Here is a 50,473-nt window from a genome sequence, read left to right as displayed (position 1 = left end):
GGAAAAGTTATTGTAACATGTATATATAAGTTGTAATTAAGTTTATTTACTAATTTGGTCTCAAATTGGAGAGGACGAATTAGATCATTTTAAAAAGATGGAGTACTAAATTGAACCAAAAATTTAAATAGAGGACTAAATTGAAAATAACTATTACCACCGCCACGTGTCATCATTGTAAGCTGCCACATGGCACGATGGTAAACTGACATGTGGCAGTTCTTTAAATTTTTTTGAAAAAAAAAATAAAAAAAAAATCTCATGGTTTGACACGTGTCATGTACGAACACGGTGTTAACTCCAACTTAAGGGAGGATACCAAATTGAATCTTTTTAGATAATTTGGGTACTAAATTGAACAAACCAAAAATATGGGGACCAAATTGAACTTAACTAAAAAATTAGGTACCAGATCAATAATTATACCAAAAAATAAAGAAGCTTCTCGGAAATAAAAATGTAAAAAATAAAGAAAAATTATTTTCTGACAAATTAAAATTAAATTATTAATGTATGAAAATTATAAGAAAGAGATCGTATAAATTAATTATTTTTTGAATTAATTTTAACTCTTAAAAAATTAATTTAACTTTTTTATAAGCCACTGTGTAAAATTTTATGTAAAGTAATGTCATTAACAAAAACCAATGAAACTCTCGTTTCCATTCCAACAATCAAACGAAACCAAATTAAAATTAGAGAGATCGGTCACATAAAACTTGAGTTTGTTAAAAGACTCACCAATTGATATCAAGATTGCAAACCACGTGAGAGACTTTGAAGTTATCTTTCGCGTAAGCGATGCGAAGGCGACGTGAGAGAAGGAAGAGAAATCAAAATTATGACGTTTTCTTCTTCAAAAACCTCAACCTATCCCAAATAACGTAGAATTTATAATAGTGCATAATGATAAAGATAACTTTTTATCATGTTTTATCGATAATTAAGTGAGCAAATTGTAAATCTGTTTAAATAAAAGATATAGGGGATTATAATAAAAAAATATAAAATAAATAAATAAATCCATGTATAAGTTATAAAATTACTAAATTATGAGAGAATAAATGAAGAGGTAATAATAAAACCATATAAGATAAAGAAAAGATGATAAATTTTACGATATCATTATCCGTGGTATCTTTTACTTTTATTTTATTTTTTGTAGTCGAAGAACTTATTTTGTCAATATTTTACTTAATAAATTATGTTATTATATTCTACTCAATAAAAATAACATTTTATTTTCTTTAACAATTATATTTCATCAAATGTTAACTTTAGGGAAAATATTTTATTTTATATTTAAAAAGATGTATACATTTTATCCTAAAAAGTCGATATATTATTTTGAACTAGAATTTAAAGTGAATTTGAATATTGAGATGGAAAGAGAATTGTGTTATTATTTAGATTAAGAAATAAATTGTGTGATTTGAGTTATTTGAGATGAAATATTTTTTATGATATGATGGGTATGATAAATTAAAAAAAATTAATAGATAAAATTAGATAATTATCATTTTATTCTTAAAAATAAGTGTGATATAAATTTGAATATAAATAGTTTAAATAATATTAAAATTAAATTGAAATTGTTATTTATAATTAAAAATAAATAAAATTGGGAAATAAAATAAAAATTAAAAGAGAGTTGTAAGAAATTCAGCGTTAATATGACACATAACAGTTATAGCATATGCATGCAGGAATACATTGTACCGGAAACAACATTATTTCAAACTAGCGAAAACACAGGCGCTGTCGCGCCTGTGTATTCGCTTTTTTTATGTATCTATATGTATAATATTATGAATAATCGATGACAATTTATGATGGATATATGTAGATTGGTTGAAAAATAAAGCAGTAAATTACTAATTTGTAAGATTGTGTATCAATTAATATTTAATACATTTGATCAAGATTTGGGGTTAATGAGCTATATGTGATAAAGTCAATGGTAGTTGTCCATAAATATACCAGAAACTGACATTTAGAAAGGGAATTTGTAACTTATTTCTATTATATTATTTTCTATTATACATAGATTGCTTGTTGTTAAGAATAATCGATGACAATTTAACTATTGATGAATAAAGTTTGACTAACAATGTTCAATGTTAGTAATGTGCGTATTACTTGGTCATACTTTATTGTCATTACGTCTTGGAAACCTTTGTGGGACAAAACCATGACCTAATATTTAAAAATAAGATAAATTACATTTGAATCAAATATATACTTTACAGGAAATGACTAAAAAGAATGTAAGCATTCTCGGAAGAATTTTCTCGGCTAATGACATAGAGTAGTGATGAGGTGGGTTTAAACCTAAACAAAGAAGTTGTATTCTACTTTTTTGTATAGAGTTATATATAAGTTTTTTGTTTAAGCGCAAGTAAATGTAATTATTTATGAAGTATTTTTTAAGATTGTTAGAATACATTATTGTTTATGTACGTTTTTTTATTGTTGTACATAATACAAAGGATATAGTGTACTGACCACAATCTATGTTACTGATAGGTGAAGTACTTGACAATGCTTTATATACATTATATTCTTCAAACCTTTGTGGTGCATGAGTAGAACCTGTTATGTGAAAGCATGGAGCATAATAAATAAAAATATGTAAATATTTCATAAAATGGTAAGTAAATAACATGATTAAATATTGATGAATAAAATTGACTGACCATATTGAGTGTCAGTAATGTGTGTATTACTTGGTCCTGTTTTATTATCATTACGTTGTGCAAATCTTTGTGGGACCAAACCATAATCTAATATTTAAAAAATAAGTTAAATTTTATTTAAATCAAATATATAATTTATAGGAAATAACAAAAAAGAATGTGAGGATACTCGAAAGGACATTCTCGGCCAATAACATACAGTAATGATGCGAAAAAATGTGGTGTTACCTGCATAGTTACTGATCGAGCCATTTGTCGAATAGATGTCATTCTCAATCCGGGAGTTCTGTTTGGCATTTGGACAATGTTGGCTGTGTTTTCAGGATTATTTTTCCTTCTTTTAGATTGTTCAATAAGTCTTTGTTGAGGGATCATTCTACGTCTTCTATTTGCAGCATTTATTCTCCATCTTTGTCTCTGTTGTTCTGATATTGATTTGTTAGAAGGAATATTTTCCGTTTAGATATGTTGTCTATTTAAACCAAAAACAATAAATAATAAATCCAAAATTAATATAAATTTAAAAATGTATTACTTTGAAGAAAGTAATGAATGAAAAGAAGTACAACGAAAGTAGTACATAATATGTACAACAAATAAAACTAAAAGAAGATAATGATATAGGAAGAAGTACCTAAATGTGTGAGTAGAAAGAGTACAAAATTTGATTTGATGTAACAATGAAAAGTAACAAATGCAGATGATGACAGACTGGTTAGCAAGTTACTGAAAAAAAAAAAAGATTTGTAATTAAAAAAAATAATATAGCATGTTAAAAAATTGCTAAGTTCTAAAGAAACACTAAATAAAAAAATTGCTAAGTTCTAAAAACAACATTTAATTGTAATGATAAAATAAAGTGATGTAGTGTATAAATGTTATAAATTTGTAAAATGATTAAAAATTAAAAACATTGTTGTATAATTAAAAATTAAAAAATACTAATATTGTAAACTTATAAAGTGTTTAAAAGTTAAAAATAGTTATAATGAAAAATATTTATGAAAAGAATTTATGTAAACTGGTAAATTAAGAAAAAAAATTTAAAGTATTATGAATGAAAAATATTCATGTTATAAACTTTGAAACTTATAATAAAAAATATCTTTACTGTAAAGTTATTAAATAATTTGAAGTTGTAAACAGTTACAGTGAAAAATATTTGAACTTTGTGGCCAGTTGCTTCCTAGGAGCCCTTCGGTAGATTTGCTTGCAATTTGCTTTGTTCGTGCCATTGGTCAAATAAATATGTTGTAAACCAATATGCGAAAAAGATATTTAGAAACCATTACGCGAAAGATTACAAATTTGAACTTTGCGTATATATAGATATTGAAGATTAAAATAATCAAATCGCAGATACAGAAGAACACACTCTTTCTCTCTGAATTCTATTGCTTTTCGCGTGACTTTCCTTGCTACCGTCTGCTGTGTCCAAACTGTGTGAACACTGTGCAAATTGCACATTAATCTTCAATATCCTAACAATAAGCAAACCCTGACAATAAAAAAACTCTCATCTCACAACAAAATTCTCCACCTCCTTAAACGAAATATATCATAAAACAATCGTGTAAAGAAGATGTGCACACAAAATTAATGGTGAGATTATAAAAGATTTAAATTTCATTTTTCATCGTTGACACAGGAAAAAAAATTTGAAACATAAGAAACAATAAAAATACATGAAAAGCGAGTAATCATAAATTGGATAATTGGGCATTACTATTGAAATAGTAAGCATACACACCGAATAATCATAAATGAAAAGGAACAATAAAAAATACATTTTTGTTTAATCCAATGAAGATAAATAGCATCAGCAAGTAAAGCAAGACAACTTCACGAAAGGAATAATAATGAAATAATGTTGTTGCAGAGAAAAAACAAACGGTAAAATAACGGTTATATGTTAAATTATTTTTAAAATAATAAATAAATTATTATATTAAAAATGGTAGAATAGGAATTAAAAAATGTGGACACAAATGAGGAAATCCCCTTTATTATTGTTACAGATTAAAAGAGGTTATTTTTGTCTTTAAAATAAAGTTGAATAGTAATTTGAATAGTGTAGGGATGGCAACGGGGCGGGGCGGGGACGGGTTTCACTATCCCATACCCATCCCCGCATAAAAAATTCATTCCCATTCCCATACCCAAACCCAACGGGTAACGGGTATAATCTCGTACCCATACCCATACCCGTGTTCTAACTATTTCAATATTAATTTTTATAAAAGAACAAAAATTACGATAAAGAAAACATAATATTATCAAATATTCAATATTAGGAGGATGATTATTTCTTCCATATCAAATACTTTGAAATAAATTATAATTGTCTACATTTTAGAGTAGAATACTAAATAAAATTTTATGAGAACCAAAACATTTATTAAATTTGCAAACTACAACATTGATGAAACTTAGTTGATAAAATTAAAAAATATTTCAAAAATATATAAAAGGAAAAAAAATTCAAATTAAAATATATTTTAAATGTTTGTTTATTTCAATCTTTTAAATTCTAATGAATCTTTTTTTTATAGACTAATAAAAGTTATAATACATCACTTGATCAGAATGAAACAAAGAACAAATAATAAACATAATAATAAAATTTTGACATAGATTTTGTATCTTTTGAACTTCAATATATGTTGGATAGTGACAAATAAATATTCATAGCAATTACATTAAATTTTTATATTGTAGTAAATAAAATTTATTTATACAATTAAATTGAAAAAATTACTGTATGATTAATAATGAGTTATAAAATAACAAATAATTAGATAGAATATATCGAAATATTATTTTATATGATGAAAATAAACAATAAATAAAAATATTAAAAAACTAACAAATGTGTGTTTTAGAAATAATTTGAGAGACTATTGAAAGAAATTGCACAAAGGAAATAAAATGTATAATTAAGGTATGATAAGATGAAAAAATACCTCAGAGAACTAATTATTAAATTATGTTTGAAGTGGTTAAAATTAAATATAAATATCATTAGTGACAAAAAAATTTGTCTTTAAATTACAAATAAATTAGTAATTAAATTGGTCACTAAATCAAGTACCGATTCGATCATTGAATCGGTCACTAATTTAATCACTAATTCAGATAATAAATCAATTACTACCACCAATGACGAAAACTAGTGATTGATATGGGTTAATGACTAAATCAGTCACTATTTCATGTTTTTCTTGTAGTGAATTATCATATACTATTCCTAAATATCATTATATATATATATATATATATATATATATATATATATATATATATATATATATATATATAACTTTAACCACTTCAAACATAATTTAAAGTGAAAAAATTACAGTATGATTAATAATGAATTATAAAATAAAAAATAATTAGATAGAATATATCAAAATATTTTTTTACATGATGAAAATAAACAATAAATAAAAATATTAAAAAACTAACAAATGTGTGTTTTAGAAATAATTTGAGAGACTATCAAAAGAAATCGCACAAAGAAAATCAAATGTATAATTAAAGTATGATAAGATGAAAAATATCTTAGAGAACTAAGAAAACTTTTCAAATATCAACATATATATTCAATAGTTGAAAAATAACGAAAATTATTTTAATGAAACAAAAGAGTTCTTCAGATTAAACCAAAATTAATAATAATAATAATAAGTAAATAATTTTTGTTATATTACCTTAAATTGAGAGTATAAACATTCTCATGTGAAAGAAAAATATATAATAAATAAAAATATTAAAAAATAATAGAAATATTCAAATGTGAGGCATAATTTTTTTTTAATTAACATACATTATTTTAATATAATTACATAAAGGTTATGATAAGATAAAAAATATATTGGAGATGCAAATGAGTTTCATGACAAACCAAATAATTAAAAGAAATAAAAAATAGAATATATATATATATATATATATATATATATATATATATATATATATAGGGTTACTTCATTAATTGTGAATATTTTAATAATTTAAACGAGAATGGAGATATGGCGGGGAGGGGTATTATGGCGGGGATATGTACATCCCCATACCCATCCCCATACCCAACTGAAAAAGTCGGGGATTCCCCATACCCATACCCATACCCAGTCAATGCGGGGATTCCCCGTCAAAACGGGGACGGGTTCGGCCAATACCCACGGGGACGAGTTTATTTGCCATCTCTAAGTGTACATAGTAAAACAAAATCACAACGAATTTATTCTATTATTTTTTTATCTTTTCTGTTATAATTATTTATGTATTGTATTAAAATAAATATAGTTTTCTTTTAACAAAAAAAGTCCATTTAGTTTTTTTTTTGTCATAATTTCACAATATATATTAGTAAAAATACAAACACATTATATAGTCAATATATACATCGAAGAAAAATAATTGAAACAATTATTATAACTTCCTAATATGAAAGAATAATGTTTTACATGGAGAAAAATAATTGAAACAATTATTATATCTTCAATTATATAGATCATGAAAAACATTGTATACACAATGATGAAAAATAATTCAAACAATTATTATATCTTCAATTCTAGATCATTATCATAACGTTAGAAAATTATAATATAATCTAATATCAATTGTCTATTATTTATTATTTACTATATTTTATATTATAATATATGTATTATGTATTATCTATTATATTATAATATAATAAAATCATGTTAGAAAATTTATTTTATTACCTATGTTTATTTTGTTTGACAAACGTCCAAAATGTTAGTTTTGTAGTTATTTACTATTTTTCTTTTTTATTTATATTTTTTTGTTTGCCACGTATACATATAAATTATTTTATTTCATTTCTTTTAATTTTAAATTGGTTTGTCTTAAAATGAAAATATATTTCTATACTATTGTTTTCATTTTTAATTTTATCATTTTATAATTTATAATTAATTCATCCTTTAATAAAATATTAAAGAATAACTTATATTTATACTATTAATTTTTTTAAATACTATTTTTTTCATTTTTAATTTATCCTTTTATTATTTATAATAACTCCGTCGTTTGATGTTATTAAATTTAGAAAAAAAATATTTTAATTTCTTAAAAAGTATTTTTTAAATTATATATATTTATTAATAATACAATTTATTTATACTATTGTATAGAAAATAAATTAAAAGAATTATTTTACTTTTTAATCTATTTGATTTTACTATCATATATTTCAACTTCATCATTTAGTATCCAATATTTAGAATCAATCATATATACATTTAACTTCTAATAAGGTTTTAAAAAATTATATTTATAACAAAATAAATAAATAAAATTTTACTTAATATATCATTTAAAATGTTTAAAATATATTTATAATAAAACAACCACACTTTTTAATATTATAAATATTATTTTATGTTGGTTGAATTATTTTTACTATTTCAAACTTCAAATTATTATAGCATGTAACTTTAATAAAACCAAAATAAAATGAAATTTTTAACAAATTAATTGTTTTGAAATATATTACTAATATTTATATTGTAATTAAATAAGTCAATAATTATATATTACGTGTATATTGATTAAACAAATATAAAAAAAAAATACTACACGATTATAATAAAAAACATTCGATAAAAATAACTTATATTTAAAGTGTTAATTATTTTTTTATACTATTTTTTCAATTTTAGTTTTATGCGTTTGTAATTCCTAATTACTTTGATATTTAGTAAAATAAAATTTAGAAAAATATTCTTATTGTTACTTTTTAAAATAATAAAATTTAAAAAATAATATATATTTATTATTAATACAAATTGTTTTCACTGTAAAAAAATTGTCATGTAATAGTTTATAATTTGACTTAAAAAATATTCAACAAAAATCACATTTATTTTTTATATTAAATTGTAATGTAAATATTTTTATTTTTAATATTTTTTTAATATTTTTAGTATGTGAAATTAAACTAGTATTATTTAATAAAAAAAACTAGCATTAATCATGTACACAAAATTTGGTATAAGATTTTAAACAATTATAGTTGTAACATAATAAACCGAAAATATTGTACTTAATAGTTCTTAATATTATAAATTTTGTGTTATATCCTTTGAATTCACTTTTGATTATTTTTCAACTTGTAAATGTAAAGCTATAAGACTTTAGTAAGACGGAAACAAAAGATAAAAACTAACAAACTAGTTGTTCTAAAGTATACCACTCCTATATTTATATTGTTGTTAGTTGAATCTAGAAATATATATTAGACATGCATTAATTAGATAGATATAGCAATACATACTATAAAAATATAGTAAAAGCATTAGACCAAGCCTAACAATATACACATTAAATGAGTATGTACATACATTGATTATACGAGTATATAATAAACCACTAGATGAGTCTAACAATTTACAATAAACAAGTTTGTGCACACACTAATTAGATGACTTAACAAAATAACATTACACGAGTCATTTTATACATTGATTAAATGAGATTAAGAATACACTAATTAGATGAGTATAGGAAAAAGTATTAAATGAGTTTGTCAATGCACAACAAGTTTAACCATACATATTAGATGAGTTTGATCATACAATCACTAGACAAGTATAACAAAAAATAATATGCATCATTCCACACATTGATTAGACAAGTCTAATAATACCCATCTTTGATTAGATAAGTCTAACATCAAATACTAGACAAGTATGTTCATACACTAATAAGACACACCTTTTAAAAAGAATACAAAACCCCTTATATTATTTAAGTTTAGAAAATCAATCAAATTCTTTCTAAATCATGTTTACTTGTGACGATTTTAATAACCTCTGCAAAATAACCTCTACAAAATAACATTTTTTTTTGTAGTGTACACATTACATAAGTCTATCCATAGCAAATTATATGAGTCTATTAATTCACACCATATGATATGTCCATTCACTAGTTAAACGGGACTTACAATACACATTAAAAGAGTTTGCACATGCATTGGTTAGACGACTATGCCCATACACTAATTAAATGAGTATAGAGATAAACATTGTACGAGTATGTCTATACATTGATTACACAAGTATAACAATATACACTAGACAAGTTTATTTATACACAGTTTTGACGAGTCTATTAATATAGATTAGGCGAGTTTGTCCGCTCATTGACTAAAGATGAGTTTTGCAATACACATTCATATATTGATTATACAAGCCTAATGATACAAATTAGATGAGTATGTCGATATATTGATTAAAAGAGTTCAGCATTATAATATTTTAAGAATACACATTAGACAAGCATTAATCAGACAAGTCTTTAAACACACATTAGACGAGTTTGTTTATACACATATTAGACAAATATATTAATATACATTATACGACTTTATCCATTCTCTGACTATGAGTTTTGTAATATACATTAGACAAATTTGTCCATATATTAATTAGACGAGTATAACAAAACACATTAAACAAGTGTGTTCATATACTAATTAGATGAGTTTAGCAAGATATATTAGACGAGCTTGTCAATGTAATGATTAGATGAGTTTATCAATACACATTAGACTAATCTATTTTACATTGATTTTTATTTTTAGCGAGTCTACTTTACATATTTTTATACATCCTTTATATTTTTAGAGAATCTTCTCTATTTTTGCACGTGTTTTATTCTTTGTATTTTTACAAAGTACTATTTATATATAGTCATATTTGACTTTCTAAAACTATAAATAATTTTTTATATTGATTATGTTCAAAACTTAACTCCAAATCCTTATTTCTTTCACTAATAATATCTTAGTCATGTGTTACCATTCTTTCACTAATAATATCTTAGGCCATGTTTGCTTCAGCTGATTTAGTAATCGGATGGATTTTAGTGTGACAATTTGCGATGATGAAGTGTGTTCTTTTAGATGGATTTGCGAGAGGGTGAAGGCACAAACAAGTAGGATTTTCATCTCACCAAATTGAGAAGATTTGCAGGGATTGAATACGTTTTTATCGTATTATCCCCACTCGATTCATGTGTCAAAGATGTGAGTTTTTCTTTTTTGCTTTTGGTATGAGTGAGTGGTGGGATTATTGTGTGAGAGAGTGAGATAACATGTGTGTTTATGTGGAGGAGAGATAAAGATAACCAAATTACCTAATTGTTTATGTAATGATGCACCGATACTTCAACTGGGATCACATATCCGTATCCGATATTTTAGGATACTTTATCGATACTTATCAATGAAATATTTAATTTATAAAGTCGTAGTACACTACAAGAAAATATTTGAATAATGATTAATTTTAATGACAAGAAGCAATTAGTCGCTATATAGTAACCAATTTAGGTAGCAACTTATAAACTAAAAATTATTGGCAACTAAAATAGTTTCAAAAAATTATAATTGGTCTCTAAATTGGATCCAAGTGATATGGGATCGAATCCCTTCTCTCACGCCATGCCCTGGATTGGTTCCAATTTTGCTAGAATTGGATCCTTCACTCACGTCATGTCCAACTATAGCAGGATTGGATCCCTTCTTTAGTGAATGTTGTATACCTCAGTAGATCTACACCAACTCTATTATTTTCTATTTCCAGATCTCAGCCACACACACAGAAATATTATACAAAGAATAAACGTGTATTTGCTCAATTAATCATTTCAAATCACCTCCCATTACACAAGATGTTAAAAGTGATACATCTCGCTAATCAGTGCATTCACTTGGTCTTAATTAACCACAAACGAACGGAAAAATCACTTTGTAATCCATCTTACCAATTCCGTTTAATCTCAAACAAACACAACCTTAATCCAAACAACACCACAATCCCCTCTTCATCAACTCAAATTCATCCACTCACTCTTCCTCAAATCCTCTCCTCAATCCAAACCAAACACTACCTTAATCCATATGAATTTGCGGAGTGTGAACTAGATTTCTTGTATAATAAAGGAAGAATTTAGAGTAATTGAGAAATATTTCAGTAATTAGATTGATTGCCAAATTTCCAATCTCAAGAAATAGAACAATTAATATGCGATCAGATATTTTTCATTTAATTGAACTCATTTTCAACTCAATCTAACACATTGTTTTATTCGATTGAAAATTGTATTACTTTCGTTCAAAAGTCATTTTATCAAGTATCAAACACACCTTAAAACAATCAAACCATCATCCAATATTAAATATATTAAATTCGTCACTTTTATAAGAATAATAATGATGATTATTATACATTTTGGTTAAATAATATTAGAAATTTGGCAAGACTTGCCTGTCAAATCTTGAAAGTTATTCTGTTATCGTGTCATTTAATACATCGGATCGGTTCTAAACTTTCTGTTACACCTGATTGATTGATTGATTGATTGTTGTACATAAACAAAAGTCACGTCTCATTGTTTTTAATCCTTCAAACAATAAAATAAAAAAACTGAGAATAATACACAACATCACAAGGACAAAAATGCTGTTCAAATTAACTACTCTAACAAACAATTTTCATAATAATCATATTACTAGTTTTTTTTTTTTTTTTAATGGGACTAGTGGATCTGCCAATAAGAAATCCCCCTCCTTCATTCCTGAATCTATATGTTAATTGGTAAAACAAAAGAAAAGTAAAAATTACAAACAAAAAAATACAAGGTGAATTTCATACATCTGTTAATATTAACGAAGATACAATGACAACGTACGCCAGAAAAAAGAAAACTGCAATCTGTATGAAAAACTTGGGATTTTCCCTCATGTTTGGTGAAGTCACCGCCCTGAAAAGCAGAAATTGAATTCTATTACAACATCGTTCAAAAGTTGACGCGGGTAAAAAATAAAAGCATGAGAGCATGTCCAAGCAGAAGTAGAAGACAGGTACATGACAGTTTTTGAACTCGACCACAACGTTACCTAGCAATTCGTTGGGAGAGTCGATGAAATGGTAAACTTTGTATGAACACAATGCCTGGTCCTGTTAGAAGAGCTGTGACCGCATTGTCACCCTGCAATTTTCGATATCACGATCATATATAACACATTCTAGAAAAAGTTATGGGTGTTAGAAGAATCATGTTATAAGAAAGTAATGCATGAACATCCAACCAAGGTAGCATTATGGTCACCGTGATGAAAATGCTACTACATTATCATCTTTGTCATTACAGCATAATTGCCTGCTACCGAGGATCCTGTTGATCGATGTGTATTACAATTTTATAAATGGGTTGGATCCCTATCATTTGCTGGTTAAGGGAATGGCATTACAAAGGGTAGTACGGTTCTATAAAACTCCTAGTATGCTTCGGGTCATAGGAAAGGTTAGACCCATTGTGTTTCCTAAATAGAAAAAAATTATGGTTATGCAAAATTTATTCCCTTGATCTTGTGAGGGGTTTAAACTACACCTCACTTTAAAGAGACTTGATTGGTTTAGCAATGCAAACTCTCAATTATTGCCAGCATATATGCAAAGAGAATTGCGATGTTTATAAAATGCTTGAGCTTTTAAAAGCTACTTACCCCAAACATTGTCCTTCGTGCAGGACCATTGTATTTTATTTGGATATTGACCGTACTTGTAACAGCAACAATGGAAGAAACATCAACAGCTAGAACTTCACCGATCTCAAGATTTTTCTGTACAACTAACAAGAGGACAGAATCCAATAGAGCGTCCCAATGAGAAATAACAGAAGAGTATGGTGGAAAAGAATGAGAAAAAAATTCAAAGCAAAAACTTAATAAATTTGACATTAAAAAGTACAATGATGAATTCGGGAGGAGCTGAGAGTTGCAAATGGAACAAGAGAAAGACTTTATAATGTTTAGAAGAAAAGAATACCAGATCCACCCGCTAATATGAAAGCAAGCCCTTGGCCAGATAGCTTCTGCCTCAAGAATCCCTACAAAAAGAGCATGGTCTTAGAGAAATGATATGGAGGCATGCATGACAAGGAGGCCAGCCCAATTGTTTTGACAAAAATTCTTCGCCTATTTTCACAACGCCATTTTTTGTAATTATTATTAGCGAAAACTGAAACTGAAAACAAAAAATGTTTTCTCAAATTAAAAGAACTCCTAACTTCTTCGAAATTTCTTCTCCAACAGAACACCTCTAATATGAATGGAATATGGTTATAATAAGTTTCAGGGCTTATGTTAAAGAAGATAAATTTGGAGAGTTATTATTGGGAAAGATAACATTTACTACATTCTAAACACAAACGTCATGTATTTCCTTTTTTTTTTTCAATATAAACTTTATTTTTATTCCCATAACATCAACAATTTTCACGGAACGAAAAGTGGTGAATAAATTTTAGGCTGAAGTTAAGATAAAAGTGGGAAATTCTTATTGAGAAAGGAAACATTTATTACATTGGAAACACAAAAATTCATTTATGTCCTAAGGGCTGATACAAACAAAACTGTAAATTTTAGGAACTTTAAGGGAAATCATTAAAAAATTCTCAAACAATAACTGGTGGTACCACACAATAACGAAGCAGGGGGGTAAAATCATAAATTGACTAATTTATTGGTTTTCTTCTCCATACCATAGATATAGTAAACTCTTCAATGAATGCAAATGCAACCTAAAAATATCGATTGTGAACAAGAAATTGAGTATCGATCGCAAGAAGATCCGTCAACAGACAAGTAATGCATCCTACGGACATGTCTTGTCATTGTTGATTATATGTTTTGGTACAAAAATTCAATGTAGCATTACAGCGTACATATGCTGTACATCTTGGAGTTCAAAAAAATGTCCGATTTTGTAATGTATCAAAAGAAAATAATACTGAAAAAGGAAAACTACGTGGTCAGCCATGCAATTGATACCAAGTTAGTAACAAAGACTAATAATAGTGGGAAACATCCAAAATATCTCACCTCAGCACTAGCAACAATATTTCGTCCCCTCTGATCTACTATGTTGCTAACCTTCACATCATTGACAGAGCAAAGAAAAGCATCTGGCTACAGAGTGCAGAAAATTCAAAACAAGGTTATTTTGTAATCTGTTTCTCAGATTTAAAAGAAAATTCAACAACCAGTAAACCTATAGATCAAATTTGAAAATCTAAAATCAAATTTAACAACAACTGCAAACGAATTGGTTATACCTGACACAAAATCTCTCCATTGAACATTGCCAAATCAATCTGTATTTGAATAACAGACACATAAGCATATACATATAAAGAGAAGTCCAGTCATATGTATACCAATATTTATTTCAGATGATGAATATTGAGACTTAAAACAAGGGTAACAATAGTTTTAAAAGGCACATAAGTACAAACCGGAAGAATTCTTGCGAAATATGGTGCAGCAATTCCAACGAATCCTTCGCTTGGTCCAGAATTGTGAAGAACAATGCTAGTTATTGTTTTTCCAAATAACCACTGCCATACACCCACTTCATTTTCGGGAAGGTAGGCATTTTCCATTTCAATGGATCCAGACATAAAGCACATGGAACCTACAAGTAAATAGCATACAGGTTCCATTAAAACATTGACAGGTGTGATCCACAAATTCTAACTTTATCAAGTTATACAGATACAGATGTGGGTGAATTTATTGCCATATTGGTATCAATATGCATTAAAAAATATTAAAATGAGGAGTACTAGGAAAACAAAATAACAGAAAATTATCTGCACAGCTCCACTCCCACAAAAATTTACTTCTTGGTAACACCCTACGTGATGATATACTTCCCTTTGGAAGAATTAAGGAGAGATAAAACAGTCACAAACATGCTTATTGGCAACCAACAGGTCATAAAGAAATATTTAAGAGCAAGGGATTCAATTATTCATTTTTCAAAACGACTTTCAGTATGACATTTATCAGGTACTTACTCAAACTATTTTTGAGAAATGCTAACGCACATGATTTACTATTAGCCAAAATTTATTACAAATCATAGATTATGTGGGTAACTTCTTATTTAATGAACCTCACTCCTAATATTATAGTTTTTCAACAAATTTTAGTTAATAATAAAAAAATATGTAAAAGGGTGTACTGCTAGTACTAAATATTTTAACGAATCTAAAACAAAAAATTTAGACAAAAAATATGATTAAATATTTGCAAACAAAATATATAGGTTATTTCATCCACAGTTGTTTAAGAGTCCTGACCAGTTGAGGGTGGGGTTGTTAAATATACACGGCCTATCCCCTAATAAAAGGTTGTTTCCAGGATCTAAACCCATGACCTCCAAGTCATAAGGCAGCAACCTTAGTGTTGCACCAAGATTCACCTTCCACGGCAATGTTCATTATTATCCATAAATCATGTTTGTGTCAGTTTCATATTCAAGAGCATGCACTTAATAATTAGCAATTCAAATGCGATACTTTGAGAAGAAAGATCATCAAGTAAAAATTCAAAACCAATGAATAAAAGTTCCCAACAACTTACCAGGCTTTGCGATGATTCTTTCCTGTGGCTTCAACATTATCTACATTTGCAAAAACCAGATGAAGAATTATAATACAGTAAATAGACAATAAATAGTTTCCAAAACATCGGTATTTTAAACTTTAGATTGTCACACATACCTGAACCACTTGAGCTTCACCCCCTAAAATCTGAAAAGGTATAATTGCATCTTGCGGGCTCTAAACAGAAAAACATGAAAAGAAAACACCCTTGATAAATGCTTACAAACAAAATATATGAATAAATATACTGAGAAACCTTCCTTTTTCTTATATTTGTGTGTTAGAATATCTACTAAGCTTTTCCATTTTCTAGCATCAGTAATGCAGGTTTTTTGTGTGGTTAACTTCTTATACTCAGCCATCTTACTGAAAACAGTATGCATGATAATAAAAGCATTTTACATTCCTTAAAAGTACACCAAACATCAAAGCAAAGGTTTTTTTATATAATATCATTTTGCATGTTCCAGAGGAGCTATGTTAGTTCAAAGGCGCACAGACCAAAGGAGTAAACTATTATGATCCAGGACTCAACAAAATTTTGTCAATCATATAATGCATCCATCATATCAAATTAACTAAATAGCAACCTCAATTGCAAAAATATAGCAATATTTGAAGATACAAATTGATCTTCAAGAGTACTCCAATTTCACAAATTACAACTCTAGTTGAGAAGTCATCATCAATGCATCTAACAGATTAATTTATAATTCAATCTGTTCTAGAATCAAGACTAACAGAAATCAATTGATTGAAAACAAGGGAAGCTTAAATATATATATATATATATATATATATATATATATATATATATATATATATATTAAGGACAAGAATTGATGCAACTACCTGATAAACATAAGGCTGAAAAGGTGTTGAGAAAAACGGTGCAGCCATGGCTAGGGCACAGGGGTTACTTTGAAGTCACTGGAGACAAAGACAGCCAACTGGAAACATATTCAGGAAAAAATCAATTGATTTTATTTAATAACTTATTTGAATTCTATCATGCAATAATTCTCATGTCTGGGAGATACAAGTTTATGACATACAAGGTTCAACTCAACACTTGAAAATTCAATATTACAAGCTAGGCATTCATCTTAATGTTATTTGATAAATTTATAAATGAGTAGTCAGGTTTAATCATAATGACCAAGGTTGTCAAACTAAAGAACTTAAAGAGTTCGCTAAATTTAAATCAGAAACTTAACTTGCAAACTCACAAGAGTTTATTTGAGTCTACCTAACAAAAGAATAATATTGAAGAACCGCATGATGACATATATGCAGGAACATAAACCTCTTACAAAATAATAATTCAATGCTAGAAAAATATACTATAACAGAGAACAGAATAATATATTTCTAAGTAACAGCAAACAAAATAATGAGAAAAACCACATTATATTATAATAGAGAACACAACCAACAAAATATAACTGAAAAATATACTAAAACAGAGAACACAGCCAACACAGAGAAAAACCACTCATTTTGAACAAGACAGAATGGGCCCTGAAAGACAGAGATGGGCGTAAAGGTGAAATCACGAATCGTAAGGGAGATGATCTAGAAATTGTGAACATGGTCTTGAAATTCCAAATAGGTGATCTTGACGAACATTATACAAGAATAGGTGAAATCGTGAGAGGAACTAACTTCAACCCGTCATGTTGTACCTTGTCTTCAATTTTCAAATGACAGCTTCAATTGAGCGCGTGTGCTTGGCTGATGACATGGATGGCTTTTAAGGAAGATTGCAAACCTAAGTTTCTGATTTTGTGTGCCTTAAAACAGAGTGACAAGGTGACATTTTGGAACAAAGCTGTAGTGCCATTTTCAAGTGGTGAAATAGCTCCTGAAAATCACAAGTCCAACTGAGCCTGTACAGAAGAAACAATTCTAGGAGCGTTTTGGCTCGTTGGAGGCTGATTGGATCATAAACTTGTACGATCCTACAAATTAACACCCAAATTTGACAACGTTGATGATGACAATCGTCATTTTTCTATTTAAAATATTCAATAAATAGCCAAAACCTATCCTCCTTATTACTCCCTCTGCATTAGCTTTTGCAACCCAAACAAACATCTTACGCTTGGTTCTTATTCTTCAAGACTAAACAATACAAAAACGGGCTCTGATTTTTCCTCCAAAGGTGAAATAATCACAACTTATTGTTGAATTATTGACATATAAAAATGTAAAGTATCACTTCAATTGCAAAGCACTGCAGTAAAGACCTGAAGTTAGGAAGGACACAGGGGAACATAACCAAATAATCACTGAAATTCAAAACCTTGGCAAGATTTTAAATTGCAGACTGCATCAAGTGACGCATCCCCACTCCACTGGCCACTTAAACCACATCAAGCACGATTGCCAACAGCACCCAGTCAAATCTAGTAATATCATGAACAAGCCCTGTGGACAAGTGAGAACCCCGAATCCCCAGACCACTTCCCTACAAGTGCATTTCAATTAGATGATCTAGTCCACTGATCCATCCACTTGAGCATTTTCATCAAACTTCCTTCCCTGATAATTGTTACTCCAGAACTAACCAGATAAATAAACCCACAATAATTAAGAAGTACCCGTTTAGATACAGAACTTTCACATACTTCTCCTTTGGGTGAAAAAAAAAATTAAACCCTAAAACATAACAAAACCTATACACCGGAAACAAAGGATGCACCTAATTCAACAAGACCAATGAAAGAAAAACCCAATGTTGTGCCACAGCAGTAGCTGCAGCACCTTTATATGGAAGACCTACTCTCAATTAAATCCTTGAAACAAGAATTGTAAAAGTATAAAACAAAAAACCCATTGAACCTAATAGTCAATGGAGGAACTAAAAAATGAAGAACAATATATGCAATTGAATATTGTACAGATAAATCTCAAATTAAAATTTTTCTTGCGAAACAACTTACTGAATAATAGTTTGACCCAACCGAACACCGTCTCAGATCTGGCTGATCAATTGATTCCCTTGAACAAGCGAGTTTGATTCAGAGAAGCATGATATACATTGCCTTATGGGGGATTCTGCTGTGTATGCATTTATTTTCCCTTTGCTTCAATCTAGAAGGAGAAAGACCTTTTTCTCCTCTGCTTGTGACTGTAATGTTACAATTTCTGGGATACACGTGTCTTTCATGCTGACGTGGCTTGTTTCTATTGCCTAGAGTGGTCAATCTTAAAGTAAGATCAATTCCTATTGGTTAGCGTGATCAATTTATGTTATCAGAAGATGCACTGTTTTTTTACCGGGTAATTTGATGACTTAGGGTAATTTCATAATTGTTTATGGAATTAAGAATCCCATTAATATATTTTGAGAAAAAAATCAATTAAATCCCATAAGTCGTAATTGATTTTTTAAAATTTTAAATGACTTATGATTAAAAAAAAATAAAATGTTAGTTGTTAAACAAGTAATTTAGTTGGATAAGTTTAATGTGTATATTTTATTATCTATATGATTCATACAAAAGATTAATTTTTTTTCATGACTAAGTTTCTGTTTACTTTTTATTAAATAATAATATTATTATTATTTGATTTTATATATATAATCACACCATATCTACACAAAATAAGTAATCTCTTCCCAAAAATTTATTATGACAAACTTTTAATAATTTATAAGCAGAATTTCATACTATCAAACACATTTCTTTGGTAATCATTATTGCAAATTATAATTTTTAATTTTTTTTGGAAAAAAAAATTATGGGCATTAAAAATGTGCATCAACATTTAATATACATGTGTAATGAGTGTAAAAAAAATTAATATATATATATATATATATATATATATATATATAATCACACCATCTCTATACAAAAAATAAGTAATCTCTGGCTAAAATTAACTACGACAAACTTTTAATAATTTATAAGCAGAATTTCATACTATCAAAACTTTTGACTTTTTAAATACATTTCTTTGGTAATTATTATTGCAAATTATCATTTTTAACTTTTGGAAAAAAAGAAATTATGGACATTAAAAATGTGCATCAACATTTAATATACATGTGTAATGAGTGTAAACAAAATTAAACTATATATGTATCATTGTGTTTTTTTTTTCAATTTGTATTGCTTTATTCAAGCCTAATTTATAGTTATAAATTTCGGGATGAAAGTTTGTAATTTTTATAAAATACATTAGTGTGCACCAGATTATATTAACTAACTTAAAAATTGTTTTTTTCCTCCGCTTATAACTCTGAGATCTGTAGAATTGTTAAGAATAAGAAAAATCATTTATAAAATAAACACTTAATATTTTATTATTGGATGAAATTACGTATAAAAAAAATTCTATTAGAAATAAATTTATTTTAAAAATAGTATATATTTAAGTGTTATTTTATAAAATGAAAACTTGAACATTTTATCATTAAACGGAATTTCTTATAAATAAAATTTTATTAGAAATAACTTCATTTTATAAATAACCTATACTTTCTATAACCTTTTTCTTTATAATCTCTCTACCCTCTCTTTAAATTTTTAACCTCACCTTTAATCTCTTTCAAGATTCAAGCATACTCTTATATACTCTTATATGTTCCTAGTGTCATGGGCAACATCTCTAGCTAAAAGGTTTCTCAAATAGAGGAAGTTCATATTTTTTTTTCATATCATAGGGTTAATTTTTGGCTAGGATGCATGTGGAATTTTTGGTCTTTCACAAGTAAGTTCAAATTTTTTCTTATTTTAAAGTCAAATTTTGATCGGAATATATGTAAACTTATTGGTCTTTCATATGGTATTATGGAATTCGTTAGGAATCTTTGTTATGATGTGATCCTAAGGATGTGCTTAGATCATCAATATAAGCTTTCTTTGTGTTTTAAAGCATCCTATAAGACATAGAGTTTATAACAAATTAGAGCAGTGAACTCTAAAAGAGGTAAGGAAAACTAGTTTTGACATTTATATTCTTATTCATATTGTTTGAATTGTTTGTTTGACATTTGTGATTTGAAAGTTGAATTGATGAATTACACCTGTGAATTGGTATTTGAAATGTTGTCAGTATATCATAGAACTTTATTTTTATGTTGATTGGTGATCTGGAAAACTGAATGGAGAACGAGTATTTGGATTTGGGTTTGGGTAATGGATTGTAATAGTGTTTGTTAAAATTTTATTGGTATACAAATTTGATATCGCTGTCGTTAGGCGATCAAATTACCACTACTTTAGCAACTTCAGTATTGCCAGTTTGTAGTGAAGAAAATAGTTAGGGTTAAGATAACCCTGAGTCGTCTCACAACGAATACGGAATTGATCTCAAATATTTGATTCTCAAAAAATGTACTTTAAAACTAGCAACTATAAAAATAGGGAGGTTTTGATATGCAAAGAAAATGACACGGAAGATTGTAAACACAGTAATAGTAAATAGGTCAATTCCACTGCTTTTTCTAAATAAGATTCTTCATTGGTTATCTAGAGATTATTGTTAAATTAATTATTGTTGTTGATTTACAAATAAATCAATGTAAAGACTCAATTCATTTGTTGACATCCTCACTTTTAATCAAAGTACAGTCTCAATTAAAAGTGAGAATTATTAGATTATCCATAGTAATTTTACTATGCATAATCATGTCTATTCCTTTGTTTCTTTACCAAATAGAAAACTTAATTAATCAAAGTAAAGTCTTGACTAATTTTAGTTAAAGTAATTACCTCTAATCAAATTAAAGTCTTAATTATTGGCAAAAACTTATTTAATCAAATGAAAGTTTCTAAACAAAATCAAAGTAAAGTCTCAATTTAATTTAAAAACCTTTTAACTCATATGATTAGCATGCATGTAGATTTTAAATCATTATTTTCTATTCGATTAAGAAGCAAAGGACATAGATAAACAAAAACCACAACAATAATCAAAATAACAAAACATATAAATTCATCTAACCTCAGAATCCATTTAAGAAATTACAGTGGAATCAACCCTTAAAGCTTAGCCCTGGAATACATGATGATATGAAAGAAAGAAAATAAAAGAAAGAATGAGAGATGTGGTGGAGACGGTATCTGCCAAAACCAGAGAGTTCTAAGTGTCTAAGCTATCAGCTGTAAAATATTGTCAGTTCTCGTTTCTGCTCCCTTAAGTCTCTTTATATAGGCTTCAACTGGACTTTGGGCTTTATCTGTCAGTTGCTAAAATCTTTTATTTTTATTTAATTAATTAGCAACTTAATTCCTGTCCAATTTCCAATTCTGCCCCTCTCATTTAACCATATTTGCAGTTTTGACCAATGTTGATTGCTGACTTTGACCAGTTGACCAGAGTTGACCAGTTGACCAGTTTGACTGTCCTATCAGACGCTGACACGTGGCAGTGCAGATTAGGGTTTCACTCTCACACTCTTCTCCCTCCCTCGTGACGGCGGCTGCTCCGACGTGTGGCTGCTCCGGCGAGCTCGCGGTGGTGTTGCGAGAAGATGGAAGAACTCGCGACGCGTTGCAAGTGCAGTGGTGGTTGTCGGAGGCGCGACGGAGCTGCGGAGAAGCTTCGCGGAGGTTGTTCGTGTGCGCTGCAGAGCTGCCATGGTGGTGCGCGATGGTGTTCATGGAGGTGGCGTGAAGCTGCGCAGATGGTGGTGCGAAGGCTGTGTGCTCGCAGAGATGCAGGACGCGAGAAGAAGATGGCGTTGCTGTTGCGGTGGTGCTTCGGCGAAGTGAGGTTGCAGGTGCGGTGCGTGAACGGAGATGCGGAGAAGACGGAGGCGCGAGGTTTCTGCTTCTAGCTCGCGGTTGCGCGGAGAAGATGAAGGTGGCGCAAGGTGCAGATTCGTGGTGGTTGCAGCTTCTCTTCTCCTCTGGTGGTGGCGCGCCGCGGTGGCCGGCGAGATTGGCGGCGGCGGCTGTGTGGAGGGTGGTCATGGTGGCTGAAATTAGGGTTAGGGTTTTGGGAGATGAAGGTGATGACGTGGCAGAATCTGATTGGTTAATTTGGTGAGGGTAGGATTATGACACGTGGCGGCTTATGGTTGGCTAATTTTAAGAGGTGGGGATTGCCACATGGCATGATCTGGTTTAGTGGAGTTTAAGTGGTAGGAGGGGTGCAACTTAGTGAAAACTGGGGGTGCAGAACATGTTTTTGTGGTCTACTTGAGGGAGGAGTGTGCAAATGAAAACTGGGGGTGCATTTAGCTCCTGATTTATTCTTTTTCAGAATTTCTTGATTTTGGACTTATTTTGTAACTTTGAATATTTAAAATCACACTATTAATTGACCAAAAATAAATTTCAGCTGCATTAACAAACGTTAGAATATCCAATAATATTTTATGCAACTAAAATCAATTTTTACGCCACTTTTACCAAACTTACTCAATAAATCCAATAATCACAAATCCTAATTAAATCAATCTTTAAGCACAGAAAAATCAATTAAATCCCCAAATTTAAATATTAAATGAGGGCAAAAATTTGAACTCATCAATTTACTAAGGTGTTTCAAAAAGCATAAAGGTATAGTGAATTACAAAAATTGATATGCACATTTTTCATTCATATTTATCATGGGGTTGAATAATGAGGAACGGACTGAGCATCACTAGCAATGGCAGAACTATGAGTTGACAGAAGGGAGTCACGACTCTCCCAATTTTTTTTTGAATTTATTATATATATATATATATATATATTTGTATTTATATATTTTTTAAAATTATATTTATATATTATTTATATTAAATTTATATTATGGAAATTATAATAAAAGATAAAATAAAATTATAAAAGAGATTATGATTTTTTTTGTTATAGCATTTTTTCACCATGTAAATTAGCATGAAAGTGTGTGAGGAGAAATAAGGTTTAATCAGTCGGATGGTATTCACACTTTAAGTTAGATGTGTCAGTTTGATATCCGTTTTTAAAAAGGTATCAATTGAATCCCAACTTTTTAAAAGATGCCTAGGTCCTTTTCAGCAAAAAATTATTAGGTCTTAAATTTTGATATAAATATCAACACTTAATTTGGTAAGTCATTTTAAATATCAATACCGTTAACGCTATAGTAATTTTTGTCTGAAAGGGACCTAATTAAGACACTTTTTCAAAAGTTGAGACTAGATTGACACATTTTTAAAAGCGGGTACTAAACGGACACATCCAAACAAAAGTGGGTACCATCCGACTAACTAAACCCGATAAATAAATACAAAGAGATAGATTGAAAAACAGATGTTGGGAACACATAGATTGAGATTGAAGTAATTCTCGCATGATCTCTCACAGATGAAGGTTAGTATCTTATTGTGATTTATGTATGCTAGATTTATGATTCTTTTTAGGATGTTTCTCTAAATTAAGTTTATCCCAAATTAGTATAAACATAATTATGATTTTAGAAATTCTTTTATGAAATTGGTATGAACCCTAATTATACTTTTTCCCAAATTATTATAACACTTAATTATGAAATTTAGGGATTTTGTGTTTTCTGCTGCCTATGGTATTTTTTTTTAAGTTTTGAATTTATACCGAGTTGCATATTTAATTAAAGTGGTATGAGTTTAATTATGTCTTGCATTGTGATAATTGTGATTTTTGAATATAAATTTTATCTTTTTTTCTAAATAGGTGAGATGTGATAAATTTATATTAAAAAGAGTATGATAAAGAGTAAAAGAATTGATTCTTTTTTTTTAGAAGGTTTGTGATAAAGATGAAAAAAAAGGCATATATGTTAACTAAACTTTTTATGAGAACCAAGAATTCAAGACAATGAAAATCAAATCTCTACAGTTTCTAGAGTTATACATAATGAATTTAAAAATTCATTAGAATGCAATCCGGGAAAAATGTCTTCAAATTTGACAATACCCACCAAATTAAATTGATGAGGTACAAAGAGCTTATCTAAAATAATATTCATGGTTTGGTATCATGATATAATAGCAAGATATAATAGCAAATAATAGTAATATTTTTTTTGAATTATACTATTATGTGTGTTTGTTTTAAGCAGAGAAATGAAAAGAAAAAATGAAAAACTTTTTTTTCTAACTAAAAAAAATTATATGTAACAAATTTAATTTGGCACCCCTAAATATTTTTTCCAAGTTCCACCACTGATCGCTAGGCTCTCATCTTCCAGTGAGTTATATGGATCCTAACGTTGGACAGTGAGCTATATGGATCCTAACGTTGGACACTGGTAGGGCACTTGACAGTGAATCCCTAAGTTGAGAGTGTTGGACACCCTTTCAGCATCACTTGGTGGTAACATGTATTTGCATAGTATTTTGTGTTTTTGCTACTTTCTTTGTGGCTGGACTTACTATTTTGGAATGTTTATTTTGAATTAAGATGAATATGAATGGAATAATGAGGTAGTTATTCCTAGGGTTTACAATGAGTTGGTTTTGTGTGAGGTGTATATTGATGACAATGAATATGAATGGAATTGATCGGGAGAAGTCTAAACATCTTATAGTTCTCCTAAGAAACATGAGTGATTGAGCAATGAGATACATGGTCTAAGGGTGCTAATACAACATTCCTTCGAATGATGTGTATGGGTTATTGATGTATGAAGGGGTTGTGAGAGCATTATATTTGAATGTTTGATGGTATGATGTGAAATATGCACGTAGTTATTTATTTTTTTGAATTTTTAGTATATTATTTTTATATTTGAAATTTATAAATTTTAAATTACTTATGGATTACATTGTGTGTTATATTGTATGTTTGATATTGTTATTTGTTTGTTATGACTATGTATTTCATACGAGACTGTATATCTCATGCGAGCATATAATAATGTAGGTGTTGGAGAGGGGTAGCTTTGAGGTTAATTAAAAAAAGTTATGTGTGTAAATCATAGTATATGCAGATATATTAGTTATTTCTTTGATCTTATTTTAAAATATACTTAAATTTTGTACTGTACATTATGTTATGAAATTTATACTAATGTTTTTTTAATATAATCATGTAAATGTCTTAATAATGCTATAATCGGATTGTTACAATAACAAATATTAAGACTTGGTATAAAATGATTAGAAGAAACATTTTAGTCAAGTTTATTGTTTCAATCACTTATAACCATTAAAAATTTTAAAATCATCAACAAAATTTTAATAAATTAAAATCACTCTATCTCTATAAAGAATTTAAACTCTCATGTCTTAAGACGGGTCAATTGATTAATTTAATAAATAAGTAAAGTTGACATGTTAAAACACAAATTTTAAAACATTTTCAATCATGTACATTTTTGTCCCTCTCTTTATTATTTTGCTATTAATATTTTTGTAATATTGACTCTATACATAAAATTGAAAGCAACTCGCAATTGAATGTTTGAATAAAATTATAATTCTAAATTTTACAAAAAAGATTAAAATAATTAAATTCAATCTCATTTAAATATTGTCTTTTAAAAATAGCACAAACATTTTGTTCTTCTATTTTTTTTTAAATCAACTTATTAAGTTATAATAAGATTTTATACTCTATCTCCTAATGAAAATATATACGAATAATCACACAATCCACTACTATGGTCTAAAAAGGTATTTATTTTTTTGTTTTTTTTGTTTTAAAGTTTCACTGCACTACTGAAGAAAAAACTAATTATTGTTTAATATATAAAATATAGCAACTCAAATGAATTTAACATCCCCTCCAACTAAGCACTTTATCCAACTTTCCTCAAAAGCCTTTCATTTTTCCAAATTAAGTTTTAAAAAACTCAACATCTACAAAATTGGAAGCAAATATAAAAGATATGATTTGCTCTATGTTTATCATTATTGAACAAAAACATCACTCTCCCATTCCTATTCTTTTTGCCACTTTATATCCGTGTTTTCATTATTACCAGGTCTTTAATTTTATCGATTATTCACAATACTATTATATTGATTTGATATATACTATTAATTTTTATAAAATATACTCTAATTGATTTGAAACTCATTAATGTAGATGTATATTTAAAGTAAAAGAATTAATACAATTCATTGAAAAGATATTATTAAATCTTAACAATAAATATTTTTACAACACCTCTTCCAACAAGATTATACGGAATCGAGATTTTAGAAAAAACATTCTATCGTCATATGATCGTATAATTAATTTTAGAATAATTAATTTAAATACAATAATGACAGTTTTTAAACACAATGATACTAATTTAAATTTATAGAATGAAACAAAAACTTTTTAAATATAACGGATGGTCAAATTTGATTCCACCTAAAAAAACAAAAACATTTAAATAAATATATAAACAAATGATTATTTTTCTTCCACAAAAAATAAGAAAGAATTTTAACTCACATAATGCAAGGTGGGTCTCACCTCACCTCACCTTATTTAGTAAGAGAATTTAACTTTCATTTCATCACAAAAAAGAGTTCTTACAGAATGCGCTCTTCTTTCTTAAATTAAAATATAAAAGTCAGGGAAAATAGTAGTTGACTACAAATGGAACAAGAAAGCTTTGTTCTTGCCACGATTCGGCAATCAGCACCGTGGAAAATCGTAACAGTTCGTCAGCCAAAGCGGTGCCGTTCGCAGTTGTTGGGTATTCCCGTCAATGTACCCTGAGATCGGCGCCGGAGTTTACCAGATTCCGATCCACCGTCTGAATTAGGTAAACATTACGTTCTACCAACTGCATCCATTTAAACCGCGCGTTCTTATATTAATTAGCTTCACACCACTTCACTCCATGCATTATTCTCCATATTCACCTGTTTCCACTTCGCCTTGCATGCTTAAAAGGGAAATATTATCGGTTAGTAAGTATTACTTGATTCTTCACGGGTAATTATTATTGTTATTGTTGTTGATATTATCATTATTGTTATTAATTATGAATTTATCTTGTTTATTCCTTCGAGTGAAACAGGGATTAGAATTTGGTATTGGTGGTGCCATTCGTGAAAGCATTGAGGAATGAGATGAAGAAGGTCTTCCAACAAACTACCTTCATCCGGATTCTAGAGTCCTTGTGGCGTTGCTCTGGGAACAAAAGTATTTGGCGAAGATTCTTTGTTCTGGTGGCTGTTTTGACTGTATCTGCTTTTGGGTTTCAGACGCTTGTGCATACTTATTTAGTTCTACCTGACAGACCCTTCGGTTCTCATCAACGAACTGATTATTCATTTTTCCAATCCTCTAGTAGTTCCCTTCCATCCGAGGAATTTTACAAGGGGGGGACACCTCAAAAGGTTCACCTCACTCCTACTAACTCCTTTATTTCACCTGAGGAGTCTAACAAGTTAGTCGAATCATTCTCAGTTGAGCAAGAGAATACAAAACTAGAACCCCCAGTTCAAAAGAAGATTTCTGGAATTGCGAGTAAAAAGGAGAGAAATCTGGCTGATGTGACGAAAGCTGCAGTGTCTTTATCCCCTCCAAGGCATGTTCCTCCTAAGCAGGTAGAAGTTGATGAGACTGAAAACTAACTTTTTGATTTTAAAGTATGATGAGGAGAGAAACCACCAACAATTTTCTGAATGTATATGTATGTATATATATTTCAGAAACACATATGGCTGTTGCCACCTAACGAGGCCCTTGTGCTAGCAAAGAGAGAGATCGATCATGCCCCTTCGGTTAATGAAGATCCTGATCTTTATGCTCCTATTTTTAGGAATATTTCTGTTTTCAAAAGGTACTTAGATCTTTTTACTATGCATACTTATTCACCTTCTTGTTACTCAGTTTTGTCATGAATTGGTGCTGTCCATTGATTTATCTGAATTTCTCCAGAGGATTGAATAAAAATGGAAAATGTGCTCTAAAGTGAGCAAGGGTGTTTACAACCTTAATTTAATCCAAAGTGCTTTATTATCTTAACTCATCAATTGATTTCTGGCCGATACACCTAAGAAAGATTGCAATACATGCTTGAGCAAATATTGTTCATCAAAATAAGCTTTTACAATTTAGAAACTAGATGTTGTTTTTATTAAACTGGGAGAATGTAATCCAATTCGTTCAACATAGTTTTCTCTTCTACATTTTGAGGGAGACACCTTTCATATTCCCTTTAAAGATCCTTAAATTTTACACTTTTGATTGATGACTGTTGTTGTTTGACTGTAGATGCCATACAAAACTGTTAATTAAATTACTCCATCAAAGAAAAAAATAAAGAAAAGAAACTACTAGACTTGTATAAAACCTTCTTCCATATACCACCTTGTCTGTGTTAGAGAACTGCTTGACTTAATAGTGTTTCCATTTATTGTTTTTCATTACAAATGGATGTCTCCTGCACCCAAACACTAGTGTGATTTTTGTTTGAATGAATTCTTGTTGGCTCACTCTCAACGCAATTCATGTGTCTAGTGTGGGTTGGGGTTGAAGCAAGAAATTCCCGCTTTCTTGTTTTGTACTGCGACTACTATATAAACAAATGCAGATGTTAAATTCCCAAAAACCAGTGAGATACAGACTTATTCTTCAATTGATAAAAGGTTGAACCATTTTTTGAGAGAAGGGTTCAAGAGTCATTACGCATAATCTAAGACAACTCTGAGCTTAAAAATGGTTTGGCTTGATTTCCTTTTGGTTTGACATTTTTTTAAAAAAAAATTGGTTTGCCATATCATTTTTCACCGACCATTATGATGATATTCTAGCGAAATGTCTCGTTTTTTTTCACAGTGAGCATAGATGAAAATTATGACTGAAGGCTGTTGCAATCCACGATTTGAGAGTGGTTGTATACATCTAGATGAAGTTACAGGGAATTATAAGTAATCTTTAAGCGGGTTAATAGTGCTAGTGGTTGAAAAAGTGTTCAAACTTGATTAAAACTCTGACATTTTAGTACTTGGTCATTAGATTTCACGTACTGATTGAGACAAAATAAAATGAAGGGGGGTCTATTGTAAATGTTAGGGCTATGTGGATATTCTTGAGTGGATGATGCTACCTATTTTTCCATCAATTATTGGAGGACTGAAAATGTGGAGAATTCAGCAAAGCCATGTATTAACAGCCATGTCTTCAACTTACATAACCATTTCTTGCAAATCCCTTGTACATAGCTTATAAAATCTAGGTCTAACAAAACTACGTGAAGAGTTAAGAGACAAGCACATGTATATGAAACTTGACATGCAGCCAAGGACATTATAGTATCTAAAGTAGAGTATACGGTTCAGCGGTTTGCTCATAAAATAGAAGAGGAGTTGTACATGTCATATGTTCTCTAGCAAGAAAAAATTAAATATCTGCAGTTAATGCTTGCATTTTTCAGGTGGGATTTTTTTTATTTATGTAAATACAATTTATCAACACAAACCAAAGGATTGTAGAACTTACAGCTTCACATTAGAAACATTGCATCAATTGTTTTTCTCCCTATCATTCATCTAGTTCGTCTATATTATTTTGCACCATCTCCTCCCAGACATATCTCTTTGGCACAACTTGTGCTATATTTCACATTTTTTCTTTAAGTATATTCCACTTGTTTTTTTCCAGCTTATATTGCCTTTCACATTCTCCATGGAATTGGAATATAGCAGCTTCCTCCCTTTCTATGAGAGTGGTTCCATCATGTTCTCCTTTATAGACTTCACCCAAGCATGTTTGGATAAAATGCTCAATTGTCTTTAAATCGCATGTATTTGCTTATGAACGTTATTATATATTGAAGGGGTATCTACAATGCCTTTTTTTCTCGTTGTTCTCTGATTTTCTATTATAATAGAAATTCCATAATTTATATTTTCACTTCAAACATATTATAAATAACTACACGTTAAAAGTGTAATTGAATATGAAGACCAATATTTCAAAAACAGTTAAAAAATAATAATGTTTTGTATGGTTGTAAATCACAATTTATATATTTTTCAACTTTGCTAACATTAACCAGGGCATCAACAAAATTTGAATATTACTAGTTGTTAGTAATAGATTGAGCATAAGTGTTCTTAATACAGAAAACATTTGTATGCCTTATTTACGAGGTAAAAAAGTAATCAACTAGTAACTAACTACTAACCAACTAATAACTAATTCCCAACTAATTATATGCGAATTAGCTTTTAGAGTTTGCGATGAACAATACCATACATCCTAACAAGAAGAATTGTAATGAAATTGTCTAAGGAAAAATGAACAGAAGTACATTGTAAATGAATTATTTGAAAATTAACAATTTGAGAGGGGTCAACTTGCCACCACCCACATCAATAAAAAGCTCCTTCAAATTGGGCTCTATAAGTCTGCAAAGAACAATGTAAATTTGAGGAATAAAGCTTAGCTACCAAGCTCAAGTACACTGTAAGGCTTAACTAGGCAGAAGCTACCCATGCTTAACCATATACTAGAAACAATTAATTGCATACGAAAAATATGAGGACTAACCGCCCAAGACCGAAATAAATATTTCAAACTTAACTACCATGGGCAAAATCTTCCATCAAATCCCTCTTAAGCTGCAAACTAATGCTTTTCATAAAGAACTGAAACCCTTTAAAGAAGACTAAAGTCAAACATGGACCATAATTTTAACTTTGCCAAGTGACAAAAACAGAGATATCAGGCCAAGAATGAACATTGAAATCAAATCACATCACACTGACCATTTGCCCTTTGTATGGTAATGTTTTCTTCTTCTTCTTCTTCAAAGGCATCTTCAAGTCTGTAAAACTCAAGAACGAGAACCAGTAAGAGATTAAAAAACTTAAATCTAAGCTCAGCTTGATGTTTCTGCAATGTATTGAAACCATAGATAGAAAGAAAAGTATAGAAAGGCATAAATTCATCACAGATTCTGAAGACTGTGGTAACAAGGCTTTGACTTTAGAGTTAGAATACTACATCAACTACCTTGTCAAAGAACCACTTAGCCTAATTTTTATCACAATTGTAGTTAATAATTATAAATCCTTTGAAATTGGAAGTTTGAGAGGTGATTGTAACATTAATGACTATAGTCAACTCTAATTGTCTGGTAAATATTTTGGTTGACCATTTCTAAAATTTTAATATCTTTTAAAGCAGGTTTAAACTGTTGGATTCGGTTAGGACTATTTCCACTAAGTTTGCTATCTTTAAGTGAAGATTGAATGAAGACTTGGACAACTAGTTTAACAATTTGATGGCTGTAACTTGTCTTTCGGTAATTTTCTGATGGCATCATGCATATGCAAATGGATATTGCTTCCTTATATATAAAAAAATAATCCCTTTACCTGGTAAAATAAGCATTTGATACTATGATCTTCACAGCTCTTCGTTATCAAAATTACATGAAGCTCAGTGATTGTTGATGAATGGATTGTCTTTGGTTGTACTGTACCTTTGGTATGTGAAAAGCATCATCTACTGTATCGAAAACCATCTTGAAACAATATTGTGTCTCAACTTCAGGAGCTATGAATTGATGGAAATGACTCTTAAAGTATATATATACCGTGATGGATCAAGGCCTATTTTTCACAAACCACCCCTTAAGGGAATTTATGCTTCTGAAGGATGGTTTATGAAGTTAATGGAGGAAAATAAGCAATTTGTCACCAGGGATCCTGAAAAGGCTCACTTATTTTACCTTCCATACAGTGCACGCCAAATGGGGTTGGCACTCTATGTGGCTGGGTCACACGATTTAAAGCCATTATCAAACTTTCTAAGGGACTATGTGAACATGATTGCTGCAAAGTATCCCTTTTGGAATCGCACACATGGTTCGGACCATTTCCTTGTTGCTTGCCATGACTGGGTATGGGGCTTGTATCTGTTTTCAGTTGAATTGATTGATTCTGATAATTTGATTTTACTAACTTGATAGCTGCTCAAGTATTAGTATTTCTAATTCTTATATTTTCATGTCTGCATGCTTTACTTTGATTTGATAGAAAAGTGAAAATGAAACTCTTTAGCAAAATTAACTTTGAAGTAACTTCGATAAAAAAAGGATGTATGCATATATTAATGGTGATCATGATAAATAGATAAAAACATAACTACGGTATGAAAGATTCGGCTACTATGAGTGCACAGCATGACACTTTCAATTGTACGTGTGTTTTACATGGCTGACGAACAGTTCTTTTCTCAATGTTTCCACCTATTTATTATAATTTAATCTATATTTCCTCCTTAGTGGCTTTTTAATATAAAAAAAAAATCGAAGCAAACATTCCTACTGGATGCCTTCACCAGCTATTTTTTTGCATTCTTCCTGCAGTTGGTCAAATCCCTTCTGGATATTCCAATTACCCTAAAACAATATATCTTCTTTTTTTATAGTATTCTGATACTTGAAAGTTGAAACATATAATAATGCACGTTTCGAACATTACAGTCTGCATCTTATGTCTTTATTCTCGGAAGTTTTACAAAGATATCTCTTTATTATGCATATACCCACGAATGTTATTGGTGATTTCAAATGCACTGATTGCTATTATATATGTGTCTCTTTTGCAGTATAGTCTGCTGATCAATTTCGTTTATGAATTTACTGCGTTAAAGTCACTGGCTTTTTTAATGTCGTCTTTTCAAAACTGATATGTGCAGGGTCCTTACACTGTAACTGGACACAAGGAGCTAGCAAAAAACGCCATAAAAGCTCTATGTAATGCTGATTTGTCTGAAAGAATTTTTGTTGCAGGAAGAGATGTTTCCCTACCAGAAACTACCATAAGGGTACCAAGAAAACCTCTGAGAAATCTTGGTGGGAATAGACCATCACTACGTCCAATCCTTGCTTTCTTTGCTGGAAGCATGCATGGTAGAGTGCGCCCTACTCTCCTTAAGTATTGGGGGGTTGGAAAAGATGAAGACATGAAAATCTACAAGCGTTTACCTCTAAGAGTTTCCCAAAGGATGACTTATATTCAGCACATGAAATCAAGTAAATATTGTGTATGTCCAATGGGCTTTGAAGTTAATAGCCCTAGGATAGTTGAAGCCATATATTACGAGTGTGTTCCTGTTATCATTGCAGATAATTTTGTCCTTCCTTTTAGTGAAGTTCTGGACTGGAGTGCTTTTTCTGTGGTGGTGGCCGAGAAGGATATTCCCAGGCTGAAGGAAATTTTATTGTCCATCCCCATAAGAAAATATCTTACAATGCAAAACAACGTGAAGATGCTTCAGAAGCATTTCCTTTGGAATCCTAGACCAATAAGATATGATCTGTTTCACATGATTTTGCATTCAATATGGTTTAACAAGCTGAGCCAGATTCAAACTTAGCAAATATAGAAGTCATTTCGGTAAGAGTTGTTTAATTTGATTGCACGAATCTTGTTTGAATGAGGTCATATTGATGGTATAATGCAGCAGTTCAAACCTTTGTATCTTATGGACGGAGTTGTCCTGCATAAAAGCATTGATTCATTTAATGTATTAATTGGGCGAACTATAATAGATGTTGATTATGGCTAGGTATCATGTTTGATGGTGTGATTGGTTCACGGGAAGTTGAGGGTTGGTGAGGAGAGAGATGATAGACTTTTTAATTTTATGTTTAGTAAAAAAAATTAGAGAACGTGGAAAGGAAAATATAAATGGGAGCTAAAACTCTTTTTCTCTTAATTAAGCTTCTTTTCGTGCTGATAAACAATACAGTGCATGTTTGGGATAAAGCTACGTTAAACGTAACTAGCTTTTTAGTAAAAGTAATAAGAGTGTTTCTTCTCTTAGATGTATTGGAAATTGGAATTTTCTCATTCAAACAGGTTCAAACGGAAATTTAACATGCCGTTGTGTTTGAGTTGTGTTTGAACGAGTGAATTTAAGAGAGAAATTCAGTTATTTAGAGAATTTGATTTGTTTAAAAAAAAAATAAAAATGTTTGAATAAAGAAATTAAAAAGAAAATGAAATCAAGTAATTTTAAAAAGGTATTTCAAATAAATAAAATAGTAGAATTTGAAATTCACTTAAAAATGTAGGAAATTGAAAATTTTCAAGTTGTGAAATTGTTCATTGATTAGGACAAAAATTTCTATAGGTTCAAAAAATAGAGTTGGGTTGGGAAGCATGTCAAGATGAGTTGTTGGTTTGGACTAAAGAGTGAGATGAACTGACTCAAGTCAAAGGTCGAATTGAGTAGGCTCGAGACTAAGGTTAAGTCAAGCCAACTTAGGCTGAAGGTCGACCTTTGACTGAAGGTCAAGATGAGATGGCTATAAGTCGAGTCAGCTCGGGTTGAAGCTCAAGTGAGGTCGACGAAGGCAGTAAGTTAAGCCGAGTTGGTCCGGGTAGCAAGTTAAGCCAAGTCGCTCCGGTTGAAAATCGAGCCGAGTGGATCTAGACCAAGGTCGAGACTAGTAAGCTTGAGCGAAGGTCGAGCCAAGTCGGTTTGAGTCGAAGGTCAAGCCAATTTGGCCTAGACCGAATGTCAAGCTGAGCAGGCTTGACCCAAGTCAAGATGAGTTGACCAAAGTCGAAGGAGAGTCGAGTCGTCTAGATTGAAGGTCGAACCAAGTTGGTCTTGGTCGAAGGTCGAGACAAGATAGCTTTGAACCGAGTCGGCTCTAGCTGAAGATCGAGTTGGCCTATACATAAAGTTTAAACCAATCTACACTAGATGAATGTTGAGTTGAGTCAACTCAGGCCGAATCGACTTAAATTGTGTTGAGGTTGAATCGATTTGAATGACCTAGGTCAAACCAATTGAGATCAAATCGACTCGAGTCAACTTGAATCAAAAATCAAGATGAGTCATACCAAATTGAAAGTTGAACTAAGTTAAGTTAAACTTAAAGGCGGAGTTGAGTTTGTTGTAAAATAAAAATTAAATTGCTTTATCCAAAAAAAAAATTGAAATCTAAAATGTTTCAATTACTTCCTCTAAACTAATTATTTAAAAAATGAAGAGAATTCAATTGTAAGTAATGAAATTTCTAGGTATTTCAATTTCTTGGAATTGTTGAAATCCCTTATCTAAACATAAGGCTATAAAATGAGGATCGATGCAAGGATAAGTGTTTCAGATGTCACACCAAGTTTCACCATTAAACTCATGCTATGGTAGAGAAATTTATTGAAAATCTCATGCTGATTAAGGATAAAACTATATTATAGTGTATAAGTAGGTGTACGTCTCACATTACAAGTTGATTTTGTAGAGTTGAGTTAAACTTAAAAATCTTCTTCTTAAGATATATCAAAGTTATAGTAAAGTTTAACTTATTAAAATTTGTTATTTATTGTGTGTATTATTTCATATGTCATCAGACTACCACATATATTTACATAAATACAAATTTTATCTTATAACTTGATTATAAAATTGAGTTAAATTTAAAGTTTACTTTTCATCAACATCTTAAAAAAAGATATTATTTTTTTTACTTCATACATAAATCGGATGATTAACAAGGACTTCACCATTAAAATCCTATAGTGATATTGCAATAAAAATCATTCATAAATCATTCATAGACAATTAATGTAATCCATCATTTAAACCTTAAAAATCTCTCCCCTTATGTCCATCACTTAAAAAAAAAAAAGTTATTAACGTCTAAGTTTTAGAAGTCTATTTGAACAAAATTATTTGTAAACACTTCCTAGATATAAAATTATTAATAATTTTTACAAAACAAAATATCACGTATTTAAGAGAAAGATCGAACATAATATTAAAGTAGTGAATTTTTTTTCGTATCTAATCTTTAATGTAAAGGAAAAAAAAAATCAGAATTTAACCCAACCGAAAAATACAAACGGTGTATAATCTGAAACAAACCATAGTGGCCAGCTTCTTTTCATAGGCTAAGATTCACTACGGTATGTTGCATGTGCAAATGTTAATGAGGCATGTATTGTATTATTATTATTCTTTTTATTGTTATCAGCGAAAATATAGGTACATGTATTTTTTAATTTTCATAAAAATTTGATTAATGATTAATATTTGTTTTTAAAATATTTAATTAACTTTTAAAATAATTATTAAATGAAATAACAGTAAAAAAAGTTAGAATAATAATTAAAAATAAATTATTTATAAAATTATTAATTTTTAAAATAATTTTTAAAGATAAAAAAATTAGAATAACAATTAAAAATAAAATATTTATAAAATAATTAATTTTTAAAAAAATAATTAAAGATAAAACTATATAAATATAAATTAATATTTTTATACATTGTTATAGATTAATATTTTTTTAAATATCTATAAATTATTTCAATTCTAAAAATAGTATTTAAAAGAATAAACTTAAAAAAATAAAAAGTTATACAATTATAAATATATAATTATAGATAAAATAAATTTTAATTATTGAAATAAAAAATATTAAAAATAATTTTGCATAAATAATATTATGAATAATTATTTAAATTTCAAAATATAGTTACTAAAATAATAAAAAGATAAATAATTATTTTATAATAAGTTAATTATTTATATTAAAAAATTAATTTCAAAAATAATAAAATAATATTTTTATTATAATAATTATATAAATTTAAAAATTAATAATTAAAAGAATAAAATTAATATATATATATATATATATATATTTTATATATTATTATTATCATTTATTTATATTATTTTAGTCGTGGTGAACAGACGTCGTACACACTCACACGTGACAAGATTTTCTCTGCTTTGGAAAATCATGAGCCGAATAAGAGGTTACATGGAAATCTGAACTGTGATCTATTTTAGGTATGCTATCTCAACTGTTTTATGCATACTTTCGTATTCTCCTTTCAAACCATTTTTCTTCTACAAATATTAACTATTTCCAAATCAATTTTTATAAACTGACATTTTGTTATGAAATTTTAGTACTATAATACATTATTTACTAAACTAATTAAAAATGTAAACACCTATAACTTTTTAAACAATTATTATAAAAGTCAATAAATTCAATTAAAATAAAAATGTATATTTAAATGACAATAGAAAATATTATTTTCTTATATATAACATAAATATTATTTACACATTTTATCAGTTGGACCACCAAAGAGTCTCATCATTTACAAGTTGAAATTAAAAATGGTATATAGTTTATTTTTTAATTTATCGAAATGTTTACATGGACCAAAATCTCATTACATATTATTTTTATTAGTTTTAAATATTCGATGAAACAAAACCGCAGTGCTCTCCCGGTTCCACTTTTATATCGGTTACAGACCAAAATCCCGCAATATATTCATTTTAATAATTTAACTTGTATATATTATTAGTGTAAACAATTTTATATACACATATACTAAGTATTCTTTTGTGTGTGTCATATCGGTTAATAACCAAAATATCTTCAAATTTATTTATCAACAGATTTGTTCATTTGTTGGTAAAGTTTATTGACAATCATGAACTAATTTCCAATCCCATGAATCAAAGTCCAGGGAGTTGTTTGTTGCAGCAGCTGATACGATTCATACAAAAAATGATATTTAATTGAAGAAAGATGTGTTTAAAAATATTAGTGAATTTCTTAATGGTGAAAAAAGAATTTGATGGAGTTGCATAAAATAAAAAAGATGTGACGAGATTTTATAGAAAGTGTAAATATTATTAAAGAAGTATTAAAAAAATAAAATGGAGTTGTTAGCTGGAAATGGTGTAAACAAAAAGGTGTGGTAATTAAGAGTGTGTGGTGGTATGAGGAATGTGGTCAAGTTCCAAGTACTTGTTCAGCCAATCTAACCCACACGATTCCTCAGAGAAGTTGAAAAACTCGTCAATGTCGAAAGTGACATCTAAGTTACCACTTTCGTTGCTTCCAACCTCCTTCTCTGACACTGCAACTTTGTCCCCACCATTCTCATTCTGCAAAACAATTTCGTGTGTTGTTGAAGATTCTGGTCTCTCCTCTCTCTGATTCACCTTTTTGCACAAATGAGAATTCCAATAATTCTTTATTTCATTGTCTGTTCGTCCCGGAAGCCTACCGGCTATCAAAGACCACCTAAAAACACCAAAATCCCCACAATCTCACTCTTATTATCTGCATCAGCATTTGCATTTAGTTACATGAAATTTTTGTTTGAAAAATAATATTTTGATTACTAAATTTTGACAACTTTCTCTTATAATATAAGATGTCATTTTCTAGATGATTTTGGAATACAGAGAAAAAAATAAAAAATCACTTAAAAAATAACACATAAAATTATAAAATTGTCCAAATTTAGTAGTCATAATATTTTTCTTTTCTTTTTGAGTAATGGTTTATTATTACAGACCTGTTTCCCAAGAGTCTGTGAAGCCTAAGAATCAAATCTTCTTCTTCATGTGATATGTTTCCCCTCTTGATATTAGGTCTCAGATAGTTTAACCATCTCAGCCTGCAACTCTTCCCACATCTATTCAAACCTACCAAACCATGCAGATTAAGCACCTCAAAAACTAAGTTAACTTATATAAGTAACTAACTTTCAGTAGTAACTAACTAACTATAACCTGATTTAACTGCAATAGTCTTCCACCTCTTTGCACCATGAATTTCAATGCACTGGGCAAGCTTTGTGTCTTCTTCTGGGGTCCATGAACCTCTGTTCATTGCTGATCTGTTGTGTGTGGCATCATTGATCCTTGGTGCCATGAGAATAGATAATGTTTTTGTGTTGTTGAGGACATAAATGAATGAATATACATGGGGTTTATATGATGTGAAAATTAACAATGTTGAAACAAAGGTGAATGAGTGTTGTTAAGGTTGAAGTGTCGGTGAGTGAATGAGTGTGTTTATATGTATCTGCCCTTCGGATAGGATCATGGATAGGTCAGAAAAAATGGGAAGCTCCAACCACCGGTTACAGACACTTATTCCTACGAGAATGGAAAGTAGAATCTTCGTACCCATGCTTAGGAAAATGTTTTGGTGGGTTTAATTAACATTTGGTTTTTACTAATTAATTATTGCCACGTGTTTTGATCATTTGGTGTCTTCTTCTAACTCTCTCACCTACTCATTAGTTGGTTCACTTTCATATGATTCTATGCACACAAAAATATGTTTTCAAAACAAAAAAGGTTATAATAGTAGTAGATAAATAGTTATATAGATAGTGAGTTTAATTTCGCATCTATTCATTCATTAATGAATAAACAACGAATGGTTAATAAATAAGTATCATATAAAAGGACTAAAGTAGATACGTCAATTTTGAAAGTACGTAATAATAAACTACAACACTGATTATCTAACTTCATCCTATATTCCTGTGTTTGTTCTTTTGTTTTTCTTTTTTAGAGCTTGTTTTGGTTACTATTTATGATTCACGTCAAAATGCATTAAAAATAATAATAATGGTTCGGGATTAAGAAAAAAAAAACACTGTACCGTGTATAAATAAAATATACAATAAAAAAATACCTTACACAAATTCTTGAAAATTGCTTGTGATTTTTTTTTTTTTTGTGATTTAAAGGAAAAAGTGACTTGGTGCATTTTATCTCATCTTCATATTTGTCAAGAATATTTAAAATTGAATCTTGTTCCCAATTTAATAAGAGTTATGTACCATATATTCTTTCACTTATAGTTGTCTAATCATTAATATATGAAACTATAAAATCTTTTAAATATATTGTGTTGGAATAAGATGAAGTTATAAATAAAGTGATTCAAGATGATGATGAAAACGATATCTTCAACAACATCTAATTTAGTTTATGTTAGTGGTTAGAGGAGCTAGTGATACCTTATCATATAAAGTTAACTATTATAGTGACTTAGACACTTTTTGTAGAAGAGCCTAGTATGACTTTGTCATTTTTCAATCATTTCAATATTATTCACAAAGCATGCATCTTACACTTAAGAATAGTTAAATGAGAATAATGTGCAAAACTTTTGAAAATAACAAGTTGAATTAAGTGAATTAAAATATGTACTTTGGGATGAAGTATTCTATTTGTTGTTAAAAATTATATTTCGATTCGACTTTTTTGTTATAGATGTTGAAAAGTAAAGTCCACGTCAATTTTTTATATTTTTAATACAATAACTATCAACATTTTAAACGTGTATTCAATGTGTTATTTATGTTGTTCGTATTATAGATATATTATAATTGTTCAGGATTTATGTACAAAACTTCATATAAAAACTTAGTTCACAACATGAAACAAAACCCACTTAATCCTTTTTCAAACAAACTTCATTTGTAAAATTGAAGCCTTTTGTCGATAGGATTTTAGAAGTCAGAGGTAAGGAAATGTTGGCTTTTTGTTTTTGGAAAAACTTGACAAAGTCAAATGCATTACAGCCAATGAAATTACTAAATATTAATGTATGCTGTAAGTTGGACAATATTATAATGACCATCTAAGATTCATGTCATACATAAAATAAAGAAACAACCTTAATTTGGTCTTTCTCAAAAAAAGAAAAAATATATTTAACTATAAATTTTAATTATTTCTCTATCTTTTTCTTTATTTTTTTCATTAGTTTACATGTACAACTTCCAAAATTTTCATCAGATCAATTACTTTACACAACTAAACTTTCAAATCATTTTTTATCGAAATGATTAAATTGTAAACCTTTCAAAAACACTCTAAACAGATAATTTTTCAATTATATTATTCACCTATCAACTTATTTTTCTACATCAAACATACTCTAACAGTGGAAGAAAAGGAACAAGAAGAAAACAGAAATAGAACAACCAAGACACATACTTCAAATACATCAAATTGCCATTACAAACTCTAATTCAGAGTCACGACCGCACATAAATTATGGTTCACGACTAAGGCTGCACGTAAAGGAAAATGAATACAAAAGAATAACAAAGGAATTATATACAGTTCCGTGTACCAAATTACCAATTTAATAATCGAACTTTCAACTTTTACTTTTAGTTCTAAATTTATCGATGCCAGATAAGCAACAAAGGAAATTGTTGAAATCAGAAATTGATACACTAAAATTTTTCATTGCAGCTATAATATGAAACCAGAAATTACTCACTAGCTGACCAGAGGTTAGACCTTGTTGGGAATGAAGGCAGAGTGTTTGCAATATCTATTTCTACTAATGCATGTGAGCAGAATGGCGAACTAATACTCGTAATTACAGAAGCAGAAATATCTTATGCACAGTAACTTGATACAAAAATAATTCTTTGTACTTTTCACATCTCTATACACTTGGTATATTCAATCTATAATCTTCAATAGGAGTTATGGAATGCTCTAACGAGTTTCTTCAATATGCCAAAAACAACATACAAAACAAAAACCATTACTACCTTCTTGGATGCCAGTATCCTTAGGTTCACCCTCAGGTCATATTTTCGCATGAAACCCAAAGATGCTGCACCCAAAAAGAGAAACCAAGAACCAATGGTACAAAAGAAGACCTTCAGAGCCTCCGAAAGTCCACATACATGGGCAACATCAGCTGATACCTCCACATAAGAGACTGGTGAGCTTATTTGACTGCTCTCTGCCTGATTCAGTCCAAGATTCTTATTCAACCAATCAGACAACCTAATAAGCACTTTTGCAAGCCATGCAATTTCATCATTGGAAATGGGACGTCTCATCCAGTCACCTTTGTATTTAACATCTGCATATACATGATTACCAGCTATTCTAGGCTTAAAAATGTCATAACGAGATTGCTGATGTGGCACTGGTTCATGACAAGATGGTGATAAATTCACAGTCTTTCCATCAAATAAGCTCCCCAATCTTGCCTTCAATGAATCTATGCACTGAAGGCTGGGTATAATATTATCACCAGATATAGCTTGTAACTCAGCTTCTGCACGCATTATAAACAACTGCAATAACACAATGAAATGATAAGAAAATAATTCATACAACATACTGACAATTACTACAGTTAGGAAGCATGATACCAAACAGGACATATGGATATGATATGTATGAAGTTGTGGATCTGACAGATTCTAAAAATTGTGCATAATAAAGCTTAGAAATAGTAACATACATAAATAAAAAATCAAGAACCGATGCTTTAAAATTGAATACAAGTTAATATGGATAGAATTTTAATTACTGTGAAATTCCAGGCTGCATTAGCATAAAAGCTCAATATTTATAAAAAGAAGCAAAAAGCTGTTCAATACAACTAGAAATATTTCAAGTGTTTTGTGATGTGTCTGACATGGGTGTCTCCGAAACATATACAACATGAATCAGCTACTATTCTAAAGCATCCAAGTCTTAGTTTCTAGGATCGCAAGCCCATCTAGACAAGGGGGTAAGTCTAAAACTGTCACAACAAGACAAATGATTGATCGTCTATTTATACTATAATTAATTTACAATAAAAATTTAAAAAATATAAACCTGAAGGAGCTGTTGTCCACCATCCTCCCCATCTGCAAACAGTCGCAAATCTTTGTTCCAATTCTCATGCAAAAAGGAGCCATCAGCATCGGTCTCGCATAAACCATCCTCCCAGTCCTGAAATAACCAACAGTGTTAAAATATACAGATGTTAGATCATGCCACGGACTTGTTAGGCACAGAACAGATGCATTTAATCAAGCCCTAACCCAGCTATGAAACAAATCAACGTAGCTATTGAAAAATCGTGCTGCTGTAGTGACACAGTAGCACATTTCGGCCCCTGTGCTGCAGTGACCTTCAAATCCATCTTAGATAGAAGGTGAAGCTGCAATCCAGAAGCAGATTCACAACCGTTATCAAAGCTGTTTCACAATAAAGAAGAAACAACATTGAAGATGAACCCTAATTATGCTTAAAATTATAATCTCGTTACTAAAGGGGACTTGGGGTCATTTCAGGATTTTCCTTGTAAGTCTTCACATCAGGAAACCACCCTCCACAGTTTAGTTACACATTTTCAGCAGTTTCATGCTTCCTCCCAACAAGTCTCCAGATTGTCCCCTCCTCTTTCTAACATGGTTGTCAAAATCGCGACCCAAAACGTAAGATCGTATGAGTCTACGATCTTCTGCATCCTCTCCGATCCCGCTCCACTTAAAATACGCAATCTTCAAGGATCGTGTTGGATCGCCGTTGTAAATCGCAACTCGGCTGGGAGCGGCGATTCCGGCGACACAGTCCCTTCCAATCACGACGGTGCTAATCGCAGCAGCACCACCAGCTTTACAACCCGTAGCGGCAACGGCACGAGCTTCGCATTGCGGCAACGGCACCAACTCTGCATCACAGCGGCATCAGCAACAGTAGGCTTTGCAGCGGCATCAGTAAGCTTTGCAAGGGCGGCAGCGGCAACACTAAGCTTTGCCAAAACCCTAAATTTCTAACCTAACAAGCCCAATTTTAAAAGCCCACTCAGAAGTAAAACTGCAAAGTAAAATCATAGCTGCAGGTAAAAGTAACTTTTATTTAAAAAGTTACTATCTCCCTCGACTTTTGTTGCTATCTAATTGCTTATTTGGTTTTAGTACGGAGTTTCATGATTATACTTAAGATGATTAAGAATAGAAATAAAAAAAATGTCCAAAAGAGCTTAATTATCTCTAAAAACTGATACATGCTTTTATATGGGTTCTTATTACATCAGTAAAATACAAAATATATGATGATCTATATGTGCCAGATAGGCAATACAAAAGATCAGTTAACCTATTCTAAACAGCTAACCCCCTTCACATAGGTTAAGCAATTCTGACAATTATGAATGATTCACGAATTGTGCAATTTATTTAGCTTTTGAGCTTATAAACACAAATATACATGGGACATGTCATGTAAGAACACTCATTATTTGGAGAACTATGCACACTTTTCTAATATTTAGATTGCAAATATCATCAAATGGTTTATATATTATAGTACTCATTTTTCTTAAATCATAATAAGAGAGTTCTCATTTTTTTGATAGACTTCTTATATGTACAATCATCAGGATACCCCATTTTACGGGCCTAATGATCCATGCTACTATCCAGATCATGGTAGTCAGTGTTGTACAATTCACGATACACATTGTACGACGTTACGAATCGTACAATACGAAACGATTCAACTCCTCCACGATACGGATGGTTAGGTGTATCATTTTTGCTCCCGAATCGTAGTTGAATCGTGCAATACAAGTGGTGCGGCAGTGTGGTGGTCCTCTGTTATGGGCAGGGAGGTTTCTTTTGTTCTGTAATGGGAGTGTTTCTGATTTTAGAGTTAATTTTACATGGCAGCTGTGTCACTACATGAGTGAATTGATAATCCTAAGGTTTTCTTTAGTGGGTTATAATTGGGCCTGTTTTTAACTTAAAATTTTAACTCGTTTAGTTTAAAATATTTAAAATGCAATTAGTAAATGGAAACTTCTAAAATTACTAATGCACCAAAAGAAAAAAAAAATGGGACTATGGAAATAGTAATTGCACCCAAAAAATTATTTTTTGAGTCAAATATCTATCAACCCATATATTTTTTTTTCATTTAACAAAGGAGTTGAGTCACAATATTATAATATTAACTTGATTTATTTTTATATAACTACTTTCTTAATGTACTTATTACCATTAATTACACTTTACATGTTTGTATATCTTGTATGTTATATTTTGTAAATGTTGATGAATCGTACTATTCACGTTACGAAACAATTCGCAATACAAAGCATTGGCTCTCCAATTCTTCAACTACCATAACCCAGATTGATAACTATGAAACAAATTAATCAACAATTGTAAAAGAATCAAGACATGAAACATCAATAATCACAAAAAAAAAAAAAAAGATTGTTATGAACAAACAATCATAAAAGCATTTTATTGGGTGAAGACACACATAAATAATTATATGTATTAATAAGTAACACACCCTCCCATGTAAAAGCCTTTAGCACTTAAAGCGTGGGTTCACCTGCATTGTGCTAAAGTTCAACTCGGTACTAACAGAAGGTGGGGCAGCAAGGATCCTACTATAGACCATTTCTTCATAGAGGCTCTAATACCAATGTGCCAATACAGATACCACAAAAGATTAAGTAGCAGGCGAAGACACATGAATGATTTTGTACTCATTTCTAACTTAACATAAAAAGATCAAGATGGAAACCTAATAGTTGGTATAGGATCAACTTTAAGGGTGCAGATGCATATTAAAATGCAAAAAATTAAAAACAAATGCGACAAATCAATGAAATTAGAACCACAGCAAAAGCAGAAGAGAAATAACAAATCACCTGCAACTGTTCACGGATAGTAGGAACATATCTGTACAAGTTATTCAAAATCGGTTTGCCTGATCCAGCCTGTTTAGAATGGAAATAGGAATCCACAGTCTTCAAAAGGTCGACGAGCTCTTTTGATGATGTCAAGGTATCTAACACCTGTAAATGCAGGTTAGAAAGTCAATATTCATTCAGCTAAACCTCAAATGTTTGATAAAGTTAAAAATCTTCCAGCAAATCCCAATATCTTTTACAGCAGTTGAGCAATCAGTGCAAATTTTTCAGACATCTATGAACAAAACACGAAAATGTATACACGTGAATTTGATTTGCATTTATCAGAACAGTGTGCCAAAAGCTCATGATCAATTTAGGCTTAACAAATTCCATTGATGCAAATCACGCAAGTATGAATAATCCATACAGTTAGAGATTATCTGGAAGCAAAAATTACATAAAGGCACCAATACAAGTATTTTCTTTTGGTTTGAATCTTTTTCCTTAAAGAGTGAATTCCTAGGCAAAAAGGCCAGGTTTTCAAGTGCATGCCATTGCTAGTACGTTACACCATCAAAACAATAAAGAAAGAAAAATTTAAAAGACATTGACATTGTTAGATCCTTTCTTTTTTCCAACAAACCTATCATTACCCTAAGTGATTTTCATCAAGTGTTTTATAATGCATATATGCTTAAGTATCAAATCTCGACAGATGCAATTGTTCCCATCTGATAACCATATATGCAAATAGCTCGCAATTTATTTTTATCTCATAAACTTGTGTTTAGAGAGACAATAAGATATGTAGACTTCAGTATAACATAATACAACTCAAAACTTATAAATGTTTATACTATGTTTGTATGTTTATATGTTTATGTAGAGAATGTTCTTTCGTCTTACCACCAAGAGGATCAGGTAAGATAGGTCAACATCAAATATCTCAATGAGTGTGTTAAAGCTACAATATGCCTCTGAAAAGCTTCCCTACATAGAGCATCTGTCTTATACAACCCCTATGTTGCATGAAGAACATTTATGCACGCATCTCTCTTTACAAGGGCAAACGCATCCTTCTTTGGTGTATTTGACTTGTTTTTACATACCTCATTCAAATAGACACATTTCACTGCTCACAATGTTCCTATGTTTTTTCACAACGTTCATGTGTACAAGAATCCAAGAATTGCAATCAATCATGTACACTTTCAGTTTCCACTACATAACCTAAGTAGTCAGTGGCATTGATGAGAAAAAAACGAACAGTTCATGATCACACACATGCACGGAATATTGACCTAGATCACCTACTTTATCCTGTAAAGCGAGTTGTCTAACTACGATATGTCAAGTCGCAGACTAACATACAGCATAGAGCAGCCCCCAATATAAATCTCACCGGATAAACTCTTAAACTACCAAAAAAAAAAAAAAACTATGCGTGTACAAAATAGTGATTTCAAACCACGGATAGGAAACACACCTTGAGAACCATCTGGACTATAACTTCAACATCGCTATGAAGAAACCTGTGAGCGAAGCCAATGAAATGCATGACCAAGGAACTGTAGTATAGATAATTAGAGAGAACATAGTCCCGCCACTGATGCGAGAATCCGCCACCCACACTTGCAGGCACGGGATTATCCTTTTTCTCACCGTTAATTGCATCTAATTTCAAAAACTCGTTCCCATTCACTGACCAAGGCTCCAAGTAACCAATCCAAACCGACAACACTTGCGACACATTCTTAACCGAAGCAGCCATAGGGCAAAACAAAAACGTCCTCAACAAGAACCTATACAGAGGCCTCTGCACGGAGAAGTTCCAGCAACAAAGAGACCGCACAGACCCCAAATCCTTGCTCTTGGCACCCTCCACAGCCCTCCACCTGGGACTTCCACTCTCACCACCACTCTCGCTAAACGCCGCCACAGTGCTCAAACTTAAGTAGCTCACGAACAGCCTCACCACCTCTCCCAGCCCCGGCGCAGGAGGCGCCTCCCCGGCCGGAAAAGACACCCCAAGATTCCGGCAAAGACTCACCGGCAACGGCGAGAAGTCGTTGTCCACGAGCCAGAAATGGATGAAGGTGTTGACCACAAACTCAGCCCGCGCCACAACGGAGGCATCGTAGCCGGAGCCGTAGTGGAGAATGGAGGAGCGGTAGGGCTGGTGGGCGTTGAGATCGTAGGACGGGACATAAGCGCGTAGATACTCGCAGAGGAGACGCGTGTACAAATCACACTGAGGTTTTCCCTCGAGGGAGGGTTTGGAGGCGGAGAAGCAAGGAAAGGAGGAGGTCCAAGTCCAATCCTCTAACCTAAATTTCTTAGGACGTTTAAGCGAAGCGGCATTGGGATTGTCGTTTTTGGCCTTGGAAACGGGGTAGTAGGCGAACCAGAAGAAGAAGTATTCGAAGACGTTGAGCTGGATTTGGGAGGGGGAAGGGGAGGGCTTGAAAAGGGAGGGGCAGAGATCGGAGAGAGGGCGAGAATCGGCGGCGTTGTTTTTGTTGAGGAGGAGGGAGCGGGTCCATTGAGGGAGTCGTTCGGCGGGGAAGACGTATTTAACGAGGGAGAGGCGGTCCACAGCGGCGATAGCGGCGGCGAGGGTGCCGGTGGGGAGAGGAGGGAGAAGAGGGTAGGGGCGAGGTCGTGGGAGTGGCGGTGGTGGATCCAGGCATTGGCGGAAGCGGGGTCGTCGAAGCCGAAGAGCTTGGAGATTAGGGTTGGGAAGGCGATGGAGAAGAAGTGGCGGGATTGGTCGGGTGAGTGAGAGTGCAGGAAGGAGTCGATGGAGGCGCAGGCAGATGCTATTTGAGCAGGGTTGTTGGCTGATTGGATGGCGGATGATAGTTCCTGCGATTTGGAGAGGGAATCGGTGTAGGAGGAGTGAGGGTGCATGGCGCGGTTTAGGGTTTTGGTTGCAGAGGAATGAAACGAATGAACGAATGGGGTTTTGAAGGTAGGAGGTAGTGTGGTGGAAAAGTTTTTAAAATGAGAGAAGCAAAGGCAAATGGCGCCCTTTGAAGAGGAGAGAGAGGGAGAGTGTGTCTTCGTGGCCACGAAAGAGGCTTTCTTCTATGCATGGGTGGGCCCTTTTCCTGTTCATAACCTACTCTACTAATGCTTCTATTCTGTCTCTTTTTCTTGCCCCCTTCTTTTCTACCATTTTTTATATTCTTATAATCTCAAATTAAGACATCACAAATGCCAATTTTTGATTATGGTCAACAACATTTAAACAATATCACCACAACTTGCTCCAACTTTCTCTAATACTTCTATATTTAATGTCATAAATGTTTAACGAAATACAATTAACCATAAAAACTTATAAATAGTTATTAGAAAGTTAGAAGTTCAAAATTTTAAAATATTTTTTGGGAATAAAAACAAACACAATTATAGTAGGTTTACATTCTTTATAATAATAATTAGGAGCGATAAGAAAGCTTAATGGTGAGAAGGGATTCTAAGGAAGAAAAAAAAGGTAGAAGGGGTTCTCCGTATTCGTAATTTGAATAAGATGCATGAATAGGAATTGATGAGTGAAAGCAGTTAAATAAAGACAACAGAGTGTTCTATAACAGACTAAAGCCCGCCAACTATTTGATCATCGACCTCCCATTTACCCTTCGTATGTATGATAATGACGTGGTTAATGTATTCAATGGTGAAGATTTTATTGTTTTTTTATATGAATAAGCAGATTTTAGAAAAATATAACTTTGGTTAAGTTATGTGAGGGATACGATTTTGAACCAAATAAGTTACCAGTTTTTTTTTTTTTTTGTTGGTCCTATGTGAAGATTGTGTTTGGAAAAACGATTTTTCTTGAGAATGATTTTTTTTTTCTGTCATTAACTAAAGTTCTGCTCAATAATTCAATTTATTATTTTTTTTTTCGAACTCGTGTTTTTTGACATCATTACTATTTTTTAAAATTTTTAGGTGGAATGTTTATATAAATACTTTAAAATTTTATTGAATTGAATAATTTTAATGAATACCTTACTTCACTAAAATAGTTTTAATAAATACTTTACTATAATTTTGTGGTTTACAAACACGATTTTTGGAACCAGCAATAAAGAAAACAAAAAATTTAATGTATTTTTTATTACGACTTCAGCTTATGACAGAAA

General features: G+C 30.6%; 4 protein-coding genes across 5 annotated transcripts; 1 reads left to right on the top strand and 3 right to left on the bottom strand.

The window, feature by feature from the left end:
* Nucleotides 1-12,203: 12,203 nt before the first annotated feature.
* LOC114176235 lies at nucleotides 12,204-19,306 on the bottom strand. Of its 2 annotated transcripts, XM_028061198.1 has the most exons (11): nucleotides 19,139-19,306; nucleotides 17,046-17,143; nucleotides 16,311-16,370; nucleotides 16,171-16,210; nucleotides 15,039-15,217; nucleotides 14,859-14,897; nucleotides 14,626-14,712; nucleotides 13,571-13,631; nucleotides 13,249-13,373; nucleotides 12,640-12,731; nucleotides 12,204-12,503 (listed from the first exon to the last, which is right to left on the bottom strand). In XM_028061198.1, exons 2-11 carry the CDS (start codon nucleotides 17,091-17,093, stop codon nucleotides 12,389-12,391), a joined length of 846 nt encoding a protein of 281 aa, XP_027916999.1. In that variant the 5' UTR covers nucleotides 17,094-17,143; nucleotides 19,139-19,306; the 3' UTR covers nucleotides 12,204-12,388. The 2 variants fall into 2 exon arrangements, with proteins under 2 accessions (XP_027916999.1, XP_027917000.1); XM_028061199.1 differs by lacking the exon at nucleotides 17,046-17,143 and having other exon boundaries at nucleotides 19,139-19,288.
* Nucleotides 19,307-27,606: 8,300 nt separating this feature from the next.
* Nucleotides 27,607-34,629, top strand: LOC114175711 (probable glycosyltransferase At5g03795). Its single transcript, XM_028060497.1, has 5 exons — nucleotides 27,607-27,860; nucleotides 28,119-28,650; nucleotides 28,756-28,886; nucleotides 32,609-32,957; nucleotides 33,758-34,629. The coding sequence occupies exons 2-5, from the start codon at nucleotides 28,171-28,173 to the stop codon at nucleotides 34,436-34,438; spliced, it is 1,641 nt and encodes a 546-aa protein (XP_027916298.1). The 5' UTR covers nucleotides 27,607-27,860; nucleotides 28,119-28,170; the 3' UTR covers nucleotides 34,439-34,629.
* A 4,093-nt stretch (nucleotides 34,630-38,722) lies between these two features.
* Nucleotides 38,723-39,843, bottom strand: LOC114175713 (transcription factor MYB114-like). The gene is made up of 3 exons (XM_028060498.1): nucleotides 39,629-39,843; nucleotides 39,412-39,541; nucleotides 38,723-39,134 (listed from the first exon to the last, which is right to left on the bottom strand). Exons 1-3 carry the CDS (start codon nucleotides 39,768-39,770, stop codon nucleotides 38,810-38,812), a joined length of 597 nt encoding a protein of 198 aa, XP_027916299.1. The 5' UTR covers nucleotides 39,771-39,843; the 3' UTR covers nucleotides 38,723-38,809.
* A 2,408-nt stretch (nucleotides 39,844-42,251) lies between these two features.
* Nucleotides 42,252-49,348, bottom strand: LOC114175710. Its single transcript, XM_028060496.1, is given in 5 exon segments — nucleotides 42,252-42,966; nucleotides 43,499-43,615; nucleotides 46,335-46,481; nucleotides 47,806-48,944; nucleotides 48,947-49,348. Coding segments are annotated over 5 exon segments (2,301 nt in total). The 5' UTR covers nucleotides 49,230-49,348; the 3' UTR covers nucleotides 42,252-42,351.
* Between the last annotated feature and the right edge of the window lie 1,125 nt (nucleotides 49,349-50,473).

The sequence above is a fragment of the Vigna unguiculata genome, chromosome 3, assembly GCF_004118075.2.
Source record: "Vigna unguiculata cultivar IT97K-499-35 chromosome 3, ASM411807v1, whole genome shotgun sequence".
NCBI classification, from domain to species: Eukaryota; Viridiplantae; Streptophyta; class Magnoliopsida; order Fabales; family Fabaceae; genus Vigna; species Vigna unguiculata.
The sequence above is the reverse complement of the archived record's forward strand: the minus strand, read 5'-3'. Positions and strand labels throughout refer to the sequence as shown.

Coding starts and splice junctions, on each gene's coding strand:
- LOC114175713 (XM_028060498.1), bottom strand. CDS start 39,770: ATGGCACCAAGGATCAATGATGCCACACACAACAGATCAGCAATGAAC. Junction 39,542..39,628: donor GACTATTGCAGTTAAATCAG/GTTATAGTTAGT, acceptor ATGGTTTGGTAG/GTTTGAATAGATGTGGGAAG. Junction 39,135..39,411: donor CACAGACTCTTGGGAAACAG/GTCTGTAATAAT, acceptor TGGTGTTTTTAG/GTGGTCTTTGATAGCCGGTA.
- LOC114175711 (XM_028060497.1), top strand. CDS start 28,171: ATGAAGAAGGTCTTCCAACAAACTACCTTCATCCGGATTCTAGAGTCC. Junction 28,651..28,755: donor GGCATGTTCCTCCTAAGCAG/GTAGAAGTTGAT, acceptor TATATATTTCAG/AAACACATATGGCTGTTGCC. Junction 28,887..32,608: donor AATATTTCTGTTTTCAAAAG/GTACTTAGATCT, acceptor TCTCAACTTCAG/GAGCTATGAATTGATGGAAA.
- LOC114176235 (XM_028061198.1), bottom strand. CDS start 17,093: ATGGCTGCACCGTTTTTCTCAACACCTTTTCAGCCTTATGTTTATCAG. Junction 16,211..16,310: donor GTGAAGCTCAAGTGGTTCAG/GTATGTGTGACA, acceptor TTGCAAATGTAG/ATAATGTTGAAGCCACAGGA. Junction 13,632..14,625: donor ATATTGTTGCTAGTGCTGAG/GTGAGATATTTT, acceptor CTCTTTTTGTAG/GGATTCTTGAGGCAGAAGCT.